Here is a 72,089-nt window from a genome sequence, read left to right on the forward strand (position 1 = left end):
TCAGAGAGAAAGATAAATACCATATGGTATCATTTATAGTGAAAGTTGCTCAGTTGTATCCAACTCTTTATACAGCCCATGGAATTCTCCAGGCCAGAATACTGGAGTGGGTAGCATATCCCTTCTCCAAGAGATCTTCCCAACCCAGGGATTGAACCCAGGTCTCCTGCATTGCAGGCAGATTCTTTACTAGCTAAGCCACCAGGGAAGCCCAAGAATACTAGAGTGGGTAGCCTATCCCTTCTCCACGTGATTTTTCTGACCCAGGAATTGAACCGGGTCTCCTGCATTGCAGGCAGATTCTTTACCAGCTGAGCTGCCAGGGAAGCAATCCCAAGGACTGTAGCCCACCAGGCTCCTCTGTCCATGGGGATTCTTGACCCAGGGATCGAACCCAGGTCTCCTGTGTTGCAGGCAGACAGATTCTTTACGGTCTGAATGACCCTGATAAAAGCAAGTTCATAGCATGTGAGTTGTAGCTACAGAGAAGAATGTCTCCAGAGGATTCCTCTCAAAGCACAGGCAGAGATCCTTGTTTGAAAATAACGTTTTCATTTTAATATACTAATGTTAAGCAATGTTTATCTGCACCAGATACGTAACTTTGGAAAAACATAGCAGGCTGGTATTTTCAGTTTGTTTATTTTAGACCACTTATACAATAGCAGTTTCTCTCTCTATAAAAGCCTTTCCTGATCAATAATGTGTTTAACTTCAACTTTAAGAAGGTATTTAAATTAGCACATGATTCTCAAGTTCTTGCTTCCTAAAGCAGTTCTACAGAGTAACTATCTAAATATTGCTTTCGTCTGGGCCAAATCAACTGGCAATGCCAGAAATACATTACTGCAAAGTTGCATTATAAGACAGTGCCATCAAAACAAAATGGTGAAAACCAGAACAGTTTTTATTAATAGCAGCAGAACCTAATTTCATGGGCTTTAATTTACCATTTTTATATTTTACTATGACATTATCCAGATATAAATTGTTATGATGAGAAGCTATTCACTAGGGATAAAAAAAAAGTTAGAACTCTGCTTTTAAAATAAGACTTTGCCTATATCAGTGAAGGACACACTAATAAAGATTGGTCTGGAACATTTCTCTTTATGACGATTGACTTATCAGCAATAGTTACTGAAGCAGAGTTGGAAATTACATAATTGCCAGAAACTGTAGATATTTGACTTGGCAAGAACCCTAGGTTTATCTGATTTATTTTTGTAAGAATTGGGCCCCATGGATATTTAGAAATGTTTAATGAAAGAACAGTAGAATATAAATGAAACAAGCAAAAATCCTCTTTTCAAAGGCGGCATTTAACTCCGTCGTCACTGTTGTGATAACACAAATAAACCAAAGACAAACCTTTGGTGATGGTGCTGGGGAAAGCACAACTACTCCAAATCAAAACATCGTGAGCTACTAACATCTGGACATTTTCCCCCTCTTCATAATCATGCCCGTCCATTCTTGGCCTACTCTTTATCAGTGGGCACTGCATAATGTGACACTGAGCCTCAGAACATATGCACAGTAAAGAGAGGACAAAACACGAAAGACATGTTCATGTTACAGGCACGTTCTGACCTCTGTCTGCACTCAGGGAGGAGGCCATCCACTGTCAAGAACAGAGAGACAGAGAGAAAAAGAGACGAGTGTTTTACTAACCCGATTCCATTCTCCTGCCTTTGGACTTCAAATGCCTAATATAATGCTTGTTACAAAGCTGATTCTCAATAGAGTTTTGTTATTGAATTGAAGCAAATGAGAAAGATGGACTATGAGAAAATAAAATAAAATAAAGCAGCTAGATACAGTAAGAAGAGACAGACTGCAAAGCCCTGGCTTCTCTTCCTGGTTCCATCATCGATCTGCTTTATGACTTTAGGTTAAGTCCGTTCCTCTTTCTAGACTTTGGTTTCTTCATTTATAAAATAAGCCCATTTTTCTTGATGGTATCCAAAATATCATCTACTCCATTAACCCATACTTTATAAAAACCTGTTGTCCCACCAAAAGTGTCACACTTCCTCCCCAATAAAACCAGCTGCTTGTACCAGCTTGTATTTACTTGATAAGTTCACTTATTTTGGTGATGCTTCTCAACATAATTTCATACATTACTTAACTTTTTCATTGTGCTTCCTCTTGATGTTCCTACTTGGCATAGCTCTGATATCATCCGAACTTTGGTGGGCAGTCACATAGCCAAAAAATTGTTTTGAAGTCAGATAAACAGAGTTCAGTTTTGGTTCCTTCATTTCCCCAGAAAGTTACTCAGTTCCCATGACACTTATCTGCAAAGTGAGATTCCTATTTCCTTCATCATTGAGTTGCTGTAAGACTGAAAACAAATAAACACATAGAGTAGTCATCTGGCATCTAGCAGTTTCTCAATATATGTGTTTGCTTATAATCCATCTATGGCCTTGCAGATCCTATTGTGGAAATGTAGGTATGTTTCCTATGTCAGTTTCACATTGTAAGATCAAGCTTGGAAATGAATGGGTTAAAGACATCTTAGAGAAAGAGAAGTCCATTCATTTCAAAAGGTAGTCACCCAGCCTTCATTCTTTCAGAAATATTTATTGAGGCCTGTGATGAAGCAGGCCAATTTATGCACTAGAATACAAAGTATAATCAAGGTGATCCGGGAGGGACAGACATACAAATGAAAATTGAAGTGTCCTGTAATATGTTTGATAATAGAGGGTTATACAATGTTAGAGGAGCATCATGGAGCATGAAAATCTGATAAGATTTGCCATTAACTTAGTAGTTTCAAAATTCTCTTGCTTGCATTAGCTTTTTTTTTTTCCTAATTGGAGGAAAATTTCTTTACAATGTTGTGTTGGCTTTTGCCATACAACAATGTGAAGCAGTCATAATTACATATAAATATATCCCCTTGCTCTTGAGTCTCCCTCCTCTCCCCCATCCCACCCTTCTAGTTCATCACAGAGGGCCAGGCTGGCTTCCCAGTATTATATAGCAGCTTTCTACTATCCATTTGGCACATGACAGAGGATTTGTGTCAATGCCACTTTCTCAGTTTGCCCAGATCTCACCTTTCTCTGCTATGTCCACAAGTCCACTCTCTATGATTGTGTCTCCAATCCTTTCCTGCAAAAAGTCCATCAGGACCATTTTTCTAGATTCCATATATATGCATTAATATATAATATTTGCTTTTCTCTTTCTGACTTACTTCACTCTGTATAACAGGCTCTAAGTTCATCACATCCAATCCTAAAGAAAGGCAATGCCAAAGAATGCTCAAACTACTGCACAATTGCACTCATCTCACATGCTAGTAAAATAATGCTTAAAATTCTCCAAGCAAGGCTTCAGCAATACGTGAACCATGAACTTCCAGATGTTCAAGCTGGTTTTATAAAAGGCAGAGGAACCAGAGATCAAATTGCCAACATCTGCTGGATCATCAAAAAAGCAAGAGAGTTCCAGAAAAACATCTATTTCTGCTTTATTGACTATGCAAAAGCCTTTGACTGTGCGGCTCACAACAAACTGTGGAAAATTCTGAAAGAGATGGGAATACCAGACCACCTGACCTGCCTCTTGAGAAACGTGTATGCAGGTCAGGAAGCAACAGTTAGAACTGGACCTGGAACAACAGACTGGTTCCAAATAGGAAAAGGAGTATATCAAGGCTGTATATTGTCACCCTGCTTATTTAACTTCTATGCAGAATACATCATGAGAAACACTGGGATGGAGGAAGCACAAGCTGGAATCAAGATTAGCTGAAGAAATATCAATAACCTCAGATATGCAGATGACACCACTCTTATGGAAGAAAGTGAAGAGGAACTAAAGAGCCTCTTGATGAAAGTGAAAGAGGAGAGTGAAAAAGTTGGCTTAAAGCTCAACATTCAGGAAACTAAGATCATGGCATCTGGTCCTATCACTTCACGGCAAAAAGATGGGGAAACAGTAGAAACAGTGGCTGACTTTATTTTTCTGAGCTCCAAAATCACTGCAGATGGTGACTGAAGCCATGAAATTAAAAGACGCTTTCTCCTTGGGAAGAAAGTTAAGACCAACCTAGACAGCATATTGAAAAGAAGAGACATTACTTTGCCAACAAAGGTCCATCTAGTCAAGGCTATGGTTTTTCCAGTGGTCATGTATGGATGTGAGAGTTGGACTATAAAGAAAGCCAAGTGCCAAAGAATTGATGCTTTTGAACTGTGGTGTTGGAGAAGACTCTTGAGAGTCCCCTGGACTTCAAGGAGATCCTACCAGTCCATCCTAAAGGAGATCAGTCCTGGGTGTTCATTGGTGGGACTGATGTTGACTGAAACTCCAATACTTCGGCCACCTGATGCGAAGAGCTGACTCATTTGAGAAGACCCTGATGCTGGGAAAGATTGAGGGCTGGAGGAGAAGGGGACGACAGAGGATGAGATGGTTGGATGGCATCACTGACTCAATGGGCATGGGTTTGGGTGGACTCTGGGAGTTGGTGATGGACAGGGAGGCCTAGTGTGCTGTGGTTCATGGGGTTGCAAAGAGTCGGACACGACTGAGTGACTGAACTGAACTGAACTGATAATAGGCTCTCAGTTCGTCACATCACTACAATGGACTCATATCTGCTCTTTTTTATGGGTGAGTAATATTCCACTGTATACAGGTATCACATCCTTAATTTTTAAGAGGAATATAGTGCTTGGGGAAATACCCAGCTCTCATGTTTGAGTCTATTTTTTAAATCAGGGTAAAGATTTAATAAATAATCGACTTCTTCCATAGGAAAATAAGTAATGGAGTATTAGTTCAATAATTATTTCAAAGATACCAGTGAAGGGACTTTTCTGATGGTCTAGTGGCTTTAAGACTTTGTCTTCCAATGCAGGGTGTGTGGGTTCATTTCTTGGTAATGTCACATAGCCAGAAGAAAACAGAACATAAATAACAGAAGAAATAGTATAACAAATTCAATAAAGACTTCTAAAAAGTATATAAGTTGCTCAGTCATGTCCAATTCTTTGTGACTCCATGGACTGTAGCCTACCAGTCTCCTCTGTCCATGGAGTTCTCCAGGGTGGAATACTGAAATGTGTTGCCATTCCCTTCTCAAGGGGATCATGCTGATCCATGGATCAAACATGTGTCTTCTGCATTGCAGGCAGACTCTTTACCAACTCATATTATAAACAAGTCTACTTGTACTTTGAAACATATCATGCTTATGTTTTTTTCTCATCACTATGAAAAAGTCCATGCACACAAATAATTCAAATGTTCACAAGGTCTTTATATAGTCAAAGTCAATATGGGTAGCTAAGAAGTTTCTCACATTAGAATATTATTCAGATTTAATAGTGATTAACTGCTAGATAGGATAAGTATCTTCAATGACCTGGATGCTAAATAACTTAACAAAATTAGGACTCTAATCTAATCCTTTTCATAAACATGGTGAAAGAAAGTGAAAGTGAAGTCGCTCAGTCATGTCTGACTCTTTGTGACCCCATGGACTGTAGCCTACCAGGCTCTTCCATCCACAGAATTTTCCAGGCAAGAATACTAGAGTGGGTTGCCATTTCCTTCTCCAGAGGATCTTCCCGACCCAGGGATCGAACCCAGGTCTCCCACATTGCAGGCAGACACTTTACCATCTGAGCCACCAGGAAGCCCATAAACATGGTACTTACTCTGATTTCAAATATTTTTCTCAGAATGACATAGGTTCTTTTTGAATCTTTTGCATTTTATCTTTCATTATCTCGTGAGTATAGAGGAGTGTTTCTAGTTTCAAATGTTTAAAAGTTGGTCTGATAGCTATGTGTATGTAAGAAACTGGGGCAAGAAACACTGGAGGCAGGACAACAAGGAAGAAGGCTCTTCATCTATTTTAAAAACTACCACAGTGTTACGGGTTAGCAATTTCAAAACTATCCAATCTTTACACTAGAACTAAGGGAAAAAATATGTTGACGGAAGCCCAAATAAGGGAATTACAAATACAGAAAAAGAGATTAAAGTGAGTCATATAGAGCTAGATTGCAATTGGGGATACCAGAATAAATTCATGAGTTTCAATACTATAAACATGTAGGTAGATAAACAGATATGGAAATAAACACAGATGTGTGTTCGTGTGTGTGTGTGTGTGTGTGTGTGTGTGTGTGTATTACAAAGCTCCACCAACTGGAAGAAACTAGAAGCTGTGACATACTAGAAGCAACAAGCCACTTAATGCCTATATATTGGTTTCTAAATACTAAACAAAACAGAGCTCTCAAGAAATATTAATAGCTAATTTCAGAGGTGGAAGAGAGAAAGTGTAAAATATGTCCTTAGAGCTCTGTTATTTCAGAAAGTAGAAAAGAACTGAAAGAATTATGGGGACAAATCAAAGACACATAAGAGGTTACTTGGAAGAGCTTTTACTGGCCAAATCTGGAAAAAATTTGTGCATCTAAATAAATGATGATATTAGTGAGTTTTTACCCATTGAATAAAACAGAAATCTATGAACCCTAACCCTAATTTATTCAACTTATATGCAGAGTACATCATGAGAAATGCTGGACTGGAAGAAACAGAAGCTGGAATCAAGATTGCCGGGAGAAATATCAATAACCTCAGATATGCAGATGACACCACCCTTATGGCAGAAAGTGAAGAGGAACTAAGGAGCCTCTTGATGAAAATGAAAGAGGAGAGTGAAAAAGTTGGCTTAAAGCTCAACATTCAGAAAACTAAGATCATGGCATCCGGCCCCATCACTTCATGGGAAATAGATGTGGAAACAGTGGAAACAGTGTCAGACTTTATTTTTCTGGGCTCCAAAATCACTGCAGATGGTGATTGCAGCCATGAAATTAAAAGATGCTTATTCCTTGGAAGGAAAGTTATGACCAACCTAGATAGGATATTCAAAAGCAGAGACATTAATTTGCCAACAAAGTTCTGTCTAGTCAAGGCTATGGTTTTTCCTATGGTCATGTATGGATGTGAGAGTTGGACTGTGAAGAAGGCTGAGTGCCGAAGAATTGATGCTTTTGAACTGCAGTGTTGGAGAATACTCTTGGGAGTCCCTTGGACTGCAAGGAGATCCAACCAGTCCATTCTGAAGAAGATCAGCCCTGGGATTTCTTTGGAAGGAATGATGCTAAAGCTGAAACTCCAGTACTTCGGCCACCTCATGTGAAGAGTTGACTCATTGGAAAAGACTGATGCTGGGAGGGATTGGGGCAGGAGGAGAAGGGGATGACAGAGGATGAGATGGCTGGATGGCATCACTGACTCGATGGATGTGAGTCTGGGTGAACTCTGGGAGTTGGTAATGGACAGGGAGGCCTGGCGTGCTGCGATTCATGGGGTTTCAAAGAGTCAGACATGACTGAGCGACTGATCTGATCTGATGAAATGTATAAAATAATAATCTTATAAAAATGCATAAATGCATGAGGAAATATACTTTATTAACACAACTTCTTAGTTCAATGTTTATTTTTGCCTTTGCTGCCCTTGCCTTTAGAGTTAGATCCACAAAAACATTGCTAAGACCAATGTCAATGAAATCACTGCCCATATTTTTTTCTAGGAATTTTACGGTTTCAGACCTTACATTTAAGTCTTTAGTTGATTTTGAGTTCATTTTTGTGTATGGTGTAAAATAGTGGTTTAGTTTCATTCTTTTCTTTGTATCTGTTCAGGTTTCTCAACAGCACTTATTGAAGATTTATTATTCTTTCTCCATTGTATGTTCTTTATTCCTTTGTCATAAATTTACTGTCCATATATGTGTGGATTTATTCCTGAGCTATCAATGATGTTCCATTGATATGTGTCCAACTTTGTGCCAGAAATATACCGCTTTGACTACTAGAGTTTTGTGCTAGCTTGAAATCAAGGTGCATAAGTCCTCCAGCTTTGCCGTCTTTCAAGATCGTTTTGGCTATTCAGCATCATTTGTAGTTCCATACAAATTTTGGAATTATTTGCTCTAGTTCTGTGAAATGTCATTGTGATTTATTTTGATAGGGATTGCACTGAATCTGTAGGTTGCCTTAGGTAATATGGCCATTTTAACAACATCATTTCTTCCAATTTTTGAACATGAAATATCTTTCAATTTATTTGTGTTTTCTTTGATTTCTTTCATTCCTTCTCCTTGGTTAAATTTATTCCCAGGTATTTTATTTATTTTGATGCAATTGTAAATTATTTTCTTCATTTCCCTTTCTGACAGCTTATTATTAGTATATAGAAACAGCACAGATTTCTGTATACTTGTTCTGTATCCTATGATTTTACCAAATTCATTTATTAATTCTAACAGCTTTTTGGTGGAGTCTTTAGGGTTCGCCATATATTGTGTCATACCTGAATGGTCTAGTGGTTTTCCCTACTTTCTTCAATTTAAGTCTGAATTTGGCAATAAGGAGTTCATGGTCTGAGCCACAGTCAGCTCCCGGTCTTGTTTTTGTTGACTGTATAGAGCTTCTCCATCTTTGGCTGCAAAGAATATAATCAGTCTGATTTTTGGTGTTGACCATCTGGTGATGTCCATGTATAGAGTCTTCTCTTGTGTTGTTGGAAGAGGGTGTTTGTTATGACCAGTGCATTTTCTTGGCAAAACTCTATTAGTCTTTGCCCTGCTTCATTCCGCATTCCAAGGCCAAATTTGCCTGTTACTCCAGGTGTTCCTTGACTTCCTACTTTTGCATTCCAGTCCCCTATAATGAAAAGGACATCTTTTTTGCGTGTGAATTCTAAAAGGTCTTGTAGGTCTTCATAGAACCATTCAACTTCAGCTTCTTCAGCATTACTGGTTGGGGCATAGACTTGGATTAGTGTGATATTGAATGGTTTGCCTTGGAAACGAACAGAGATCATTCTGTCGTTTTTGAGATTGCATCCAAGTACTGCATTTTGGACTCTTTTGTTGACCATGATGGCTACTCCATTTCTTCTGAGGGATTCCTGCCCGCAGTAGTAGATATAATGGTCATCTGAGTTAAATTCACCCATTCCAGTCCATTTCAGTTCGCTGATTCCTAGAATGTCAACATTCACTCTTGCCATCTCCTGTTTGACTACTTCCAATTTGCCTTGATTCATGGACCTGACATTCCAGGTTCCTATGCAATATTGCTCTTTACAGCATTGGACCTTGCTTCTATCACCAGTCACATCCACAACTGGGTACTGTTTTTGCTTTGGCTCCATCCCTTCATTCTTTCTGGAGTTATTTCTCCACTGATCTCCAGTAGCATATTAGGCACCTATTGACCTGGGGAGTTTCTCTTTCAGTATCCTATCATTTTGCTTTTTCATACTGTTCAAGGGGTTCTCAAGGCAAGAATACTGAAGTGGTTTGCCATTCCCTTCTCCAGTGGACCACATTCTGTCAGATCTGATAGATAGAGTGCCTGATGAGCTATGTAATGAGGTTCGTGACATTGTACAGGAGACAGGGATCAAGACCATCCCCATGGAAAAGAAATGCAAAAAAGCAAAATGGCTGTCTGGGGAGGCCTTACAAATAGCTGTGAAAAGAAGAGAAGAGAAAAGCAAAGAGGAAAAGGAAAGATATAAACATCTGAATGCAGAGTTCCAAAGAATAGCAAGAAGAGGTAAGAAAGCCTTCTTCAGCGATCAATGCAAAGAAATAGAGGAAAACAACAGAATGGGAAAGACTAGAGATCTCTTCAAGAAAATCAGAGATACCAAAGGAACATTTCATGCAAAGATGGGCTCAATAAAGGACAGAATGGTATGGACCTAACAGAAGCAGAAGATATTAAGAAGAGATGGGAAGAATACACAGAAGAACTGTACAAAAAAGATCTTCACGACCCAGATAATCACCGATGCTGTGATCACTGACCTAGAGCCAGACATCCTGGAATGTGAAGTCAAGTGGGCCTTAGAAAGCATCACTACAAACAAAGCTAGTGGAAGTAATAGAATTCCAGTTAAGGTATTCCAAATCCTGAAAGATGATGCTGTGAAAGTGCTGCACTCAATATGCCAGCAAATTTGGAAAACTCAGCAGTGGCCACAGGACTGGAAAAGGTCAGTTTTCATTCCAATCCCAAAGAAAGGCAATGCCAAAGAATGCTCAAACTACCACACAATTGCACTCATCTCACGCGCTAGTAAAGTAACGCTCAAAATTCTCCAAGCCAGGCTTTAGCAGTTTGTGAACCGTGAACTTCCAGATGTTCAAGCTGGTTTTAGAAAAGGCAGAGGAACCAGAGGTCAAATTGCCAACATCTGCTGGATCATCGAAAAAGCAAGAGAGTTCTAGAAAAACATCTATTTCTGCTTTATTGACTATGCAAAAGCCTTTGACTGTGCGGCTCACAACAAACTGTGGAAAATTCTGAAAGAGATGGGAATACTAGACCACCTGACCACCTGACCTGCCTCTTGAAAAATTTGTATGCAGGTCAGGAAGCAACAGTTAAAACTGGACATGGAACAACAGACTGGTTCCAAACAGGAAAGGCAGTACATCAAGGCTGTATATTGTCACCCTGCTTATTTAACTTATATGCAGAGTACATCATGAGAAACGCTGGACTGGAAGAAACACAAGCTGGAATCAAGATTGCCGGGAGAAATATCAATAACCTCAGATATGCAGATGACACCACCCTTATGGCAGAAAGTGAAGAGGTACTAAAAAGCCTCTTGATGAAGGTGAAAGTGGAGAGTGAAAAGTTGGCTTAAAGCTCAACATTCAGAAAATGATCATGGCATCTTGTCCCATCACTTCATGGGAAATAGATGGGGAAACAGTGGAAACAGTGTCAGACTTTATTTTTCTGGGCTCCAAAATCAGTGCAGATGGTGACTGCAGCCATGAAATTAAAGGACGCTTACTCCTTGAAAGGAAAGTTATGACCAACCTAGATAGCATATTCAAAAGCAGAGACGTTACTTTGCCAACAAAGGTTCATCTAGTCAAGACTATGGTTTTTCCTGTGGTCATGTATGGTTGTGAGAGTTGGACTGTGAAGAAGGCTGAGCGCCGAAGAATTGATGCTTTTGAACTGTGGTGTTGGAGAAGACTCTTGAGAGTCCCTTGGACTGCAAGGAGATCCAACCAGTTCATTCTGAAGGAGATCAGCCCTGGGATTTCTTTGGAAGGAATGATGCTAAAGCTGAAACTCCAGTACTTTGGCCACCTATGCATAGAGTTGACTCATTGGAAAAGACTCTGATGCTGGGAGGGATTGGGGGCAGGAGGAGAAGGGGACAACATAGGATGAGATGGCTGGATGGCATCACTGACTCGATGGACCTGAGTCTGAGTGAACTCCGGGAGTTGGTGATGGACAGGGAGGCCTGGCGTGCTGCGTTTCATGGGGTCGCAAAGAGTCAGACATGAAATCCACTGAGCGACTGATCTGATCTGATATATTGTGTCATGTCATCTGCAAATGGTAACAATTTCACTTTTCCCTTTCCAATTCAGATGCATTTTATGTCTTTTTCTTGGCCAATTTCTGTGGCTAGCACGTCCAATTCTATGCTGAAGTGGTAATAGGGGCATCCTTGTCCTGTTCCTAATCTTAAAGGAAAATCTTTCAGCTTTTCAATATTGTGTATGATATTACTCATGAGTTTATTGTATATGACCTTTACTATGTTGAGGGACATTCCCTCTACACCCACTTTGTTGAGAGTTTTATCATAAATGGATGGTGAATTTTGTCAAAAGTGCTTTATGCATCTATTGAGAAGATCATATGGTTTTCATTCTTCAGTTTGTTAATATAATGTGTCACAATGACTGATTTGCAGATGTTGGATCATCCTTATGTCCCTAGAATAAATCCCACTTGACTGTGGTGTATGATCTTTTTAATATATTTTTGGATTTAGTTTTCTAATATTTTATTGAGGGTTTTTGCATCTTTGCTCATCAAGGATGTTGGCCTACAGTTTTCTTTCTTTCTTTTTTTTTTTTTGTGGTGTCTTTGTCTGATTTTGGTATCAGGGCAATGCTGACATTCATATTCATCAAGTATGTTTGGAAGGTTTCCCTTCTTGATTTTTAGGGAGAATCTCAGGGCAGGTATTAAATCTTTGCAGGTTTTTAGAATTGGCAATCAAGTTGTCTGGTCCTGGTGTGTTGTTTATTGGAAGAATTTTCATTAATGTTTCAAATCCCTTACTAATCCATTCAGATTTTATGTTTTCTTCTCATTGGTCTTAGAAAATTGTATGTTTTAGGATTTTATTCATATCTTCCAGGTCACACAATTTGTTGATGTACAATTGTATAGGCTTCCCTGGTGGCTCAGTGTTAAAGAATCTGCCTGTAATGCAGGAAATGTGTCTGTAATACAAGAGACATGAGTTAAATTCCTGGGTCAGGAAGATCCCCTGGAGAAGGAAATGGCAACCCACTCCAGTATTCTTGCCTGGGAGAATCCATGGACAGAGGAGCCTATGGTCCATGGAGTTGCAAAAGAGTCTGACACAACATAGCAACTAAGCAACAATTGTCTGTAGTAGTCTCTTATGATCTTTTGTATTTCTGTACTATCACTTATAACTTCTTCTCCTCTTTAATTTATGATTTTAATTATTTGAGTCCTCTTTTTTTTCTTGGGTAGTCTAAGGGTTGTTCTTTCTAGAGACATACAAGAAAGAAACAGAGAAAAACTACAAAACAAACAAAAAATCTAGAAAATAATTAACAGTTAATTTAAATGTAAATGGACTAAATTGCCAATCAAAAGACAAAGAGTGAGTGAATTGATTTTAAAAAAGAGAGAGAGATACCCAGCTATATGCTGCTTACTAGAGACTACTTTCAGAAGAAAGGAAACACACAGTAAAAGGATGTGTGATGGGAGGACATGGCTGATCTTGAATAATATTAATGATCTTAAGCCAAAAGATGCTAATGAGCAACAGGATGTGATAGGGAGGAAGACGCAGGGGTCTAGGATAAATCCAGGATTTTACTTGAACTACTGGGAGGATGGTAGTGCCATCCACAAAATAGGAACACAGGAGTAGAAGTAAACTTGTGATTTTACTGGAAAGGAGAAAGTGGGCAGCCAAGTAGACTAACCAGAAAAGAAAAAAAGGCTATGAATCTTGAAGTCAAACTTCAAAAGACTGCAAAGTGTTATGAAAGTCAATTTGGCCCATATGCATCCCCAGGAATACAGAATCCAAGGTAGACTAGACTTGGGATTCTACTTTGAGCTGTGCTGAGCTAAGAGACATTCATTGCTGACCTACATTTTACAACCATGTTGGGGGGGGAGGGACCTCTAGAAACAAGCTGCTTGCTCCTCAAATAGCAAACACGCATATTTTCTCACCACCAACGGGGCTGTTGCCAGGAAATCACACAGACCCCAAATAAAAAACAGGCCAAAGTAAAACAAAGAGAAAAGACTCCTAGTCTCCTGTTCATGGGGCACTAAAGTTCAGGGCAAGGCCCTCGCTAGGTGGTCACAGGGTCCAGATAAAATCCTCCCCAGCGTCCCTGAAATTTGTTTTTGCAGGTGAATCAGGAGGCAGGGGACCTGGGACAATGATGGTTACTGAGTGCCTGTTCTGTGCCAGGCATTGTGCTTCGTCCCTCACATTTCTTGTTTCTTTTCTCTCTATGAGGTCAGTATTATTATCATTCCCATCTTACAAATGAGGAAACAGGCTGTGAGCTTAAGGAACTTGCAGAGACCCATAGGAAGTGGCAGCATTAATGTTCAAAGCCAAGTCTGCAGACCACAAACCCATTACTTATCTCCACAACATACCACCTGGCCAAGGAGGCAGACGTGCTGCCTGGGAGCTCCTGGAGCCCAGAAATGAAGTTCCTACCACTGTCACCTCCACGTAGGAAATAACTTGGTGACAATGCAGGGGCAGTGTGATGAACCTGCATACATGTAGACATCTCAACCTTCTCTTTTTTCCTTTTCTTAAAGCTGAGTCCTCAGAGCCCCTCTCAGATCATGAGTTCTCCGAGCAAGCTGATAGCGGCCTCCAGGTCCCAGGCTAGAAAGTATTCCCCTGCTTTGTTCTGCTCAAGACTTGGCTCTGGAAAGTGGAAGCACCACAGCATCATACATTACCAGACAGTTAAAAGGCGGCCTCTGTGAAACCCAGGACACGTCCTCCTTAACACACCCCAGTCCCAGGTGCGGCTGCGTATGTGACGTGAACACGAGGGTACATACTGAAGTCCTGCTCAGCACTTGCTCATCTGGCCGGCATGCAACAGGAAACTGAATAACTTTTTTCCCCCCTTTGGATGAGGCATAGCAAGCTGATTAATGATGTGAGGGAGAGTGGGCTAAGGAGGGGAGTTCTATAAATGTTTCTTTTAGGAGAGTCATAGCAGGCATGGGAAAGAAAGGTGTGCATTGTAAGGGGTGGAAGGCCGTGTTTGGCTAATTAGGGTTTGGTTAATGTTGGTGAGTGTTGAACATTCCTGCTAATGGCTGTTACTAATGGGAGAAATGGGATCATTTGTTAACTTTACTTATGAAAGTAAGTGTTGAAGGCAGGATGGAGGGAAAAAGGTGAACATGGACCATTTTGGCTTAGCCAAATGAGAAGTGGAAAAAATTCCTCATGATTTTTTTAAAAAGATCAAGACCCTGATTTCACACTGGCACCAAGTTCTCTCACCTTTATGAGAAAGTGGTCACCAATTTCTACTTAGCCTGCCTGATTTTTAAGCCCTTTGGCCATCTTCCAATTGACCTTTTCTCCCTGTTGAAACATGCAGATATATATATATATATTTTAATGGAAGTTGTCTTGGAGGTATGTGTTATTAAGAACTCACTGTGAACTGTGCTACATGCTTTTACTTGCATGATTTCATTCAAGTTTTATGACAAAATTGTGAGACGCATATAAACACTTAATTCCTATTTTACAGATGGGAAGATTGAAGCTCAGAATGCTAATCTATATAGCAATTAAGTAACACTTCTATTTTTAAAGGACTTATACTTTAAAAGAACATCTTTAACTTTATGATTCCCCTCCAGATTACTTTAAAAATATATATTTTCTAGGGACTTCCATAGTGGTCCAATGGTTAGGACTCTGCCTTCCAAGCAGGGGTCACAGGTTCAATCCCTGGTCAGTGAAATAAGATTCCACATACCTTGAGGCCAATAAACCAAAATATAAAACAGAAACAATACTGTAACAAACTCAATAAAGACTTTAAAAATGGTCCACATTAAAAAAAAATCTAAAAAAAAAATTAAAGTTTAAAAATAAAATAAAATTTAAAAAAAAATTAAAAAACTAAAAATGGACAAAAGACCTGAACAGATATTTTTCCAAAGATGATATACACACGGCAAATAAGTACATGAAAAGATGTTCAACATTACTAACTATTAGGGAAATGCAAGTCAAATCTCAATGACATATCACCTCATCACAATGGCTATTACCAAAAAAACAAACAAGAACTGAAAAAAAAAACCAAACCCAAGTATTGGTGGGGATGTAGAGAAGGTGCTACACTTGTGGATTGATGGTGGGAATGCAAAATGGTGCAGTCATTATGGAACACAGTATGGTGGGTCCTCAAAAAAAAAAAAAATTAAACATAGAATTACTGTATGGAAAAAAAAAAATTACAAGTATTTTACATTTTTTAATTCTTTCCCAATCCATCAATCATATCACATTAGCCTGTGCCACAGACAGAGTTCTCTGGCTACCTAAATTCACGGTTTCTCCTGAGTCATACAGATAATCAAGATGGACACACTCAAGAAATATGAACTTCAAAAACAGCTTATTCTTCACTGGTGAGTGCTGAGCAGCATACTCTCTTCTCTGGATAACCATCCCAGAACTTGTACTTTGCAGATTTGACCCATGTAAACAGAACACTCACATACCTGCCATCTGGGCAGGGCCTGGTATATGCATGCTGCCCTTCAATCAATATTCTGGATGAGGAATTTCCACTTACCAACTCATAGCAAGCGTACTATTCACAAACACTGTCAGCAGGATTGATATGAGAAGTTTCTCCTTATTCATGCTCTGTGACTTGTAGAGACATGGTCTCATTGGATAAGGCTCATATTTAGAAACTTGCAAGGTTTTTCTGATCTAATTAATTAGACTATTCAATTAACTGCATAGGGTTTCCAACTGGCCTACTGTTAAGCTGGGGATAGAAGAACGGGCCACTGGAGAAGCTCCCAGATGAGGAAGTGTGATTAAACAAAAAAAAAAAACAATCATTGTTAAGTTTCAGAGGCAGATAGGATTGAGTTAGAAACTTGATTCTATCTGCTGCCGATGTTGTGACTTTGGACAAGTTGCCTCATCAAAATTATGAGCTCTCATGGTCCATGTTTTTTCATTCATAAAGATTTCAGACCATCCCTAGGCATTTCAGAAGGGAAAATGAGCTACTGCAAGCTTTTGAGGGCCCAGGTTCTAGAACTCACACAATGCTACTTCTCAGCACCACTGTAGATAAAACACAGGCAGGCCTGATTCAAGGGGTGGGAAATCCCTGCTTCCTGATGAGAGGGACTGCAAAGTAATGTGTGTGACTCACTTGGCCACAAAACCAGGAATTCTGGGCCAAATATATTAAAAGCATTCCACATATCTTTCTCCCTAAGAGATCCTCAAACTAGATATCGTAATACCCATCTTGTAGAGATAAAAAACAAGGTTCAGAGATGTTGGGGGATTTACTGAGGTGTTGAGAGGTTTACCAAACAATTAGTAGCAGGGCTAGCTTTTAAATGCAGGTTTATTTGACTTGAAAACCCACATTGATACCTCAGGTATACATTTTGAAGGTCAATTATGAGTGATGACTCCATTTCTACAGAAAGGTGTAAAAGGGATATATCACTTTATCCTCACATTTATTTTTCAGTTCTGTTCAGTCACTCAGTCATGTCCGACTCTTTGCAACCCCATGAACCGCAGCACGCCAGGCCTCCCTGTCCATCACCAACTCCCGGAGTTTACCCAAACTCAAGTCCATTGAGTCGGTGATACCATCCAATCATCTCATCCTCTGTTGTCCCCTTCTCCTCCAGCCCTCAATCTTTCCCAGCATCAGGGTCTTCTCAAATGAGTCAGCTCTTCGCATCAGGTGGCCAAAGGACTGGAGTTTCAGCTTCAACATCAGTCCTTCCAATGAACACCCAGGACTGATCTCCTTTAGGATGGACTGCTTGGATCTCCTTGCAGTCCAAGGGACTCTCAAGAGTCTTCTCCAACACCACAGTTCAAAAGCATCAATTCTTTGGCACTTAGCTTTCTTTATAGTCCAACTCTCACATCCATACACGACCACTGGAAAAACCATAGTCTTGACTAGATGGAACTTTGTTGACAAAGTAATGTCTGCTTTTTAATATGCTGTCTAGGTTGGTCATAACTTTCCTTCCAAGGAGCAAGTGTCTTTTAATTTCATAGCTGCAGTCACCATCTGCAGTGATTTTGGAGCCCCCTCAAAATAAAGTCAGCCACTGTTTCCACTGTTTCCCCATCTATTTGCCATGAAGTGATGGGACCGGATGCCATGATCTCAGTTTCCTGAATGTTGAGCTTTAAGCCAACTTTTTCACTTTCCTCTTTCACTTTCATCAAGAGGCTTTTGAGTTCCTCTTCACTTTCTGCCATAAGGGTGGTATTATCTGCCTGTCTGAAGTTGTTGATATTTCTCCCAGCAATCTTGATTTCAGCTTGTGCTTCCTCCAGCTCAGCGTTTCTCATGATGTACTCTGCATAAAAGTTAAATAAGCAGGGTGACAATATCCAGACTTGATATACTCCTTTTCCTGTTTGGAACCAATCTGTTGTTCCAGGTCCAGTTCTAACTGTTGCTTCCTGACCTGCATGCAGGTTTCTCAGGAGGTAGGTCAGGTGGTCTGGTATTCCCATCTCTTTCAGAATTTTCCACAGTTTATTGTGATCCACACAGTCAAAGGCTTTGGCATAGTCAATAAAGCAGAAATAGATGTTTTTCTGGAACTCTCTTGCTCTTTTGATGATCCAACGAATGTTGGCAATTTGACCTCTGGTTCCTCTGCCTTTTCTAAAACCAGCTTGAACATCTGGAAGTTCATGGTTCACAAACTGCTAAAGCCTGGCTTGGAGAATTTTGAGCATTACTTTACTAGCATGTGAGATGAGTGCAATTGTGCGGTAGTTTGAGCATTCTTTGGCATTGCCTTTCTTTGGGATTGGAATGAAAACTGACCTTTTCCAGTCCTGTGGCCACTGCTGAGTTTATTTTTAGGAAAAAAAAAAATCATTGGACTTCCCTAGCCACCCTAGTGGCTCAGTGGTAAAGAAGCCATCTCTCAATGCAGGAGATGCAGGTTCAGTCCTTGGGTTGGGAAGATTCCCCGGAGGAGGAAATCACAACCCACGGTATTCTTTCTTACTTGGGAAACCTATGGACAGAGGAGCCTGGTGGGCTACAGTCTATGGTGTCACAAAGAGTAGGACATGACTGAGCAACTAAACAACAACAACAAACACTCAGTAGGTGTCAAGGTGCTCCCAGGGCTGTTCCACGACTGCTAAAACAGTCACAGACTATCAGAGGGCTAAAGGGATATGTTCATCACTCCTCCAAAAATATCCAAACACTTGAATCCAAGAGACTTAAGAATAAGCTCAGACACCTCTCCATCTATTAACTTTCCCATACTTTCAAAAATAGAAAAGGTATTTAAATCAAGTGCCTAAAGAAGTCCTAGTTAGCCTATATTCCTTGAGGTAGAAGATGGTGGTCAATAATTTGCAAGCCTGGGTTTTACTCTTTTAGCTCCGGATTTGAAAAGTCACTAAGGTAAAGTAAGTTAAGTGAGTGTGGTGGACACAGTTTAAGATGATGGCCCACAGAAGACCCTTATCCTTAAATGATTCCTTCCCCCTGTATGAAGTGGGACACCACCTCCATGATATGTTCTACAAAGAGATTTTGTAGCTATCATTTAGCTTACTCATCAGCTGACTTGGTTATATTAAAAGGAGATTTTTTCCAAGTAGGCATAACCTAATCATTTGATTTCTTTAAGAACAAAGCATTGTCTCTGTCCCTTAACAGAAGAGAAAGGCAGAGAGATTCAAGACAAGAAAGGAATTCAACATGACGGAGGTTCCCCATTAATGAGAGGGAGGGCTTGGGGCAAGGACCTGAGAATGGCCTCTGGGAGCTGAGAGTAAATGCTGGCCAACATCCAGCAACTTGGACTTCAGTCCTACAGTTGCAGTAAACTGGATTCCTTGAACATGAACTGACTTGGAAGCAGATTTTTCCTCAGAGCTTCCGATCCATCCCGGTGTACCTTGGTTTCAGCCTTAGGTGATCCTGAGCAGAGAACTCAGTTAAGACCACTTAGACTTCTAGTTTGAGGAACTATGAGATAATAAACAGACTTGTTTAAACTGATAAATAAATGGCGATTTGTTACACAGCAGGAGAAAATGGACGCAGCAAACCAATTCAAGTGGCAGATGAAGACAACAGGAAAATCAAATTTTTCTTTCCTTCCATAAGCTATTCAGTTGTCTCAGGAAAGGTGCAGCTATGTTGACTAACATGAGGCCCAACATGCCCCAAGCCATCCTTTTTGTGACATGGACAGTGTCCACTGCTAACTCATGAATGCCATTGTCTTCAAAACTTTATATTTCAACTATCACAACTGCCATTTGGTGCTGATACCATCATTATCTTCATTTTCTAAATGAGGATATTGAGATTTAGGATCATTAAACAACCTGTCAGAGATCACAGTGAGAAATGGGGGCTGGGAGGGGACAGAATTTAAGGATGGAAAACCAGGCAGTCTAACCTGGAGTGTACATAACCAACTATCTAGAAGACCTCTGGAGAACTTTGATTAAAGCTGTCAGAACTTCTCCTGTCTCAGTCCATGATGGCTTGACAATATCAGATAGACATGGCACATGTCTCTGACCTAAAAGCAGAACCATAAGTGAAGAACATTATTGGACCTTATACACCAGAGTCAGGGACTGGATTTTACATATTCTTCTCTGTGTGTACACAAGAGGGACAGATGTATGTTTAGATGTTTCGGGATGGGGCAAACACCAGGCAAAACAGTGAAAGTGTCATTCTGCCACACTATGTCTATCCACATTAAGTACTTTAACTTAATGAATGGACGTGGCCTTGCCATTGTGAAAGATACACCAAATACTGAAGCTACACTCAAGCGTAGAACAGGTCTCAGCGGTTAAAAATAGTCTCCAGATTTTCAGAAAGTTCTCCAAAGTGTGTCAGGATAAATAGTAAGAAATGATCAGGCCCACAAATGAGTCTGCCATTCATTTTGGCAGTACCAGAAAATGTACACCCACAAACGGGATTGATAGGATAAGTAACTTAGAAATATTAGATAGATTTAAAAAGAAGGAAACAGTAATGCTGATGATGATATTAAACATTTGAACATTGTTTAGACATTGATTCATAAAAACCCAGACAATGGTTATGAATGGATGCACTCAAATAAATACTATTTCTTTTTTTAAAAAGTCACATATTCACAGAGTCAGCTGGTTACTATGGAATCACATATGATGTCATAAATTTGACATTCTAAATGCAAACCTAAACTGAGCAACAGAAACAACAGGAAATGGAGCTGGGGAGAAGAAAACCTACATAACAACAAAAGAATATCAGTAGTTAGAGAAATGAGTCAAACATCTCTGAAACAGAAAAAGAAGGTCAGTGAATTGAATGTCCTAGAATCTTGCCAAAGGACTGAGGAAACATAGATGTCAGCCCATCCTTTTCTCGGGGGCAATGCTTTGCAGCAATCAAATTTCAGAGGATGACCACACATAGAAACAAAAGGAGAGGTAAAGAATATGGAGAGTGGAGGAAAAGGAGCTGAAAGCATGTGGTGTAAGTCCATCCAATAATCAGCATTCATTGAGCAGATGCTCATACGCGAGTGGTAAGAGGTGAAACACAGTTGCTATCTTTGAAGAATGCACAGCCTAGTAGGAAAGAGAATACATAAACAAAGTTCAATTTGGCGCTCAGTAAAAGTGTGTACACAAGACACAGGCAACACCGAGGAATGTTTAACACTGGGAACTTCTCCCAGGTCATGCTGAGCTTAGCTCTGAAGAACACTGAGGGGAAAAGGAGGTTTTAAGAAAATAAGGGTGGTATACAGACAAATACAAGTCATTTGGCATAAATAGAACAGAGATAAGATGTAGAGTGGAGGGTATACAAGTTACAGGTAGACAGGATACAGCATGAGTCTCTTGTCTCTCTAACCAAGCGAATGAAGAATGCACCTGAAAATAAAGCATCAGTAGATTTATATTTTATAAATATCATAAATAAATCGAGTAGATAGACCTAGAAGTTGAGAGGATTTGAGGCCATAAAATCTGGTTAAAAGCTGTATTTTAAGATTACATGTCCATAATGATCTAAAGGCCTAGAACAAGGCAATGGTAAAAGAAATGGAGAAGAGGGACTGGATTCAAATATCTTTTGGAGTTAGAAGTGGTGGGATTTTACGGTGGTGGTGGTGGTGTGTGTGTGTTTGGGGGCACGGTGACAAAAAGATTTTAGGATTAGTTCTAGGAATGCACAGCTATGCCATTCTCTTCAGACACAGACTCAATCACTCAACTCGAGATTTTTCGTGAGTGCAAGACAGAGCATAAAGAGATTAACAGACTGCCCTTGAAAACCTCAATTTATGCTGGAAGTTGAGCTCCTTAAACAGATAAATAATATTAATCTTGACTGCATTATAGTTACTGAATTGGCAGGAAGCAATAGAAATACTGGTCCAGTAAAATAGTATTTCCTGCAATTGAAAATGAAAAAAAAACTGAATAGATGTCCATGAAATAAGTTATCATCTTGTGTTTTCCTGCATGGCCTTCCCTATTAGTTTATTGATAAGAAACCTCTTTTCACTCTTGATGCTATGAATAGTTAGATGATACGGATAGAATACATGCCTATTGATTGATTTCTATAGGATTAAGGTCTTTGATTTTAAAAATCTATTATTGATGAGGCTCAGATCTACAGAAAATTGGTTTATGGAAAAAAAAAAAAAAGAGAGAGAGAGAGAAGTTTCGATTCTACATGGCAAATGAAAAAGTTCCATAAGAAGCAACCTTCTGAGTAATGGGGAAAAAAATGTTCTGTGTAAGCAACTCCACACTTAATTCTAAGTGCTACTGACCTCCGGGAAATTATCCCAAAGCATTTCCCCCGTTATCATTTTTCAAATGATAAATGCATCATGTTTCGAAATCTATTGGCCTTTCTTGGTGGCTCAGTCGGTAAAGAATCCATCTGAAATGCAGGAGAATGCCTGTAAAGCAAGAGACCCAGGTTCAATTTCTGGGTCAGGAAGATCCCCTGGAGAAGGAAATGGCAACCCACTCCAGTACTCTTGCCTGGGAAATCCCATGGACAGAGAAGCCTGCTGGGCTACAGTCCATGGGGTCACAAGAGTCAGACGAGTCAGACAGGACTTAGCAACTAAACTACCACCACCTCAAATCTATACATCAACAAATTTCTATATTAAAAATTTGTTCGTATAGTTCTCTGATATGTATTCTTTTTACTCACGCTTGTTAGAACAGGGGAAAAAATAATATCTAAAAATCTATATTTTTTGATAATGGCAAGGAGACAAATTCTAATTCTTATTTATCCTTTCATTCCCCATACCCAAAGTTTCTAATGTCCCTGAGGTAAAAAATTAATAAACATTCTTTGTTTCCATGTCAAGAATGAGACTGGATCGAGGTACTCAAAAGACAGCCTAGAAGGAGACAAATCTAGAAAGGATTCTGAGAAATCAGTTCGTCTGACCACTCAGGTGAGCTGACCTCTTTAGAGTTGGTGAGAAAATTAAAGAGTAGACAGCATAACAAAAAATATTAGGGGGCAGTGGAGTTTGGGGAGAAAAGACCAAGCTATCAAGATGTGCATTAAGGGATACCTAATGCCCTTGTGGAGAGGTCGAGAAAAACCTAGGAGAAGCTAGCTGGTCCCTGCCTCCCAGTCCAGTCCACATCCCAGTCTTCATACAGAACAAGTGGTATAGAAACCTCTGCTCAGTCTAAGGGAAGAGACTGGTCTATGTTCAAATCAGGGAGGGAAGGGGAGTCTAGCCATCACATTGACCATTTTCTGCACCATCTTTCAGATGAGGCGTGCAGTCATACCGAATCACTCGCTGAGATGTTGCTCCATGCGGGGTCACCCGTCGTGTAGACGCTGCCTTTGTGCAGCTGAGGGAAAAGTACTTCTTAGCCCCTGCCGCACAATACGTATTTATATTCACATGTGCCTGTTGTGGGAACAGGGCCGGCAGATCACGATGATCAGGGTGAGCAGAGATCAAACTATTGATTTTGGAGGGGAGCCACAGGCAATCTGGGTGAGGGGAAGGATACGGGAATAGAAATGTCCACTTGCCTCTCCATGGTCTCCTCCATCCTGTTCCTCCCAAAGGGTGTGCTAGAGGGCGCTATTCCTTCTCCTGCAGTGCCTGGAGCCCTGCGGCAGCCTTAACCAGGTACCAGCTGCTTTCATCTTTGCAGTCTGGTCAAAAATGCTGGAGATGTCTTTTCAGCATCTGATAACAGGCTCATCCTTAAGGAAAGATGTGGGGAAAAGGGAGGAAGAATGCTCAACTCTACTAAGCTTCGCATAAGACTCTTAGAGTCACAGGTGAAAAAACATGAGATACCAGATTTGCTTCTTGGTTTTGGATGCCCTTCCAGGTAGATTCCCACTTCATGGATCTTCACAGAAGTTAGGATTCAATCAGAGCTAGAAAAATACACAAGGGCTAAGGCTGAATTACAGGTTATAGAGGGCAGGGACCTTCTCACTGATCACTGCCATATTTAGCTCGACATGGCTATTTCATCAGCACATGTGTGGAAGGACAGGGGGTGGGGGTGGGGTATTACACTTCTGGGTCTCTTCTCTCCTCAAAAGGGATCACAAGAATTAACTTTGCCGAAGTCAGACTCTCGAGGGTACGTAGTGCGAAATCAGTGGTCTCGAACTTCACGGAGCCCATCCACCAGACCTCCATCAGCAGAGGAGTCCAGAAGCAAGAACACCAGTCTTAAGGTAGAGATGGGCACGAAAGGGAAGAGCACATTGCAGAATAATAGTAATAATAACAGCAATGTGCATTGATACTTTCTATGTGCCAGGCCCTGTTCTGTGTATTTTATATCTTTCAGCTAATTAGTGTCACCCACTCCCACCCCCACTAATCCCCAGCGTAAGGAAACTGAAACACAGTCACCTAAGATTTCTCATTAGTAATGCCCACAGAACTAAATCAAAACCTAGAGTCTCTAGGTCTCTAAACGGCTCCCTGAATGATTAAACTCCACGGTTTCTCCTTCCTTACTTCACACATTTAAAAACTATTCATTGAATACTCAAGACTCAGAAGAGGGGGTGAAAAGGTCAACAAAGGAGATAAATTGTTGAAGAATACTAGGCTGTGTGACACTGTGAGCCCTTAACTAGGCCCAGTCACACAAAAGAAAAAGTCTGTCGTGAGATTAAGTTTTTGAATGCAGAGGGTGACCCGGTCCCAGGCACTGGGAGAAACAATCTGTCTATCTTTGTGAGGACTGGCTCAATAATTTAACCAAGAACTTGCCTTTTGAAACTTGTGAAACAGTCACAAAAGCTGGAATGATATATGGATACTTATAATCTCTCTTACACCTTAGTGAAAGAGTCCTTTCTCTAGAAAGATTGCTTCCAGTTTAGGAAGATGATTCTCTCCAGTTGAACTTCCCTGGCACAAGAAACTCTGAAGGGGAGTCACTTGATTCTCCAGCCTGCCGACCTTCCCAGTATTCGCTGCTTTAACTACAGGGGGCAAAGGTGGAGAAACATGTCCCGACATGATGCTTTATAGAGCCTTCAGTGGTGGGGACTTCCAGTCCAGCCACTCGCTGAGTTAACTGGAGGTGGCAGGTGGAGACAGGGGCAAGCAAGGTCCCTTACTCAAGCCCTCTGTCCTACCTGGAGGTCTCTGACTAAGCAGGTGTATGTGAACAAAGTGACAGAACTTTGTAAAGTGTGTGCCGACTATGTAGGAGCAAGGAAAAGGACCTCCACCCTGTCTATCACAAAAGGAAATGAACAAAGAAAGTGAAAGGGGCTGACAGGGCAGCTGGGGAAAATGAGAGCTGTCTTTGTGTTCACATAACAGAAATGTCTAACATTTGGAGCCCCTTAAGCCCTATTTAAGGGCTTCCCTCATAGCTCAGTCGGTAAAGAATCTGCCTGCAATGCAGGAGACCCAGGTTCGATTCCTGGGTTGGGAAGATCCCCTGGAGAAGGAAATGGCAGCCCACTCCGGTATTCTTGCCTGGAGAATCCCTAGAGGAGCCTGGCAGGCTACAGTCCATAGGGTCGCAAGAGTTGGACACGACTTAGCAACTAAATTACTACTACTACTACTAAGCCCTATTTAAAAGAAGCTGAGATGAACCAGGATCCATGTAAGAGCTAGGAATGGAACAGACAGAAGGGACAGCTCCTTGATGCCAGCTGGGCGGAGAGGAGTACAGGGACCCTAAGCAAGCATGGAACCCAGAGGCCCACTTTCTTGTTCCAGCTCCCCAATAGCTCCACGACCTCCCGGACTTCATCCACCTCCCCTAGCCATCAAGAGTCACCGAAACAGCTGTCAGCACAGCCCTCACCAACCACGCAAAACATGCCACTCGACTCACGGAATTCCATGTCCCCGGAGGCCCAGCTGCAGACCACGTCCCGGCGCACCACCAAGTCTGAGAATCCTGACACCTGGTCTCACAGCACGGGGCGGGAGATGCGAGAGAGCCGGGAGAAGAGAGAGTCCCGGGACACGCGAGACATGTCCCGCTCCCGGGACTCGCACGATTCCAGGGACACACACCAGCGGGAATACTCGCGCACGCCTCCCTCCGAATGGAAATCCTATACTCAGCGCAGGATGCTCTACCCCTCTCAGATGGACCACGACTGTGTGTCCGAACTGGCCAGGAAACGAGAGGAAGAGGAGGACGAGGATGAGGCCTACTGGGCGTCCGTGAGAACACTGTACGAGAAGACACCCAACTGCTCGCGCCCCAGGCCGGTGAGCAGGGCCTGCCTCCCCTGGGCACCTGGGTTTATCCCCACGCAGCCCAGCCCTGAGGCCTAGCTCCTCTCCGTGGTGCAGGGAAGCTCACTCAGGCCACTGCTTCTCCTCCCTAAACCTGCCCCTCTGCACTGTAAACGCGAGGATCCCATTCTTGGCTGTCTCCAGCATCCCAGTCCTCCAAGCCAGGACCACCTATTTGCTTCCCACCCTACCCTGGCATGAGCTCTATTCCTGACCCCTTTGTATCTATGTGACTGTCCTCCTGTTGGTGCCCCTCTCTGCAGCCCAAACCCAAGCATGCCATCACTGTTGCTGTGTCATCCGGGGCACTCTTCAACATGATGGACAGCAGGAAAATCTATGATGAAGAGGGTCTGGAGAAATACATGGAGTATCAGCTTACCAACGAGAATGTCGTCTTGACCCCAGGGCCGGCCTTCCGCTTTGTCAAGGTACTCTGCAAAGCTGTCTCTGGCCCTCCAGGACTTTAGAGGGCAGGCAAGGACCCATGCCAACCCTTAGGATCTCATCCAGTTTTCCTTATCATTCCTAGTCCACCCTTGTCATTCTTGCCATTTGCAAGTTGACCCTAGGTCACTTTGTATTTTCAAAGAAACTTCAACACTGTTGAGGGAGGGACTGCAGCCCGAGGTTTGGAACTCTGAGTCCAAATCCTGAGATCTGTAACAGAAATGATCATTCCCTCCACAGAAGGAGCAATAACCAGAAGCAATAGTGAGTTTACAATTCCAAGTAGTAGAAATGAAACACCCCATTCAAATATGATGAAATTCACATTAGCTTCTCCTGCCCCAAACACAGCACATTAAAAAAGTCAAGATGCTCTTGGCACTTAGGGGCATGATTTTAATAGAGAAAGTAATCTTGGAATTTGCACTAAAATGTATAGCACTTCTAGCTCTGATCCCCTATACAGCTTATACAAATATGATACAATAACATCATAACCAGGCAGAAACAAATGACACCTCTGCTAGTTGTAAGTAGAAAGTAGTTATGGAGCATAGTGGAATCATTGGAGGAAACCACAAACCTATTCTAAAGACTCACATTTAAAAAATAGACAAAATGCTCACTTTGGCGGCACTTGTGCTAAAATTGGAACAATACAGAGACCATTAACATGGCCTCTGTGCAAGGATAACATGAGAACTCTTGAGGCAGCCTATATGTTTCACAATAAAAAATAATCATCAGATGATCAAAAAAGGCAGGTTTTATGAATCAAAAACAAAAATAGACAAACCCTAAAAGGGTTAGCCTGATCTTATGTCTACCTCACAGAAATAATTCTAGTAAACCAAAACATCACCCATCTTTCAATAAACATTTGCTGAGGTCCTTTGTATGAGAGGCTGAAAATACTGAAATGAATGGCATAACCCTGCCTTAAAGGAGCCACAATCTCTCAGGGAAGAGTCTTTGGAGCTTGAATTGGACACCTAAGGGATCCGTTCCCTCCAGACCCCCGATGCCCACCTTGCCTGGCCCTCCTCACACACGTCCGTGTTTGTAACCTGCAGGCACTGCAGCATGTCAACTGTAGACTCCGTGAGCTGTATCCTGACGAACAGGACTTATTTGATATTGTACTGATGACTAATAACCATGCCCAAGTGGGAGTGCGGCTTATAAACAGCGTCAATCACTACGGTAAGTAAAATAAATACCGTGTGGAGGAACAGCTTGCTGCTCTGGAAGAGAGAAGCCATGTTATTTTGCTCGCCGTGGCCTAACTAATGCAGCCTCTTTGATACTGACACCCCCTTCTGCGTGAGAATGTTTATTTGCCTATGTCAGAACAAGAGAGGCCATGTTCATTTTTAACTTCAGCCCAGAGTCGGGCCCAAAGCTCTGGACTTAACTTGTCAAGTGTGAATTTCAAAGTCTTAATCCCAGGCCCTGCAATATATTTCTCTGTTTTACGTTTTTCACTTCTGAACTTGACTTCAAGGAGCCGTCAGCCTAGGGCTTTCTCTGTGTGATCAGACTTCTTGCTCACCACAGATACATGTTAAAGGTTTTAAGGTTTTTACCTTTCCTTTCCACTCTTAACATCTGACTCTCCCCGGCTGCTTGCCCCATACATCAAATTCATACCCATGCCAGCAAAACTGTCTTTATTCCTTTACAGGGAAAATTTGTTTGACACTAGACTCTTCATGACATCTCCATCAGTGTGTTAGAGAGTTTCAAGGGAGGTCCCCATTTTTCCTCTTATGAATTTACCTGACTTATGTGGAGACCTTTAGCCTATTTGCTAAGTGACATGTCCAGTCTTAACGGGTATGTCCAAGAAAAAATAAGATTTAAATTTGGTAAAACGATTATCCTTTAATTAAAAATAAATAAACTTAATTTAAAAATACTTTTATTACTAAATACAAAATTACTTTCTAGACAGTCCGTGCCAATTCATACTTTCATCCATAGTGTATGTAAGTGCCTATTTTACAGACTTCTCACCAGCATCTAGTGTTTTTTTTTAAAACTTTGGTTGATTCAGAAGGCATTTAAAGGTCTATTAATTTTTAGTCTGATAATGACCTCATTTAAAATTTCAAGTCAAGAGAGACAATTTCAGACCTTTTGTTCTTCAGTTTTAGGGAAATAGTTTAAACCCTATCACTACTGACTATTACACTGTATTGTTACTAAGAAAATATGGAAATGGTACTTAAAAATAGAGCCACATCTCAGGCGGCCCTCTCATCAAGTGAGGAGGCTATAGCTGAAGTAAAGGTGCACTCTTCTAGCCTAGACAAGAGTCAATGTTACCTAGTGGGCTTAAACAAGTACTTATGTCTCAGTCTCCTTTTCTATAATGAGGATAATAATGCCTGCCATAACAGTTGTTGTGACAGTAAACTGGCGTGGCCTATCTGGACATACTTCATAAATTATTATGCAGCAGACACACCTACTATTATATAAAATAGCTGAGACATTTTTCAATATTGGTACTATGAACATAATTCTAAAATTTCTCTAGGCACTCAGTTATTCTGAAGGCAGCTTTAATTTGCATTTCCAGTAAGCATGCTGTCTTTAACTTGCTGCCATAACAAAGTCTTTCTTGCCTGATAATAGGATTACTAATTGACCGCTTCTGTCTGACTGGAGGAAAAAGCCCCATTGGCTATTTGAAGGCATATCTTACCAACTTGTATGTTTCTGCGGATTCTGACAAAGTACTAGAAGCAATACAAGAAGGTATTCCTTGGTTTTTTCTTTCTCGTTAATAAAGAAGTCTCACTAGTGTTTCCTTGGGCTCCAGTGATTATGTTGTTTACATCACTGTCACTGGATTTTCTGCTAAGGTGTTTCCACAAGTGGAAGCCCCTAAGTTTGTCTGTTAGAGCTTTGACCTTCCTTGAGGTGGACGTCTTCAGTGATTGTCCTACACCCATTTTACACCCTCCCATCCCTTATAGCAACAGAGGCAGCTCAAAGACAGCTCGTTTGAGATGTGTGGTTGTGAAGAGGAGTTGAGTTGTCAGGTAATAGCCAGAGAGGAAATTCAAGGTCTGGGAGGACTATTCTTAGTTTTGTTTTTAAATAGTAGACCCTAAAACTCATGGGCCTAAGACTGTTTATTAATTCCAATGGTCTGCCAGGGATCGCCTCCGCAACGATGTATGAAGGCGCCAAGGACATGTCTTACTGCGACACACAGCTCCGTGTGGTCTTTGATGGGGACGCCGTCCTCTTCTGTGAGGAGCCTGAACACAGTACCAAGGATCACGGGCTGGACAAATGCTTCCAACATGAAGCCCTAGCAGACAATAAGCCTCTTGGTCAGGTAGGTTCAGTGAAAGCTGCTTTATTTCGATCTACTTATTTTCCAACATATAGATATAATTATTTCTTCACTGTTTTATAAATTTTTTTAGGCACTTCTCACTTCTTATCCTTTGTAGCCTTCTCTCTTTCTTTCATGAACTCCTCATTTTAAAGCTGCCAATGTTTTTTTTTTTTTTTTTTTTTTAGTGTTCTTTTATCCTTTTGGAAATGTTTCTATCCTCTCCCCATGATAAAGAGTTCATCTCCTCCAAACTATAAGTAAAGAAAGAGAGGTAATACAGCTTACAAATTAGCCAATTCTACATAATAAGTTCTCAAAATAGTAAGACCATTTCCAGCCAGTCAGTAAACTTGTTGAATCTCTCATCTATGACCTCAGACTCCATGAAGGCATAACATGATTGAGAAAAATCTGCAAAACTGAGAGTTTGAATCCAGTCAAATAATGAGCCTCAAACAAGTGCAAACTATGAACAATGAATCAAACTGAAATAAAAATTTTAGGTTTGGGGAAATCAATCCATGAATTGAAGTGTTAAAGTTGTGGTCTAAAATAAACAAAACCTACAACTTCGAAACCAAAGGAGATCTGAATAGCAAAATTTTCTCCAAACTGAATAGGAAACAATAGATCATTCAGGTTTAATCTGTGAATCTTACCAAGACCTTTTTTTAACTGGCATTTTTCTCTCAGCTCTTCTTGAACTTAAGATGTAGTTAAATATTATTAGTTTTATTACATTTATAAAACTATGAAGAGACTAGTTGAAAGCTGAATGTTTTACTAACTTACCGCACATTACAGCTCAAGTGATATTTAAATTCTATGTGTTCATGTGTGTGTTTAACTTCATAGTCCCTTCCTAAATAGCTTGTTTAGAAGTCTTGAGCTCATGTCAAGAAGTTGTTCAGTGTTAACAAAGTTTACTAATAAAAGGAATACCCTTTGTTATAATTGACATGCTTGCTTTGCTGAAATTTAGAGCCAATTGTATATAACCTTTAAATATTATTAAAATGTACAAGATCTCTAAAAAATAGCATTTAAAAATTCTGAAAATAATTATTTCAAGATAATCTTAAAACATCATTTTTCCTCATCCCCGGGAAATAATCAAACTTTCTTTTAGATTCTGTACTTATCAGTTCCTTTTTTCCATATTTTAAATCATTTTCCCATTAAACAATTGTGAAGCTCAACACTGGTTATTGGAGAAATACCCAATGAATTTTATTAAGCATACTTGTTTCCATAATATGGTCCTTCTGACGGTGGAAAAATATGCTACTTTTCACATAGAAAGGGTAGCTCTTCTATAAAGACCAGACTTTGCCAGATGTTTCCACTGATGGGAAAGAAGTTATGAGGTATGATTCCTAACTATGATTTTCAATTATGTTGGCCGTGGGGCTTGTGGTTTGGTCATAACAATGTCCAATTGTCTCAAATGGAGGAGATCTGAGGGTCACCAGCAAATGGGACAGCTGGACAGGATTAATTTATCCACTCTCATTGTCTCCTGATTTGGTATCTGTCTCATTTCACCATTCTAGAATAGTGATCTCTGTGTATGTGTGTGCGCACACATGCATATGGGTGTGTATGTGTCTGTTTTAATCAGAGTTGTTGAGGTGTACTTCATATACAGTATAATTCATCATTTTTAGTGCATGGTTCTGAGGGTTTTGGCAAACATACATGTACAGACATGAAACCATGATCGAACTCAAAATACTAACAAAATTCACTTGTGTTTCTTTGTAAGTCATTGTACTCCCTCTCTTTAGGATCTGTCAACCACTAATCTGATTTCTGTCCCTAATGTTTTGCCTCTTCAGGTATCATATAAATGGAGCCCCAAAGGATGCAGTCTTTTGAATTTGATTTATTTTACTTCAAATGATGCATTTGAGATTCATTCATGTCATTTGTGTATCAGTAGTGCATTCCTTTTTATGCTGAGTACTAGCCTTTTCTACGGAGAAGGCAATGGCAACCCACTCCAGTACTCTTGCCTGGAAAATCTCAGGGACAGAGAAGCCTGGTAGGCTGTAGTCCATGGGGTCATTAAGAGTCAGACTTGACTGTGTGACTTCACTTTCACTTTTCACTTTCCTGCATTGGGGAGGGAAATGGCAACCCACTCCAGTGTTCTTGCCTGGAGAATCCCAGGGATGGGGGAGCCTGGTGGGCTGCTGTTTATGGGGTCTCACAGAGTTGGACACAACTGAAGCGACTTAGCAGCAGCAGAGGCAGCCTGTTCTGCTGGATGAACCACATGTTCTTAACAATTTACCTACTGGAGAATATTTAGGTCATTTCCAGTTTGGGACATTAATAAATAAAGCTACTTTAAGCGTTTTCACACAGGATTCTGTGTAACATAAAATCTCATTTCTCATAGGTAAATACCTTAGAGTAAGATTTCTAGGTCACAGGATAAATATATGTTTAACTTTAAGGAAACTATTTTCCAAAGTGGTCATACCACTTTGCATTTCCATGAGAGATCTTTTACTCTGCATCCTTGCCAGTATTTGGTGATGTCAGTTGTTTTTCATCTGTTTGTTTTAAGCTGTTCGGTGGTTACATAATAGCACCTCATTGTGATTTTAATTTGCATTATCCTAATGACAAATGATATTGAACATTTTATTAAGTGCTTATTTGCCATTATATGTATTCTTTGGCAAAAAATTTCTGTTCAGATCTCTTGCTCATGTGAATTGGGTTGTTTTTCATTTTATTATTGAGTTCTGAGAGTTCTTTATATATTCTGGGTACAAGTCCTTTATCATATATTTCTTTGCAGATATTTTCTCTCAGTCTGTGCTTGTTTTTAATTTAAATATTGTTCAGTGTCCTTCAATTAGCAGAAACTTATTTGTTGCTGTTGTTAAGTTACTCAGTTGTGTCCAACTCTTTGAGACCCCATGGACTGTAGCCTGCCAGTCTCTCTGTTCATGAGATTTCCCATGCAAGAATACTGGAGTGGGTTGCCATTTCCTTCTTCAGAGGATCTTCCTGATTCAGGGATCAAACCTGGGTCTCCTGCACCGTAGGCGAATTCTTTACCATCTGAGCCACCAGGGAAGCCTCAGATTAAAATCTACCATCTTCCTATTTTTTGGATTTGTTTCATCTTGAGTTAACTTTAATTTTTTTCCTTTTATTATTTTTGCTTTTTAACTTATTGTACATGGGGGCTCCCCAGGTGGAACAAGTGGTAAAGAATCTGCCTGCCAATGCAGGATATATAACAGACACAGGTTCAGCCCCTGGGTTGGGACAATCCCCTGCAGGAGGAAATGGAAACCCATGCCAGTATTCTTGCCTGGAGAATCCCATGGACAGGGTAGTCTGGAGGGCTGTGGTCCATGGCGTCACAAAGAGTCAGACACAACTGAAGTGACTTAGCACTTGTTGTACATATTGTATGTTTTTAGGCTTCCTAAAATTGCATAACCATTAATGATTTATTACTCATGTTAGATTTTATAGTAGTTAGCATCAGATATATAATATACAACCTTAATTAATAACAGTCTACTTTCATAATAATATTATGCCACATCATGTATGACGGAAGAATCTTACAATAGTACACTCTTAATTCCTCCCTCTCATGTTTTGTGATACGGTCATACATTTTAATTTCACCTATGCTATAAACTCAAGTTTTGTTTTAAAAATTAAGACTTTATGATTGTATCACATAGCAAAATCCAATTCTCTGTCCTGTGCTAGAGGTACAGCTAAAAGTAAGTGTTCAGAAAGGTTGAAGATAAAAGTAAGTGTGAAGTAGGGTATATATAAATTACAGTAAATATAGACAAGATTGGATTCAAACCCTGAAGAAACTGAACAAGATAGAAAAGTACACTTTATATAAATATTAAAATGTACAATTCTACAAAAATAAATAAATTTAAAAAGTAGTGTTTTTGGTTCAGTTCTAAGCTAAACTTTAGAGTAACCCCATTTTCCCATGGATAGTTTATGTCTGTTGCCCTGGTTCAACTTTTTACAGAAGCTTCTTTCACTCTTAAAATGTGTGTGTTCAAATGATAAATTATATGGCCATCCTATTTTGTATTCTAAGAATGCAAGGATGGTTCCATACAAGGAAATATAATCACAATAAACGAAAGAGTTTCAGCAATGTATTACTGGTCTATACTGCATGCTTCATGCAGTATTACACGTTTCTTATAAATATCTGCTTTTTTAGCATTCACTTCCTTTTGCTCCATGGATGACAGCTGTGACATATGTTCCTTTTGCAGGGTCCCTTGAAAGGCTTTATGGAAGATTTAGGCAGACTGCAAAAGAAGTTTTATGCCAAAGACGAACGGTTATGTTGCCCTATCCGGACCTACCTGGTTACAGCCAGGAGTGCAGCCAGTTCAGGCGCCCGCGTGCTGAAAACCCTTCGCCGCTGGGGTCTAGAAATAGACGAAGCTCTTTTCCTTGCTGGAGCCCCCAAAGGTCCCATTTTGGCAAAGATAAGGCCCCATCTCTTCTTTGATGATCATATGTTCCACATTGAAGGGGCACAGAAATATGGTACCACCACAGCTCATGTACCTTATGGAATTAGTCAAAAGTGAACAATTAGGGATGGGGAGGAGAAATAAAGCATCGAGTCTGGTATTACGGAATCATCTGTGGATCCCTAGGGTAATTAGGTATTTAAGTAGACTAGACCTCACAACTTTGTTAATTTGCAAAGGTTTTCTCTTGAGTTTTCAAAAACATTTTGAACTCTCAGGTTACCTTCAAGCTATTTCCATTTGAGCTGTCAATGCTGTTGATAACATTGCAACTACCCTCTGTGTATAAGTCATAGTGATGACTTTTTAGAGTAAGTTTAGAACTTGCAAAAGGGCTATGTCAGAAGCCTACTTAGTTTTACAAAGCATTGCTCATTTTTGGATGTTGGTAGCTAGAATGAATCATTACCCATCATTGTTATAGAATAGTGGGTCTTCACAAGTGGAAAGATAGGGGTTAAGTACACTCTTGAAAACTGGAGCTTTTTAGTCTGTTGTCCCTGCCTTTCTATCAGTGCAAAAATGAAAATACCACTCTACCTGCCTGAGTATACCGATTTTGATATTGTTCATTCAGAAATAAAGAAGCTAGTTATTCATACAAGTTACTTTCATCCAAGATGAGTTCCAGACAGAGCATCCTAGAATCTTTGAAGCTTATTTGGTGGATTCATTGCCTCTGGACTACATGGCTTCATATTTGAAGTCTCTGGCTTTCGTTCTGGCAGGTAGGTCCAACGTTTGTACGAGGAAAGAAGTCTTGGCTACCACTTCAAAATGTGACAGTAAGTGTAGTTTCCTAGCTTCATTGTTGTCATTCTTTTGTGATTTTCGTTTACAAAAAAAAAAAAGCATTGATTGGTTAGTAATCATAATCTACTACAATGTTAGAAACAATGAGCTGGTTATTTTCAATGGTTACTTTATTTTTCATCAAAGCAAACTTCATGACATTATCACCTTCCTTTTTTTTTTTTTTTTTTTTTTTATGTAATCAGTGAAGAACCTAACACTCAAAAAGATTAAATAGTTTGACCGGGAATGTACAGGTAATAAATGGTAGGACTAAGATTCAAATTCAGATCTCACTTCAAAAGCTATATGCTATTTCCCTTCCTCATACCCTCTCTAGCTCCTTCTACTCCATTTCTTCTCTACCCCACCCACATATTCCATACCTAGTTCTATTAAATCAGACCGCTGCTGACACAGACTTTTTGATCTGCTTCCTAACTGGATGTAAGCCAGTCTAAAATAATATCGGTCATTATGCTTTCTGAGTACCTACTGTTTTCTCTGCATTACCCAATAATAAGGCCACAAGACAGACTCAGATATTATCCCATCCCATCCTATTTAACAATCCCTTAGAAAAAATCAAATGTACAAGTTCAAATACCCAACACCAGACGGTTAATAGTCTTCAGTGCCAACTGAGGTTGAAGCAGAGATCTATATGGGCTGGAAGTTGTCAGGAAATGAAGGTGGGCTTTGAAGGATGGGAAGATGTGGAAGGAGAGAAAGGAAGAGAGAGAGGAAACATGTGCTCCTGGCTCAGTGAGTTGGAGAGGCAGCATCAAGTTACAGGTAAGGTGGAATAAAGGCCTCCCTTTCAAGACTGTTGTTCCTGGTGCTCATCCCATCTCTGAGCTCCATTCTCAGCACTCAATAAGAAAATACCTTCTGGCATCCTACCCGTTTGCTCTTTGTATTAATATTATGCCTTTGGTTGCATGTTATATCCTTCCCAAATATAAGGAAGTGGAGGAGGGATTATCAAAATCATCTGTGGAGTGTAGTTCAAATTATAAAGGTTGTGTGTCTCATCTTTTGTCCTAAAGATTCTAGAATGGGGGCAGGCAGGGAGGTCTCTGTCCCAGACAGTAGGCACCCTGAGGGCAGAAATAGGACCCTATTTCCTTGTGACTCCACAGGGCACTGGGCCTGGCACACGCTAGATGGGTGAGTAGATAAATGTATTCCAGCTTAAGGGTAACCTGGCCTAAAGTTTGAAGTTTGCAGCTCAAAGATGTATCTCTGTGGCAATAGCCACCCCCACCTCCCTCATTTTTGAAGCATTTTACAATGTAAAAAACACTTTCACTTCCTTGTTACATTTAATATCCTCTGCAAACAGGAAAGAAGACACTTGTGGATGAGCCTGTAAGTCTATATGTACAGTCAGTCCAAGCTTTCCACCGTGTATCTCTCTCAGTGTCCTATAAGACCATCTGAGGATGACTTTTTATACAGTGATCAATGCTAAATAGTCTTCCATTCCCAGATCAGCCGCATCAGAATCACCTAGGAACCTGTTAGAAAAGCAAAGTCTCAGGTTCTATCTTGGCTTCTAATGAATTCGAAACGCTAGTGCCTGGGCCCTGAAATTTCTGTTTTTACATGTCCTGTGGGTGATTCCGATGCAACGCCGAAGTCTGAGAACCGCAGATCTATTCTGTTTCTAACTGATTCATGCTGCTTAAGTTCTTAGCATCAGCTATGGGGGTCGGGGGGTGGGAAGCGTTTCCTCAGACTTCAGTTCCACAGGGACCATCCTCCAGAGAATGAAGGTAAACTGAACTGAGGGTTAACAAGTCCCAGGTGTCCTAAACGGAAAACACAGTAAACTAGCCCTAAATTGTGGGATTTGTAAAGCAGCCTAAAAAGAGATTCGTAAGTTCAAAGTAGTCATTAGGCATCCCACAGGCAAGGCCACCACCACTCTGGGATTTCCGTGGGCAGTGGCCTCAGGAGCCTGAAAATCTAAGGACCTGAGGTCATCCTCCTCTAGCGATGGGAGCCCATTCCACCGAGGCACCACAAACGCCGGACTCTCTTAGCCAATCAGGTGCCCTCGGAAAGGAGACTACAAGTCCCAGCATGCCCCACGCCGCCTTCAGGAGACGACGAACCGCGTGCCCAGTGTCCTTTGCGTACAGGTGGCCGGCTTTGGACCTGGCAAGCCGCGACCCCGGAAGTCCCGCGCAGGGGCCGGTGGGCCCTGGGCCCCGGTGGCTATGGCAGTGGGTACCGCGGCAGCGTTACTGGCTGCACTAGGTGGGATCCTGTGGCTAGCCGCCCGGCGGTTTGTGGGATCCAGCGTCCAGCGGCTGCACCAAGGCAGGGACTCCGGCCTCATGCGCGGGAAGACCGTGCTGATCACGGGGGCGAACAGCGGCCTGGGCCGCGCCACAGCGGCCGAGCTGCTGCGCCTGGGGGCTCGAGTGATCATGGGCTGCCGGGACCGCGAGCGCGCCGAGGAGGCGGCGGGCCAGCTCCGTCGCGAGGTCTGCCCGGCGGGAGGCCCCGACTCGGGGCCCAACTCCGGCGGTGCCGGCGAGCTCGTCGTCAAGGAGTTGGACCTCGCCTCGCTGAGCTCCGTGCGCTCCTTCTGTCAGGAGATGCTCCAGGTGTGGGGCTTGGGGCACCTTCTGGAGATCCGCGACCGGCTATTGTGGGGGGTCTCGACGGCCAGGGCGGGGCCTGGAGGGCCGTGGGTTGAACGAGGAAAGGACCGCCCACAGTCGAGGGGGTGTGACCTTGGGAATGACCGAGGCCAGGGGTAGAAATGATCGAGTGATGGAGGCGGCTGGGGAATTGAAAGCTGGAAAAATTGGTAGGGCAGTCTTCTGTCTTCCAAAAATGTTGAGGGGGAAAAAAAGTGGACCCAAGAGGAAAATAAGTGAATTTCTGAACATTTCCTCTTGCCATGTGAGGACAGCCCAGGAGGAGACACGCCAGTTCTCTGAATTGTTTTTTTCCTGTGTCCCAAGTGACTCTTCTGCACTAAGCCATCTCTCAAAGAGCCTGAGAGCAGATAGGGGAGGTTGCTCGCCAGGGACTTTGGAGCAAGTCTTTTTTTTTTTTTTAATTTTCCCCTGCTGGAGTAGGAAGTTGCTCTCTGCCACCAGTGAATTCTTGAGTAGTATCCTTAGCGGGGACTCTGGCATAATTTCCAAATAGACTGGAGCTTGGAACACCAGTGGTCATGTGCTCTAAATAGGGACCGAAATAAAAATATCATACCTAGTATTTATTGAAAATGCCTGTGTGCCAGGAGCTGTTCTAAGCATTTCAGATATATATATATATATATATATATATATATATATATATATATACACATATACATACACATACACACACACTTCTAATTTTTAATGAAATTAAAGTGACTTTGGCTGCTATTGTCATCTGGTCCTCACTGTGACCCTGCGAAGTAGGCATTACTATCCCCATTTTGCATCGTAAGGCTACTAAGGCATAGGTAGGCTAAGTAATTGGCCCAGGATCTCTCTAAAGCCCTTGCTTTTAACCCCTGTACTTCTCTTCTGTGTGCCAGTGAGGTAGAGGATTTCTTTGTATAGATAGTAAATATTACACTGAAATGGATGTCCTCTGCTGAATTTGTGATAGAAGGGTTTCCTGCAGAGGTGACTTGCCAGAGGTCTTCAGAAGAGTGATGTCTAAAATTACCTGGCATAAAAAAAAAGAGCCCATATGAAAAGAAGTCTCCTGGGTCTAGAACAGAAGCTTCATACAGTTCTAATTTTTTCATGATGCCCTTGGGTCAAAACAAAAACTTAGTTTATTCATTAAGTAACTAGGTCCAAACAACCTATTAATTATTTCTGTAACAACAGCTGTTTGGAAAAAAAATATATACATAGCTGAAAGAAAAGATACTTTTATTTCATTTTTTAATAACCATAATTATCATAACCATACGTATACTATTGGGAAATGTGCATCTGTTCACTGTACCAGCTTGTCGGAATCAGATTGGATTTTGCCACCCTCATTTCTGTTCTCTGCTGGTTTTTAACATCGTACTTGCATTTATTACAACTGCTAAACACTCACCTTTGCAAAGATAGGACATCATCAGAAGGAATATAGAATATATTATATTGAATATATCCAATATAAAATGTTGAAGCTGTGCGCCACTTGGAGACTGTAGTTGAGATGTTGAGCAACATATTGTTTTGTTTGCCTTGAAATTTGAAAACACTCCAGATCATCCTGAGAGTTCCTTGTGACTCTTAGGGTTCCTTAATGCACAGTTGGGGAGCTGTTACAGATCTAAAGAGGTGTGTTTCATTTTGTTTTTAGGACTAGTATTACATTATCAAGTAAAACAGGTTTAGAAAATAAGAAGTAATAGTTTATAAGAGATGTTGGAAGGATCAAAAACGGACCTTCCTATTCATTAAAGATGTAGATGGGGCAGCAGTGTATACTTATTCCTTGATACTATGGTTTTTTATTACTTTGAAAAGTAAAGGCACTTGACAAACCAATTAAAAGTTAAGGAAATAAACAGATAACAAAGTTGTTGTCATTCCTGCTAAGTATGTATTAAGTTCCTTCCTGGCTCTGAAGTTCAGTAGTTCAGTGACTGTAATCAGAATTCAAAAAAAAGGAAGTGTAAATTTCCCACAAGTTGGTATTCTTGGTATTTATCTCATTTATCTTCTAGAACTTAAAAAACAGTAAATGATAAAGTCTTAAAATACACAAGCCCAGCAAAGAATGATGGCTTAGAAATGATTAATACAGGAAACTCTTCCAAAGGATTACTGAAAAGAACACTCCTTTCTTTCCCCCACGGGTGAACTTTTGCCTTCTTTTTGAAGTCGACTATTGGAAAAGCAAAAGGTGCTGAGACAGACAGAATGAGAAATAGTTAATCCTCTGACAGGTAGGCTCTGATAACAGTTGTGAAATTTAACACATTTTTCTTTTCATTTATGTTTGGCAAAAGGACCAGTAATATTTGAAATTTGACCTCAGATTTATATAGTTGTGGGTCATCACTGTGTCTTTACACCTGGAACACGTATGTTTTTTTTTTTTTCCTCTGCCTATCAAAAGAGACAGAGGAACCAGGAAAGGATGAGGGAAAGCCACCTTACATTAAGTAAGGAATGAAAAGACTTCCCTTTTGACAGTCTAAATTTTAGGACTTTAATCTGGAGGGATGCAGAAGGATATGATCAAACTGCAGAACTCTAACTGTATAGATCTCCTAAGTTGGGGACCCTTTGAAGCTTGAAAGCTTTTCATATAGGAAAAAAGAACTGTGAATTCTAAAATCATAATAGAGGTCAAATGTGCTTGTTGGGTCTACCTCCTGTTAGTTTCCTTTTCTGTTATTGTGAGACTTGGTATATCTGATTCATGGTGGTGTTTCTGGTGTTTGTATAACTGTGATTTTTGTCTTAATGTTCTTTGATTTATTCATGATGTTCTCTCCAGTCTTAATTTGTATCCCTGATGCTCTCTATTTCTTGGCCCAGTTGTAAGGAAACAACTTGAAGTTGCTCCATCTGCATGGTGCCTTTTACCTTTAGAAAACCAGAGTAAAGCAATCCTGACTTACCCCTGGGAGTGAACAGTGCTGACCTGTCTTCTGCTGTAGTTCCACTCTTGAGCTCACATTGGTTGTCTCACTTTGGTTTAAAAATCTCAATTAGAAAAGCAGTCTAGCTTACCAGTTAAGAATAGGGCCACTGTGTCAATCTCATCTTCAGATTTTTGTTTGCCACTGAGGAACCCTGTAATACCGGACATATCACCTAACTTTAGTGCTTTCGTTTGGTTATAGAATTGTTAAGAGTAGATGATGATAACATGAAAAGCACAAGTCAGGCACCTCATAAGCATTCAAGTTGTCATCGTCTTTTTTTCTCTCAGTTGTTGAAAACTCATAGAGGCATTTTTTAGAATTTTAGTAGTTTGTGGGAATTTTTCTTTTTTTTAAATTTCATTTTAGGCACGTTTAAGGCCTGTGTTCCTAATTCTGCCGTTCTCTTTTTGCCATTTGAAGGAAGAGCCTAGACTGGATGTGTTGATCAATAATGCTGGGGTCTTCCAGTGCCCTTATATGAAGACTGAAGATGGATTTGAGATGCAGTTTGGCGTGAACCATCTGGGACACTTCCTACTCACCAACCTTCTCCTTGGACTCCTCAAAAGTTCAGCTCCCAGCAGAATTGTGGTCGTTTCCTCTAAACTTTACAAATATGGAGACATCAACTTTGAAGACTTGAACAGTGAACAGAGCTATAATAAAAGCTTCTGTTACAGTCGGAGCAAACTGGCTAACATTCTTTTTACCAGAGAACTAGCCCGCCGCTTAGAAGGCACCAGCGTCACTGTGAATGTGTTACACCCTGGCGTAGTGCGGACTAACCTCGGGAGGCACATACACATCCCACTGTTAGTCAGACCACTTTTCAATTTAGTGTCATGGGCTTTCTTCAAAACTCCAGAAGAGGGGGCCCAGACTGCAGTTTATTTGGCCTCTTCACCTGAGGTCGAAGGTGTTTCAGGGAGGTACTTTGGGGACTGTAAAGAAGAAGAACTGTTGCCCAAAGCTATGGATGAGTCTGTGGCGAGAAAACTTTGGGATATCAGTGAAGTGATGGTTGGCATATTAAAATAGGGACAAGGAATGGATGAGAGCTGTTTGGAAAACCGGATAGCAGCCCTGTCTTTAGTCAGGAATGGTGTGTCTTGGATCCTTGCTGCTTGAAAATACAATTTTGGTTTTACAATAGTACTGCTAAGAGGTTCATAGAGGTATTTTTAAGTTACTAAGAAGTTATTATTTGGAGAGCATAAAATTTCCCAAAAGATGTTTTAAATATATATAATAAGCATATCAATAATTATGAGTGATATGTTTATGCATGGATTACAAATATTGAAGAATTTAATGACTTGAAATAGATACCTTGAGAAGTTTTTCACATACCTGTGAGTTTTACGGTATATTTAGTGTTAAATATTTTAATGATGATACTGGCTTTTGTGGGGAATAATATGCCTGGTGTGAATGCACAATTCTTACTTGGAATAAATTTATTGATACAGATTCTTAATTGTGTTTTTCTTTAGAAGCTTCACTGAAGTTAGTCCTTTATCATATCACTAGCCTCTACTGATGGTATGGCCAGTGTATTTTCTTCCCACACATTTTGTGCACTGCTTTAAGAAGTAATATTTCTAAAATATTAAAATTTGAAGTATTATTTCTAAAATTTGAAGTATTATTCAAATATAGAAGCTGTGTGGGTAAACCAGATTATAGCAATGCTTTGAGAATGGAGTTCTCAAAGGCTTTTCCTGAAAGAAATTTGTGGAATTCAGTAGTTTATAAGCAATTTCCAGTTAAACTTTTTAATATACTTTTGAGACTCTCCCTCAACTGGCCACAGGCTTACCTTGTACTCTTCACTCAGTGCTGTCCAGTCGAATTTTCTGAAGTGAGGAAATAATTCTGTCTGCACTGTCCAACATGACAGACTCTAGACACATGCACTTACTGAGTACTTGAAATTTAACTAGCAATTTAGTACACTAATTATTTGTTCACAACTCCAATTAGGCAGTTGGGATAGGAGTTATCCAAGGAAATATATTCTTACTAGATTTATTTCCTCAAGAACCAAGTATTGTACCTGATACACAGTACATATTGAATAATGAATTATGTATGAATAAATATTAAAATTAAGTAGGAATATTATAGGCATCAAAAATAATTTTAACTTTGTTTTAACCATCTCATAATATTGGCAAAGTGAATTATGACAGTGAAGAATAGACTGAACTACACAGAATTTAATGACCATTTTGACCAGGAGCAGTCCTGTCCGTAATATCTGGTTACCAGTATCAGTTCTTTTTAAGAAAGGCAGCATCTTGGCAGATGGTATGGAAGATCTGTTTCCTCTTAGGGCACTGGGTGGTGAATATGAGGAGCACTGAGTGTTTGTATTATCACAGGTGTGTCTTTGCAGGTGTCATTATAGCTGCATCGTGTTCTTTGAAAAGTATTTTTAAAAAATAATCCTAAAAAAGACCTGCTGAATTTAGAAATACGGGCAGGAAATACATCAGAATGCAACCTGGAAAAATGGAAGCTAATAAATCTGTCCTACACCTTGACTTCATTAAAAAGGAACCTTTTTTTTTTTTTTTTTCATTTAATACCATCTTTTCTGGCTGTATTTTGATACCTGATGCTTTTCAGGGGATTTGGGACTTTTTTGTAAGAGTTGAGCCTTTCAGAGTTCTTATTTGTGGCACCATAATAAAATTGGATATATTAACTTATCATGGAAAACTAGAAACTTGTCTGGAAACACCAACTATTCAGGTCAAATGAGCTGCCATTTGGAAGATGTCCTTCCCACTTGGTGTTCAGTGGACTCAAGGACTAATCACTATAGTAGAACTAGTTAGATTTTGAAGATTATTTAAACCTTTTGCTTTCCTTTCCCCTTTCTGCTGACTTATTTCTATTTCACTGGACAAGGAAATAAGAAAAAGGCAGTTTTGTTACTGTGATACTCTTAGCAAATTGTTGTTGAGATAAGCATGTAACATGCCATACAATGGAATAATTGATTTGGAAACCCATTGGTTATTGACTTAATCTTTTGAAATGTTGATGTCTGTTTCAAGCAGGTTATTCTGAAAAGGTGAGACTTCTGGGTCTTCTGCCTCAACTTTGCTCAGAGTAACTATTTTATATAGTGGGATTCTAAGTAGTATTTAATTAGGACAGTGACCCCACTACTTAAATATACCACGACATTGGGTTTAATGAACAATTCTGTGACCTTGCCAAGTTACTTAACCTCAGAGAGGTTAAGTAACCATCTCTTCTGTTTCCTTGGCTCTGTCACTGAGACATGAATGCCTATTTTGGAGGATTGTTCAGTGAAGAAACCAACAGATTAAAGAGTTTAACAAAATGCCTGCCACATGTTCATTTCCTCTTCCCAACGTACCTTAGGTGTTAATCAGTTCAGTTCAGTCGCTCAGTTGGGTCTAACGCTGCGACCCCATGGACTGCAGCACGCCAGGCTCCCGATTCATCACCAACTCCTGGAGCTTGTTCAAACTCATGTCCATCAAGTTGGTGATGCCATCCAACCATCTCATCCTCTGTCGTCCCCATACTGTTAATAGTAATTAGTTGAGTATGCATAATGGGAAAAAAAAAAACCCCTCTAAATCAAGAGTCAGTGAACTTTTTTTTTAAAGGCTAGATTGGGTACTTCCCTGGTAGTCCAATGGATACGATTCCACACTCCCAATGTAAGGGTCCCGGGTTTGATCCTTGGTTGGGTAATTAAGAGGCCACATACTGCAACTCAGCCCACACACAGCAACTAGAGAAGACCAAGCTGCAAAAAAGACTAAGCACAGTTAACATAAATAATTTTAAAACATAATTTAAAACAATTTTTTAAATAAGGCTAGATTGTAAATACTTAAGGTTATTAAGCCACAGGTATATATTCTTTTTCTGCTACATATTCTTTTTTTGACAACCCTTAAAAAATATAAAAACATTCTTGGATCACTCAGGCCATACTGTTGTACTTATGCAGCATCCGAATATATTCTTTTTGTTTTTAAGACACGGTGTAAGGCAGCAGCTCTCAAGTACACTGTTACTCCTATTTCTTAGTAAGGCTCATGTTGTTTCTCTTAATCATTCTCATCTCATTGGACTGTTTGCTTGCAGACCCAGGAAGTGGAGAGAGTATATTTTTCAAATCTCTCTGCAGCTCCAGATTCTGGTGTGAAGAATAGCGGTATCTGCCTTCAGCTCCCTCTCTCACAAACCTGCTGGGCCTGGCCTGAGATCTAAGAGAACCTGTATTTAAATATTTAATTGATTCCAAATGTGCTAAGGAACACTGCAGTAAAGACATGTTCCTAATCACTCTTCAGGAGCTTGGCCCCACAGAAGGAGCTTCACATGTTTCCCAAAGCTTCCCTGGACAGCAGGGAGTTAAGTTAGTTACAGGTTAACATGGAGGAATAGAGAGTATTCCTAAGGGAAAGTTAGAGGGAGCGCTCAGTTATACAAAGAAAGAGTTTTTGCTACGCTAGATATTTAATCAAAGTACAGTAGAAGCACTCTTAGCCAGTGATCATCTCTAACAGACTGGCTATAATAACCAGTTCTCTGATCTTTTTGTAAAACATGGTGACTGAGGCCCACAGCATGGGGATCCACTAGGTTGGCAGGCTCCCTCTAGCATGTCACTGGCACTTCTGCCCTCACCTGTTCTGTGATACATTTAGGAAGGGTAAGTTCTGTACCATTCATTTTGTTTAATAAATATTTATTGAATACCTAGAATGTGTCAGGCATTATTCTAAGGCTCGGGGGACCTAGGAGGCAGCGAAGGAAACCAAACCAAACCTACACGTGTATGTTAACTATGCCTTTTATTAATCACACTAGAAGTTATTAATCATAATGCAAACTGATGAAATATAAATACAAAGAGAAAATGAAATTTTATGAAAAGAAAGCTGAGTGCTTTGTAAAAGCTAAATGAAGGTGAATCAATAGAAACTTACTGTTGGATAAAGTCTCAGAACAACTGTCAAATACTTAAAAATAAATATTACAAAAATCTAAAAGTTGTCCATATTCAGTCTTTGCAAGTGGCTTAAACTTTCACTCCATTCTAGAGACACAAAATCTGGAAATCATAGACTACCCTATTTATGTGAATATTAGAAGATAGAATTCTAAGTGAGCTCATACTCAGAAAAATAGTGAAGACAAACCCTTAGCTTTATATCAGAAGTTGGAAATGAATGAACATGTTAAATGTTTTTATTTCAAATAATAATGTTGCAGTGTATATTATTCATTTTTACAATTGCCTTCTTTAGTCGACTTTTCATGTGACACACCAAGTTCAAATAAGAAGGCTTCTATTGTATAAAATAAAGCTATCACTGACATATAAGAAAAATTTCAGTTTGGAGGAACTGGTTATGAATGTATCTGTATCATATTTTCCCAAAGCCTTCTAATCTAAATTTGGGAATATCTTTTATTTTTTAATGTCCCAATATATTTATTTGATATATTTGGTCCTAAATGTTTTTTGTAGCCTCAGTCCTGGGTGTTCATTGGTAGGACTGATTTTGAAGCTGAAACTACAATACTTTGGCCACCTGATGCAAAGAGTTGACTCATTTGAAAAGACCCTGATTCTGGGAAAGATTGAGAGCAGGAGGAAAAGGGGATGACAGAGGATGAGATGGTTGGATGGCATCACCAGCTCAATGGACATGGGTTTGGGTGGACTCTGGGAGCTGGTGATGGACAGGGAGGCCTGGCGTGCTGCGGTTCATGGGATCGCAAAGAGTCGGATACGACTGAGTGACTGAACTGAAGACATATTTTCATCATCAACTGTTTGCTTCTCTCTCTCATTTAAAGCTCCTACAGATTGCATTAAACCAATAAATTCTTGAACACTTTTAATAGAATTATTTTTTCAGTATATCATTGTATCTTCAGAAGTTGCCGTGTCGCACATGATGTAATCACAGCTTGATCTGTCTTAAGTTGCAGGTCTTAAAATCTGTTTTCAAGCTTCCTTTGTAAATTCTAACTTAAAAAAATACTTGAACTTTTGTTTTCCTTCCTGTTTTTGTTTTTTGTATAGCCCATAGATTGAATAGTTATCCAGTCATCAGCAGAAAGACTAAATCCTAATGGCATCTTTTTTGCTACTAAGGGAGCAGTAATGAGTGAGTAAATAGAAGTTTCAGTTGTAAATATATTCAAAACACTTTTATCTGTGCAGACCTACACACAGTGTTGCCATTTTATGTATATCTAGGAGTTGTATACATGCTTTGAGGAATGCTGAACAGGGATATATGTGTGTGTATACACACACACACACACACACACACACACATATACACACGCAATCATTATTAGTTCAGTGAAAAAAGCCAAGTGAGTTTCTGCCACCAACCCATGAAAGCACAGGAAATGGCTTTGTGTAGTAGGTGTTCGAGTCTAAGCATTCTGTTGACAGAAGCAGGTTCTACCCAGGGATTTTGTGTTAATATAATCAAACACTTCAGAGCTGCAGCCTAGCAAGCTCAAGTCCACCAACCTCAGAGTTTATCTTTAGCTCATCTGGAAGAGTTTATTTTAAACATGGAACATTGTTTGCTGCTGTTGAAATGAAAGTGAGAGAGTTACAAGCTTTCTTCCACTGCCATCTGGCAGATTTACTGATGGATCGGGTTCTTTAATCCATGTAGCCCCGTGTGTGGGAGCTATTGTCTCCGTGCTGATCACTGCAGCTGGCTTGGCTGAACTTTCAAAAGCTCACACAAAGCTATCACGAGCCATCCTATAGATAAATGAAGCTGAGGGTGTTGCAAAAGTCACTGTGTATTTTCCCTTTTTCTCTGAGCACGCATTTTTTGCTCTATAATTTCCTGTGAACTGGAAAAGAAGATAACTGTATTTTGAAAAAATAATGGAAGCTATAAAAAAGCGACTATACTTAAATTAGAAAATTATGGCAAAGTAGAAAGGAAAGGAACAGCAGAATTGGGATCTGTATCTCATTATATTGAAGGGAAAGATTGAAGGCAGAAAGAGAAGAGGGCGACAGAGGATGAGATGGTTGGATGGCATCACTGATTCAACGGACATGAACTTGGGCAAACTCCAGGAGATGGTGAGGGACACGGAAGCCTGGCATGCCGCAGTCCATGGGGTCACAAAAACTTGGACATGACTTGGCAACTGAACAACAACAATATCTCGTTAAAGTAAATGTTGCAAAAAATCAAATGAGAGTATTTTTTCCAATAAGAATTTATCTATTTTTCCTCTTTATGTGTGCTATGGGGTCGTTCAATGATACACACATTACATAGTTAATCATTAGTTGTAGCCTCCATTGGAATGAAACTATATAGGATCTCACATAGGACATCACACTAAGTATAACTTGCAACTAACTCCAGGGGCTTGTACAATCTATTTCTGCTTTATTGACTATGCCAAAGCCTTTGACTGTGTGGATCACAACAAACTGTGGAAAATTCTGAAAGAGATGGGCATACCAGACCACCTGACCTGCCTCTTGAGAAACGTGTATGCAGGTCAGGAAGCAACAGTTAGAACTGGACATGGAACAACAGACTGGTTCCAAATAGGAAAAGGAGTACATCAAGGCTGTATATTGTCACCCTGCTTATTTAACTTATATGCAGACTACATCATGAGAAACGCTGGGCTGGAAGAAGCACAAGCTGGAATCACGATTGCCAGGAGAAGTATCAATAACCTCAGATATGCAGATGACACCACCCTTATGGCAGAAAGTGAAGAGGAACTAAAGAGCCTCTTGATGAAAGTGAAAGAGGAGAGTGAAAAAGTTGGCTTAAAGCTCAACATTCAGAAAACTAAGATCATGGCATCCGGTCCCATCACTTCATGGGAAATAGATGGGGAAACAATGGAAACAGTGTCAGACTTTATTTTGGGGGGCTCCAAAATCACTGCAGATGGTGATTGCAGCCATGAAATTAAAATACGCTTACTCCTTGGAAGGAAAGTTATGACCAAGCTAGACAGCATATTAAAAAGCAGAGACATTACTTTGCCAACAAAGGTCTGTCTACTCAAGGCTATGGTTTTTCCAGTGGTCATGTATGGATTTGAGAGTTGGACTACAAAGAAAGATGAGCATCAAAGAATTGATGCTTTTGAACTGTGGTGTTGGAGAAGACTCTTGAGAGTCCCTTGGACTGTGAGGAGATCCAACTAATCCATCCTAAAGGAGATCAGCAGTGGGTGTTCATTGGAAGGACTGATGCTGAGGCTGAAACTCTGATACTTGGCCACCTGATGCAAAGACCTGACTCACTGGAAAAGACATTGATGCTTGGAAAGATTGAGGGCAGGAGGAGAAGGGGACGCCAGAGGATGAGGTGGTTGGATGGCATCATCAACTCAATGGACATGGGTTTGGGTGGACTCCGGGAGTTGGTGATGGACAGGGAGGCCTGGCGTGCTGCCTTTCATGGGGTCACAAAGAGTCGGACATGACTGAGTGACTGAACTGAAGTGAACTCCAGTGGACAACTTCAATCTTACCCACAAATGCATATACACACATCAAGCGATCACCTGTGAGCAGTAGGCTATGTGAAAGATAGGCTAATTCCAATAGAACATGTTAAATTTATGGAAACATAAGATGAACAGAACCAAAAACATTCTGGATGTGGCCAATTGCATTTCAATTTTCTTTGCCACCTACATCTGGAGCATGCTTTTTAGCTTGCATAGACTGCAGAGTTGTAACACAGTAAACAAAAAAACATACATTGTCTATGTTCTGGATGAAAATCTGTTTCCAGCAAGAAGATACCCCTAGAGTGACATTTGAAGAGATAATTAAAAAGAAATACTTCTTCCTGGTGTTTTTGGCTATTTTCTGCTGGCAAGAAAGGCTATGGGTACAGAGTAATTTCTTTTTGTCTAGTTTGGTAGGGGGTTTTGGTTGTTTTTCTAAATTTTATTTTTTTGATAGAAAGAGGCAATTGGGATAGACCTCATAATTCTGTCCATTCACTTCTTAATGGTTATTGAGAGGGGGCTGCCATTGCGGTGGGCTCCTGATCCCAGATTCTTGATCCCAACTATTAGGTGTGGTGCTGCCAGTTGTGACTCAGTATTTCCATGGGCACCCTCCAGATTCCCACTTGCAGGTCAGTACTGTTGTGTTTCTGGAGTCATTCCTGGGACTATAACCTATCCTACTTTTTCAGCGCTTCCCATTATTCTCTAGGCACCTAGTGTACTATAATCTATCTCTTCCTCCTTAAACTATCTGGGATAGATTTTGTTTTCTATAGAGAAAACAGACCACTGGAATTACTGACTAGAGAGAAGAAACATAAATTTGTAAATAAAAATCACCTTGCAAATGAGCAAGTGAAAACATGAAGAAATTGAATATTACAGCTTGAAAGAGAGGGGGCTGATGATGAGAGGCAGCCAACATGGCAAGTCTTTGGGAATATCAGTATACAATGTTTGGGTCTTAGCAGCTTCAGATATTTGAATTTGTCCAAATTCCCATTGATAACAAAAAACCATAAAAGGAGAGGGAAGTCTCTTTCCTTTGGGTAGCATTTTTACCCAAGTAAAGAAATTCACTTGGGGAATGAAATCAGAATCTTGATTTGTTATTATAGAACCAGAGGAAGTTAATTCTGAGGTGGCGTGTTTGATGACATTAGCAGTGATACCTGCGTAAGTAGGGGAGGGGGGTTGATGCTCTGGATGGATCTGGATCTTACGTGGACCTTGTAATCCTGCGTTCTGTTGTGGCTGACTATGCTGCCTTCTGAGTGATTCTTTTTTTTTTTTTCCTTCTTTTAAATATCCGTTTATCATCTAAATATTGTTAGTCTGGCACAGGAGACATTTTGCCTCTAGTATGCCTCACAGAGAGGTAGAAAAGGGGCCAAGTGAATTAGCCATGCTCAAAGACACAGGGGTGGAGGAATATATTATTCATAGTTGGAAAGACTGGCAGTTAAGAAAATATCTGAGAATCATTTCTAATATGAGATTTCTGGTGAGTGAATTAATTTATCACAGCTGTTTTCCATTTAAGAAAAAATGTAATAAATATCAGGCTTCCTTTAGCAGGCAATTTGATTAAGATTGTAGAAAGACTTATAATGGATAATCCTACATAAGTGTTTGGGATAGTGTGAACAGATTAAAAAGACATAACTGAAACCTGGGCTACCCTAGGACTAAATATTTCTATTTATTTGTTGCAAATCAAATCAGAGAAATAAAGGTGAGAGAAGATTTGAAGTCTAGATGTCAGTTTTCAAGAACCAGAAAGAAGGGACATGTTTGAACATTCTTATTTCCTGTTAACATCTGGTACAGAGCTGTAATATACATATTACTCACAAGATATTAGGAAGGTTATTTAATTCATTAATTAATGATCTAAAACTAAGCAGTCTACCACCCTGCTGATAGCCAGGGTATATGGAGCTGACTTAACTGGCTTGGAAGATGGTGTCTTAGTTTTCCTTAGAGAGTGACTTCAATCTTCATAAGGAAAAGAAGGCCTTTCTGACTTGTGAAAGTAATGCTGGATTTTCCTACATAATCTTATGCAAAACTCATGACAAGAATGAAAACTCTAGTAAGTGTGTCACCTTTTTGACAACTGTAGTCAGTAGTAATTTGAAATTAATAGGAGGGGAGCTAGAATGTCAACAAAGAAGGCTCATAGGCTAAAAAGAGTTAATCTTGTCACAAATTGCCCTGGAAGCTTCTATAGTTTACCGCTTCTATATAGTACTGCTGTCCATTTTTTGTCTGCTGAGTCCTGTGTATTCTAGTAAGCAGCCTGCCTTCAGTTGATTAGATATGATTTTCCAAAGCCAACACAATTAATTTTGCCCTAACCAGTAGGTATTTACTCTGCCCTGTAATTAATTTTCAAATAAGTGCATCTGTATTAAAAAAAAAAAAAAGCTTCCCTGATGGCTCAGCAGTAAAGAATCTGCCTGCCAAGCAGGAGACATGGGTTTGATTCCTGGGTTGGGAAGATCCCCTGGAGAAAGAAATGACAAGCTACTCCAGTATTCTTGCCTAGGAAATCCCATGGACAGAGGAGCCTGGTGGGCTACAGTCCATGGGATTGAAAAGAGTCAGATATGACTAAACAAAAACAATTAAAAAAAAAATTAAAGAGCTTATTTTCTTTTTAAAATAATGTCACATTTTTGCTAATCCCTAAGATTTGCATCATCAATTCATAGGACAAATTAAGAGAAAGCCCTTTTCTAGAATAATAAAAACTGCTATTTATATGAGATATTTTACATATATTATCTCTGATCCTTATAACACTGGAAATAGAAGGTATTTCTATTCCTAAGCCTAGTGACTTGCCTGAAGCCTGATGGGTTCAGAATATGAACCAAAATTTTTCAGATTTTAGAGCCTCCTTCCACTATTCCAGTAGACACTTCTTTTAGTGAACTAAAATAATGTACATATTTAAACTTAAAATTTTTCTCTAAAATAAAAATGTAGATATTTAATTCTCATATTTATAACCATTATTATTCACAATTTTTCCCTTTAGTGCCTTGGTTTTCTAGAGTAGATAATTTTTTAAATAAGATTTTTTCTGCCTGTTAGGTCAAGAATGTGTTGAAAAAATTTTCATTGACTACTATATTTAGTTTCCCTGTCAACACCAGTTAATTGAAAAGGTTTCTGCATAATATCCTCAAGTGTAAATTATTTATTGAGATGGTTAAATAACCCAGTGCCCAATCCAGAGTGTTGGTTTTCTGCCAGAGGGAAATATATCATCTTTCATGGGTTTGGAGAAATTGCACAAACAATGAAGATGTCTGACTTAAATCATAATACAATGATCAAAAGAACCATATTACTGTACTTTATAGTAAATGCATCCATTTCCTTTGAAATACAACAGTTTTAACTCTCCAACATCTGTTGAGAATTCAGAGAGATTATTCATATCCTATTAGTAAAAAGCCACTAATTAAAGATTCCCAATACTTAGGATAGCTTTTCCATTATGTAACCATTAATACAACAATATTATTTTCTGTAAAATTTTCTAAATAAAATAACAAGTGATGGAGAAAAGATCTTTTGTGTGCTTCTTTTTACAAATAAAAGCAAATATTGGCTCCCAGAAACAGCAGGCTAAGCTATTTGGACCAATTCTTATTTAAGGACATCTAACAATTCTAACAAAGATGCTTATGCCTTGGAAGAAAAGTTATGACCAACCTAGATAGCATATTCAAAAGCAGAGACATTACTTTGCCAACAAAGGTAAGTCTAGTCAAGGCTATGGTTTTTCCAGTGGTCATGTATGGATGTAACAGTTGGACTGTGAAGAAAGCTGAGCACCAAAGAATTGATGCTTTTGAACTGTGGTTTTGGAGAAGACTCTTGAGAGTCCCTTGGACTGCAAGGAGATCCAACCAGTGCATTCTGAAGGAGATCAGCCCTGGGATTTCTTTGGAAGGAATGATGCTAAAGCTGAAACTCCAGTACTTTGGCCACCTCATGCGATGAGTTGACTCATTGGAAAAGACTCTGATGCTGGGAGGGATTGGGGGCAGGAAGAGAAGGGGACGCCAGAGGATGAGATGGCTGGATGGCATCACTGACTCGATGGATGTGAGTCTGAGTGAACTCCAGGAGTTGGTGATGGACAGGGAGGTCTAGCGTGCTGCGATTCATGGGGTCCCAAAGAGTCGGACACGACTGAGTGACTGAAATGAACTGAACTGAACAATTCTTATGAAAATAGGAAAAAAATAAATTTTCTTAAAAGCATCAAAATGCTGACAAATTAGTGGAAATTCTTGTTCAAAATTGTACAGACTTAGGACTTCTCTGATGGTCCAGTAGTTGAGACTTCGCCTTCCAATGCAGGAGGTATAGGTTTGATCCCTGGTCAGGGAGCAAAGATCCCACCTGCCTCGTGGCCAAAAAACCAAAACACAAATCAGAAGCAATATTGTAAAAAAATTCAATAAAGACTATCAGTGATCCACATCATCAAACCTGAAGGTAAGAATCCTATAAGTTAAGCAAGAAGGCAAAATTACTTTGACACAAAGAACATTTGTCTCCCTGGAAGAAATAATGAGTGTGAAGATTTTTTGACTACCTAGAAACCAATAAGCTGAAGATGGATAGATGTGAAAGCCTGAACAAAATCTGGGATTGATGGTCATCCACACAAATTCACAATTATCTGAGATTATGATCTACTACACACTCAAAGTAAGGGTGAGCGAGGGTTTACCTTATATTATACTTCCAACTGTTGGATGGAACACGGGAGTTGTCTTAACACTGAGAAGAATAAGGAACATATAAAACAAGAGAAAACCTACCCTTCAAGGCTTTAACAAATGCCTGGCCCCCATGAATGAGTTAAAACTGATTTCACCGGGACAATACAAAAAAAAGCTCAAATCATTGGATTGGTCTAAAGTTGTTATGCATGCATCCTATGTTGCTGCTGCTGCTGCTGCTAAGTCGCTTCAGTCGTGTCCGACTCTGTGCGACCCCATAGACGGCAGCCCACTAGGCTCCCCCATCACTGGGATTCTCCAGGCAAGAATACTGGAGTGGGTTGCCATTTCCTTCTCCAATGCATGAAAGTGAAAAGTGAAAGTGAAGTCGCTCAGTCGTGTCTGACTCTTAGCGACCCCATGGACTGCAGCCTATCAGGCTTCTCCCTCCATGGGATTTTCCAGGCAAGAGTACTGGAGTGGGATGCCATTGCTTTCTCCGCATCCTAAGTTAGGGACTAGTAAATACAACACACACACAATGCCTTAGATGACCAGCATGAAAAAAGAACTTTAAATCCTCTTTAGAAGAATGTACCTTCATGAAAGGGCTTGGACAACCTCCATAAATAATTTGTATAAGGACAATGATTAGCACTAAGCTTGCAAGTGCAGATACCATGAACTGGAGTTGCAGCACCGACCCCAAGATTTCATATATGGGAATTATCAGACTTAGATGATAAAAACCACTATACTTACTGCCTATTAAAGAAATAAAGATGGGTTTGAAAATTTCAGCAGGAAACACAAAAATATAGAATGATATGGAACTTTGACTTCTAGAAATGAAAGTTACTATGTGAAAAATGAAAGTGTTAGTCCATTAGTTGTGTCCAACTCTGTGACTCCATGGACTGTAACCCACCAGGTTTCTCTATCCATGGAATTTTTCAGGCAAGAATACTGGAGTGCATAGTTATTCCCTTCTCCAGAGGATCTTCCAGACTCATGGATCAAACCCCAGTATCCCCAACTGCAGGCAGATTCTTTACCATCTGAGCCACCAGGGATGTTATAACTGAAATTAAAAGCTCAGAGTGTAAATCTGGCTGCAGATTGAACCTGACAGAATAGAGAAATAATGTCAGTAACTAAACATAATTGGGAAACTCATATGCTTAGAAATCAAGAAATATACTTCCAGGTTAATGATGGATCAAATAAGAAATCAAAATAGAAATTTTAAAATATTGTTAGAAAATGATAATAAAATAATAGCCTATGTTAGAAATAGAGAATAATTGGAAATCAATCAGTTACACATTCACTTCCAGAAGTTAAAAAGAGTACCAGAGATATTAATTCAAAGAAAGTAAAAAAATTAAACAAATAAGGAATCTATAACAGCAAATTTTAATGAAATAGAAAGCAAACATATAATAGAAAGGATCAATGATACTAATTATTTGAGAAGATTTATAAAACTGGCCTGCTTGTAGAAAAGACATAAAATAAACAAATAAACAGTATCATTCACTTGGCTTAAGCTTATTACCTGTGTTCAGTTATAAAGTAAAAAAGAAAAGAAAAAGAAACTATTTTAAACAAACAACGTACTAAAAATATTATTTCTAAGATTGCACCAAACAAGTAAGGTCCAATTAAGGATTATGTGGTAGCTGATAATTAGCTGAGACCAGCCTTTTCTTATTATGCATCTATAAATTTATGATGCTTGTTCAATTTAAATATAACTTTCACATACATCTAAGAAGCATATTATATATGAACACAGGACAACAGGCAGGCAGGCAGGGGAACAGTCTCAGGCTTCCATGATTTGTCATCCTTCACCGCCCCTAAGCATCTAGGCCTTTTTCTCAGCAGATTGCTATGAGTCTCTGTGAACCTGATCTACTAAATCAGGGGTCCCAACCTCTAGGCCTCAGACAGTACCTCCTGTCAGATCAGGGGCAGCATTAGATTAGAAATAAAGTACACAATAAATGTAATGCGTTTGAGACATCCTGAAACCATCCCTCTGCCCCTGGTCCAAGGAAAAGCTGTCTTCCATGAAACTGGTCCCTGGTGCCCAAAAGGTTGGGGATCACTGCACTAAATCTTGAAGTCAGCTCTACCTCCTTCCCAGTTATTTTTATCTTTTTAAAGCTCTCATAGACCCAGGTGAATGATTATCTACTGGTAAAACTTCACAAACTATACATTAAAGTAGAAAGGTGGGTGGCCTCTCGTCAATCCCACCTTTCTGCCCTTGAATCCCAGTTACCAGGAGTGCGGTAGGGGGCAGGGGACGGATTTTGGAAGCATACGTTTCCAGCCTCTTCTGAATAATGGGAAACCTTTTTCAACAGATCACCAACATCTTAAAGGGTTTCCAGAACTGCATGATACCCCTGGAATTAAATAAATTACACGTGCGGTTATAAGAAAGTTAAGTACTTCTGTATCCACATCATTAGTCATCGAAATTCTTGTCGGGAGTAACAGCCCAGCCCCACAGGTCAGCCACTTCACGTTTCCTTAGCACTTCCACTGTTTTTTAAACACCCGCTTCTTGATTTATGACTGTACCGTGGCCTCAGCCTGGACCTAATAAGGCAGCACGTACCACCCCCCGATCCGAGTGACACACACATTCCCTTGCACCAATTTAAGTCATCCCATATGTGGGCTCTTGCCTTTTCTTCTGCTGTCTGGAAGTTCATGAAAGCAGGTGACCGGTGTTGCAAGCCAAGGACCATCACTTCAGCATGAAGACTTTCAGCAAATGATTCTTACTTCTCCACTAATTTCAGCCACTCAATATTCTTGAAGCTTTTTTGGCTGCTTCTAATTTTCCTCAAATTGGGCCACTTACTTCTACTGGGAATTCTCCCCCTGTTTTTACCCTGCGGGCAAGAAATTGTTTTGCACTCCATTCCTAAAGTCACTACCCATATGATGAGCCCCAGATCACACTCTACAGGAATCCTTTCCCACATCCACCTCCATTCAAGACTTTCAGACACTACCATGAGTCATGACTGGATCTAGGTCAGATCCATATTGTGCGTTATACCTGAGACATATTTGGCATCCATAGAAACTCTAACTTTTTTTGCATATCTATTATATTCTAGTTGGGATTCCTTGGTGGCTCAGATGGTTAAGAATCTGCCTACAATGCAGGACACCAGGGTTCGATTCCTGGGTCAGGAAGATTCCCTGGAGAAGGGAATGGCAACCCACTCTGGTATTCTTGCCTGGAGAATTAGTTGAACAGAGGAGCCTAGTGGGCTACAGGCCATGGATTCACAAAGAATTGGACATGACACAGCGACTTTCACTTTCACTTATATTCTGGTTACTGTATCAGGAGCTGGGGATACCCTGATTAATAAGACCATCAAATTACTCCCAGTCTAGCAGATGAAGATAATACATGCATACAAATAGCCATAATACTACATGATGAGTCTATGATGAGGAGCTCAAAGGACAACTCATGGTGATGTGTAGAAGGCTTCAACTGAGCATGTGTCTTGAGTTGGTCTTGAGTTCCTTGGAGGAGAAGGGAGTGCTATAGGTTCTGCAATGGGAAGAGCACAGGTTAAGGCTCAGGGATGTGATCCTGGTATGGTGGAAGAGTGGAGAGAATAGAACAACAGGACAGATGTGTGACATGCCAGCCAATAAGAATGTGAAGGTCAGGGTAGCAGTGACCTACTCTTTTAGTGAGATTTCTTCAGAGGTTTTAGCAGACGAATGGCAAGATTAGCCCTGAATTCCAGATAGATTGCAATCGTAAGGCCGCTGTTTCAATGAATACTTTAACATTAAAGCGGGGACAGTGGTGCCAAGCAAGCCATTTGGGAAGTTGGTTTTCCAGTCCAAGCAAGATCTCATTGAGGGACAGCTACATTGGAAGAATTGACAGCTCTGGGAGATTTATTGAATATGGGAAGGGAGTAAAAGGAAAACCCTAAGAAATTAAAATAATTAATAATGGATAAATAATCTAATTATTTTAATACCCACTTTAATACAGGCATCCCCTTGGCACATCGTCTTCCCCGAAATATGACTGAAGGAACTCCAGTAACCTCTGGCAGACTTAGGTCAGCTCAGGAAGTTCTCCTAGACCCAGCAGAGGGGAAAAAACACATGGCCATTGTGGACAAGTGAAATGTCTGGCTTGACCTGGGGCAGGACAATGTCTTCCATTCCCTTACTCGTTTTATTTTTCCTTCATGATCAGTTCAATCTAGGAGAGTTAGAGGAGGGAAAACATCCTCAAATGAGATTTTGAAGGATGAGCAGGAGTTTGACAAATAAAAATCGAAGGATGACATCTCAGACAGAGAATTGCTTCTTTCTGGCTCTTCCATCCATCTGTCCAAACCAGTTCACAAGTCCATTCCTGAAATCTCGTTTGTCTCAGCTTATTCTCAGCCAATCCTTATGAACAAAAGAGCATGAGGCCCACTCCTTCTTGAGGCTGCTCACCCAGACATCCCTGGCCCTTCCTCGCTGCCCTTCAGGCACAACACACTGATCTAATCTTATGGATTGAAACTGCTTAGAGCATATACTCATCTGTGCATCCCCATAGCCAAAGAAGTGATATTTCTCTATTGGCCAGGCCAGCTTGGTGACAGTACCACCCCTCTGGTCAGTGTCAGCAGAACCACATGAAACAGCTTCCACACAGGAAGGGTGAGCTGTACTATTAGACATATTGGGTTGGCCAAAAAGATAGGTCAGGTTTTTCCATATCATCTTGTAGAGGTCTCAAACTTCTGGGCTGCAGACAGGTGTCTCCTGTTAGATCAGCCACAGCGTTATATTGGAAAGAAAGTGCCCAAAAAATGTCACGCGTTTGAATCATCCTGAAATCACGCCCCCTGACCCTGGTCCCTGGAAAAATTGTCTTCCACAAAGTTGGCTCCTTGTGCCATGAAGATCGGGGACCACTGATTAACAGAAAACCTGAACTAAATTTTTGGCCAGTGGAATAGAATAAACTGCAGGGGTTTGAAAGCAGCAACTGCTCTTTGCAGTAGTGGTATTATTCCTATTCAGAGAAAGCCAACTCAGAGGTTAAGTGCCTTGCAAGCATCATCATTCATTCGTCAATTCAATCATCACTTCCTGAACTCTTACTGTATGTTAAGCACTGTGCTAGGTGCTTAGAATCAAGTTGTGAAGAATACAAGCAAAGATTCCACTTTACTGAAGCTTGAATCCCACTAAGCAAGGATATCAGTGCAGTAATATTAAGAAATCAGTTGCATACTAAGACGGTGATAGGAGAAAAAACAGCATATGTGGAATCCCCTTCAAGTACCTCGTGCTGCGCAGGGTTGGAGGGAAATACAAAGGCATGATAATAACGGAAATGGCTGAGACGTTTCAGTGAATTTTAGGTTGGGCATTCTGCTAAAGTTGTGAAGGTCTTAACCTCCGAGGTTTGTATTTCTGTCCTCACTTTACAAATGAAGAAGTGGGCACAGAGAGGTTGTGTGGCTTGTCCAAGATCACACGCACGTGATCTGTTTCCGAGCTCTGTAATATTCCACGACTTGGCTTCAGTGGGCTGCAAGTTGATCTGGGGGTGGAGGAAGGGCCAGGAGAAGACAGAATACAGTTCCAGACCATACTGTGTGTTGGACACTGAAAATAATGAGGGAAGGTTTCCAGAGGAAGGCGAGGGCTTTGTGAGTGGGGTTTGTGTCTAAAGCCTTTCTGGAGAAAGTCAGAACTGAGTTGGCTGGAGAGTTGACCTGTTATAAGATGTACACACTGCTGTATTCAAAATGGATAACCAACAAGACCTACTGTATGGCACATGGAACTCTACTCAATGTTATGTGCCATTCTGGATGGGAGGGGGTTTTGGAGGGGAATGGATACATATATATGTATGGCTGAATTCCTTCACTGTTCAACTGAAACTATCTCAACATTGTTAATCAGTTATACCCAGATATAAAATAAAGAGTCTAAAGTTCGAAAAAAAAAAAATGTGAGCCTTGACATTGTAACTGCAAGGCTGCTCCTTGGGTCTGAACTGTGGTCCAATGGGCTTAAGGGGGATTTGTGTGAGACAAGACTCTTTGTCAGCCTTAATATTGCATATTGCAGAAGTTGCCTAACCTTGGCAATAAGTAGGACTTACACTCTCAACATTTAAGGAGTCCTTATCAAGTATTATGCAGTGTTCACAGCACTTTACTTATGTTAAATTATGTCATCATCACAGGTACTACCTGATAAGGCCATTTGTTTCATTTGTTATCTGTTACTGTGTAACAAATTACCCCAAATCTTCATGCCTTAAAATAACATGTGTTTATTATCTCCCAGTGTCTGGGGGTTAAAAATCAAGGCCCAGCTCAGCTGGGTCCTGCAGCTCAGAGTTTCTCACAGGGCGGCATCAGTTCTCAGGCATGGGCACATCATCTCATTCAGTTGATCAGGGCTCAGTGCAGGCTTGCTCAGTGGGTGTTAGTAAGATTCCGTCTCTCGTCCCTCGGTGTCTCCTGGCTGGAAGGCATCCTTAACTCCTTGTCTTCTAGGCCCTTTGACATGCATCTGGCTCCTAAAGAGAGCAAGCAAGAGAGAGTGAGAGAGTCAGCAAGGTGGAAGTCACAGCCCTTGAAAACCTAATTTCACATACCGATGGCCAAAAGGCACATGAAAAGATCCTCAACCTCACTGATTATTAAAGAAATGTGGCTCAAAACTACAATGAGATATCACTGCCCACTGGTCAGATGGACATCATCAAAAAGTCCGCACATAATAGATTCTGGAGAGGGTGTAGGGAAAAAGGGACCCTCCCATTTTTTCGGTGGGATTGTAAATTGGTACAGCCATTGTGGAGAACAGTATGGAGGTTCCTTAGAAAACTAAAAATAGTGGTAACATATGACCAGCAATCCCATTCCTGGTCATACATCCAGAGAAAACCACAATTTGAAAAGACACACACACCCCAGCATTCAGTGCAGCACTCTTTACGATAGCCAGGGCATGGGAGAAACCTAAATGTCCATTGACAGATGAATGAATAAGGAAGACGTGGTACAGATACGCAATGGAATCTTACTCAGCCATAAGAAAGACTGAAATAAACCTATTTGCAGCAAAATGGATGGACTGTCACACTGAGTGAAGTAAACCAGAAAAAAATATATATCATATGCTACAGCTTATATGTGGAATCTACAAAAATATATAAATTGTTTCTATGATGATGGCTTGAATTCTATTGGATATTGGGGAAAATAGTTATACTCAGCTCTGGATAATGCAAAATTTTTGATTTATATAACATTTCAGTGTGTCCTTTGTTATCAGTCTTTCTAATGCAACTTAGCCATCCTTATTTTGCAGGATATGAATCAGTCACGAATTTACATCAGAGTTTAATTCAGTGGAAGTCTAATCTTTAAAACAAAACAAAAAAACCCTAATCTCAGAACAAGAAACCTATTACTTTATCCTAGTCATCAGAAGTGAGTCACTAGATCCAGCCTTATTCTTCAGAAGGAATTACACAAGGACATGGATCCCAGGAGACGACGATCACAGGGGACATCCGAGAGGCCTGCCTAATACTAATGACCCTCATTCCGTATGAGGGCAAAGTGAAGCACAGTGTTTAGAGAATCCCCTTTAAGGTCTGAACTAAGATGATGGAAGGAAGATATGAAGCTGGGCAATCTGAATCCAGGATGCTCGTTGTACTGGTCAGGATGGTGTCCAGATGTCACAACCTGTGCTTCAGGAAAGATAAACTTCCCTCTTCTTCAGTTATTATCACTGCCAGGGGGCTTGAGCCAAACTCATCTTACTGTAACAGAGAATAATCTGGACTTCTAGTTTGCTATGACCAACCTAGACAGCATATTAAAAAGCAGAGACATTACTTTGCTGACAAAGGTCCGTCTAGTCAAAGCTATAGCTTTTCCAGTAGTCGTGTATGGATGTGAGAGTTGGACTATAAAGAAAACTGAGCACTGAATAATTGATGCTTTTGAACTGTGGTGTTGGACAAGACTCTTGAGAGTCCCTTGGACTGCAAGAAGATCCAACCAGTCCCTCCTAAAGGAAATCAGTCCTGAATATTCATTGGAAAGACTGATGCTGAAGCTGAAGCTCCAATACTTTGGCCACCTCATGCAAAGAACTGACTCACTGGAAAAGACCCTGATCCTGGGAAAGATCAAAGGCAGGAGGAGAAGGGGACAACAGAGGGTGAGATAGTTGGATGGCATCACCAACTCAATGGACATGAGTTTGAGCAAGCTCCAGGAGTTGGTGATGGACAGAGAATCCTGGTGTGCTGCAGTCCACGGGGTTGCAAAGAGCCAGACATGACCAAGTGACTGAATTGAACTGAGCTTGCTGCAACCTGAACTCAGATGAGCAATACTTGTGGCCCTGTTGGAGCAGAGGGTGACGGCCTTTGGAGGATGGGTGCATAGCAAAGAAAACACTAAATGCCCAGGTGAGGCTATCTCAGAGCCTGGGACTAATTTTTACCCCTATGGGTGAGCATTCTCCCCTCAGCTTTACAGAGTGCTTTCATTTCAACCTGTCTTAGTCTGAGGCTTTCTGTGACCTGTCCATTCTGAAGAAAACTTTCCACACCATCACTCTCCATCTCATTTTCAGGTTTTATTTTATAATATTTCTTCTGATCGAAAATTATTTTATTACCTTAATAGGTAAATATTGATTGATTTTGTTGATAATTTGATGCCCCTGCCAGAACATATGACCCACGAAAAGGAAACCCAGTCTGTCTTATTCATCCCCATGTCCCTAGAACTTCATCTTGTTGTTCAGTTGCTCAGTTGTGTCTGCCTCTTTGCGACCCCATGGACTGCAGCATGCCAGGCTTCCCTGTCCTTCACCATCTCCCAGATCTTGCTCAAACTCATGTCCATCAAGTTGGTGATGGCATGATGCCATCCAACTATCTCATCCTCTGTCCTCCCCTTCTCCTGCCTTAAATCTTTCCCAGCATCGGGGTCTTTTCCAATGAGTCGGCTCTTCGCATTAGGTGGCCAAAGTATTGAAGCTTCAGCTTTAGCATCAATCCTGCCAGTGAATATTCAGGGTTGATTTCCTTTATGATTGACTGGTTTGATCTTGCAGTCCAAGGGACTCTCAAGAGTCTTCTCCAACACAACAGTTCAAAAGCATTAATTCTTCAGCACTCAGCCGTCTTTATGGTCCAACTCTCACATCTTACATGTCTACTAGGAAAACCATAGCTTTTACTGTACAGACATTTGTTGGCAAAGCAATGTCTCAAAGCACTTCATGTAGAAGGAACTTAATAGATGCTTTCAGATTAATTTGCCACATATATAGCAAGCTGAGGATTAATTGGTACCCAGGTTGTATAAAAAATACATTCATGCTACAAAACATAGTGATTTGATATTTCTATACATTTCAAAATGATCACCAGCATAAGTCTGGTTATGCTCTGTCACCATATAAAGACAGTATTGACTATTCCCCCCACATTTCAACCCATGACTCATTTACTTTGCAGCTGGAAGTTTGTACCTCTTTCTGTTTCTTTCCTCCCCACTGTTAACACCTATTTGTTCTTTGTATCTATGATTCTGTTTCTGCTTTGTTATGTATGTTTATTTGTTTTGTTTTGTAGATTTCACATATGAGTAAAATCATACAGTTTTGTCTTTCTCTGTCTGTCATACTTCACTTAGCATAATACCCTCTAGGTCCTTTCATGATGTTGCAAATGGTAAGATTTCATTATTTTTGTGGCTGAGTAATATTTCATTATGTATATACCTATATGTATGTGTGTATATATATATATATTTGCATGTATATCACTTTGTTATCTATTCAGCGTTTGATGGGCACTTAGATTACTTCCATATCTTGGCTATTGTAAATACGCTGCAATGAATATAGGAATGCAGGTGGTGTGTGTGTGCTTAGTCACTCAGTCATGTCCCGACTCTGGGACCCCGTGGACGGTAGCCCACCAAGCTCCTCTGTCCATGGAATTCTCCAGGCAAGAATACTGGAGTGGGTAGCCACTCCCTTCTCCAGGGGATCTTCCTGACCCAGAGATAGAACCTGGTTCTCTTGCATTGCAGGCAGATTCTTTATCACTGAGCCATGAGGGAAACCCATAGGAGGGCATATATCCTTTTTAATTAGTGTTTTAAGTTTCTTTGGATAAAAATCAAGGAGAGGGATTGTGAAAGAGATTATATGGTAGTTCTATTTATATTTTTTTGAGGAACTCTCATGCAGTTTTACATATTGACTAAACCTGTTTTAATTTACACCAACAGAGCATGAAAGTTGTCTTTTCTCCATGTCCTTGTCAGCTTTTGTTATTCGGTTGTCTCTTTGAAAATAGCCATTCTGATGGGTATGAGGTGATATCTTTAGCACAGTGTTGGAGTTCAATTATACTTCAAAAACAAATGAACAGACAAACTCAAAAAGAGATCAGATTTATGGTTCCCAGAGGGAGAGGGTATGTGGCGGGGAGTAGGATGAATGCAGTCAAAAGATACAGAGTGTCAGTTATAAGTAAGCATTAAAGATGCAGTATACAGCATGACAAATATCATTAACACTGCTGTATGTTATATATGAAAGTTGTTAAGACAGTAAATCCTAAGAGCTGTCATCACAAGGAAAAGTATTTTGTTCTATTTCTGGAGTTGCATATGTATATAAGTTGGTAGATGTTCACTAAAGTTATCATGGCAACCCTTTTATGCTGTGAGTGAAGTCACTCAGTCGTGTCCAATTCTTTGTGACCCCATGGACTGTAGCCTACCAGGCTCCTCCATCCATGCGATTTTCCAGGCAAGAGTACTGGAGTGGGTTGCCATTATAAGTCAGATAACTACACTGTACACTTTAAACTTAAACAATGCTATATGTCTATTGCATGTCAATAAAACTGGAGGAAAAAAAATAGATTTATAAGGAAGAGACAACTCATTTGAAAAACTGACTAGGAATGTGAACAGGAATTTCCAGAAGTAGAACCCTGAAATGGAATGAATTTGAGAGTCCTACCAATAAAATAAGAAGATACAAATCCATTTTTATTTGATGAGTGGAAATTAAATGGTCTCACAATTATCAAAGGTAGTGGGAAACAGAAACAGTTATGAGTCACTGGGGGAAAGGTAAAGGGGGGTCTTCTACTGAGGAAAGAAAATTGGCATTAAGGAATGAAATTACAAATGAGCATCCTTTCTGGCTCTGCAATTCCACACCCAGATGTATATTCTAGAGGAATTTTGAAAAATACACACAGGAAAACACATCCAAGAATATTCATTGCAGCATTGCTTTCAACAGTGAAAACTGGAAAACACTCAAATATCCATCTATAAATAAATACAGTGTACTGTATATGTAAATTATATTCATCTGCTAAAAAGAATGGCCCACATCTATATATACAAATCTCAAAAACATATGTTATCTTCCACTTCTGGTTATACACAGTAGCACTAGCAAACCATTGTTCTAGCTGAGAAAAGACAAGTAGATAAAATAAAAGGCAGTATAAAACTACTATAGAAGCCAAGACTTAAGGGGCGAAGTTGTGTGCACAGTTTTCGACTCTGCTTTGATCTGGTGCAATTGCCAATTTGGGGGGTGGGCAGGAAGACAGTCTGCAAAGCCTGGCAGAGAGTAGTTGCTAAGAGTCTGGGGAGATAAACATTGAAGTTCAGAACTCCTAAAGCAGCCAGGACACAAAGGGCCATGTTTCTAAAAAAAATAGAGACATAGGGAAATGACAAGTACTCAATGGGAACTTGACCATAAGGAAACTGACATTACAGTATTGTTACAGGAACTGAATAAAATAAATGTGCCTAACATGATGACTTTTTGGAAATGATTTTCCCCCAAAGAGATAATGGGGTATATCAAATGTAAGCATGGTGGATCTTTAGAAGATACATGGCTGAGTAAATCATATATAAAATTGTCCAGAAGTGAAAGTTGTGAGTTTTAATCCTGATTCTAGTCTTTTTCCTCTATTCCTTTCTCTAAACTTCCACATTATTTTGTATATTTCACAATACAGTAGAAAGTTTAATGAATTGATAGTACACAAAAAGATAAAAATTCAAAATTACTCCACTCTCTAAAATATATAAAAATTGAGAATAGCATAATGATCAACAGTGCTGAATTACTTGTAAACACTGTTTTCACTATTGTTCCATGTCAATGCTCTGTACCTCAGCACATGCAAATTCCTCACCTGTCCGTTCTGCTGTTTATCCAAGCAGGTGGGGTGGAACACCCTTCCTGCCATTTCATTCATTACTCAGTGTTCTTATAATGTAAGTATTTTTTTCTATATCTTTTGTCAACTCTGTCCAAATGTACAGTAAGTGGTCAGGATGGCGCTTTGGCTGACAAACATTCCTGAGAAGAATAACATGAAATAGATTTAGATGTGATAAAATACTATGAAGATGATCAAATATCTGCAAGGATAACTCAAGCAGCTGATTGAGACTTGATTTAGGAAAGGATCAGAGATGACCTGAAGGGAAACAATTAACAAACTACTTTTAGTTTTCTAAAAATATTTATTTATGAATTTAATGTTTTAAAGTAAATTCAAAAGCAAAAAAAAAATTAGTTTTTCTTTTTTTTGTTTTTACAGTACGATAGATTTGTAAGTCTCAAAAGCCCAACCTTTCTGCTTTTATCCTTATAAGAAAACCGTGTGTGCTAGTTGCTTAGTCATGTCTGACTCTGTGGCTGCAGGGACTGTAGCCCGTCAGGCTCCTCTGTCCATGGACGTCTCCAGGCAAGCATACTGGTGCAGGATGCCATTTCCTTCTCCAGGGGAGCTTCCCAATCCAGGGATCGAACCTGGGTCTCCTGCACTGCAGACAGATTCTTTACCACTGCACTACCTGGAAAGCGCTATACGAAAATGAGTTTGGATTATTCACATTTGTAATTGTGGGAAGTCTCCCTGATAGTTCAGTTGGTTAAGAATCCACCTGCAATGCAGGAGACCCCAGTTCGATTCCTGGGTTGGGAAGATCCACTGGAGAAGGGATAGGCTATCCACTCCAGTATTCTGGCCTAGAGAATTCTGTGGACTCTATAGTCCATGGGGTCCCAAAGCTTCGGGACATGACTGAGGGACTTTCACTTTCAAATAACAGATCACTTGCATAGAAAGGGGTGGCCCTCTACTGACTGCCATATTGGTTTTTATAACTCAGGCCCATAGCTCTATGTTGATGGCCTGTTTTCCACCTGGGAAGACACCTGGAAAGCAGTCATCCTGGCTTCCCTATTTGCACCCTTCCCTGCACACAGGTCCAGGGCCCAGGCTGTTCTCAGGCTGGGGAGGTTTCCAAAATCCCTCCAAGACTGGTCAGTCCATGGGGAACTGTGAGGCCAGCATGATTCCCATACCTCCCAAGACTGGGGGACCAGCCTAAGATTGCAGGGCTCCTGATGAGGCAAATAAAACTGGATAAACGTTGAGCAGTTCAAGTCTAGGATTTGCTCTGTGAGGCGGTGAAAGCTCAGTGCAAAGGACGGCAGTGTTCCAAACCCTGATAATTCCAATATGTTTCTCAAACTTTGCAGAGAATTCCACCTCTAGCCAGGCGCTCACGACGACCTTGAGAAAAGCATTACCCTTGGACGTGACTTTGCCTGGAGAGTCAGCCCACAGCACATGTGAAATGGTTCAGGCTGAGAGGCAGGGAGACAGAAATGCAACTAGGAGCTGGGGGCTCGGCCCTTCCCCTCAGAGCCTGCAGAACAATTTCCCTCTTTTGGCCTTGATTTCCTCATATGCAAAATGCAGGCCCCGTGGGATTATTTCTGAAACCCTGCTTTCCTTTATGGTCACAGGAAAATAAAAAGGAGCTATCCACCGCCCCCAAAAAATTGAACATAAATTTTACAGCACACCAAAACCCACAATAAGCATTCCTTCTAGCACTGCTCCCTGCTACCTCAGGCTTGGAAACACTCGGAGATCTTCCCCGTGCTTCCCGTTTTATGATTTGAACTTGACGGAGTCCAGAGAAAAGGAAGAAAATGTATCCCTCTTTTCAGGACCATCTCTCTGTCTCCACGTGCTCAGCTGTAAAATGAGAATAACAATCATTACCATAAGGAAATACTTATCTCCAAGGGATATGGGGAAAGTTCATGAGATAATGGGTCCTGAAGCTGCCAGGAGGGGTGGAAGGGGAGCAGGCACCCCCACCCTGAGGTATAGTAACTCTTTCAGGGTCAGAGTGAACTGCTCTGGGGATCAAGTTGGAAGCATCAAAAGTGTGGAATGGCAGCTCAGTTTTTGTTAAACCTCCAAGGGCTTGGTCCCCTGTTTTTCCCCACACCTGATGGAAGATGCCAAAATCAGAGACCCCCAGGGCCTCCTGCCTGGACAGTCCTCTCAATGGCAATAGTCTGGAAGACACAATATGTGGATATTTCCCCCCAGTATAGCTGCTGGTGAGTTTGTGTTAAAAGAGCCAAGTTTTGTAACCCAGAATTGCATCTCACTGCCCTCCAGTCATTTTGGGGCACCCAGACCAATGTTGGGAGAAGTTTGTTTTATTTTTAGATGTGGATACTGCCTTGCCTTTCACCCATGGAGAACTGGAATCCTTTTGGCCTGTGGCCACACAGATGTCCTTAGGGCCTCACCATCTCTGTACTATATCCACTCACACCTGAATCATTGCATTAACCCTTCTCAGGACCCTCTGATCCTCAATGTTCATTCTTCCCTGTGTGCCTTGCCAGCTCCAAACACCAAGCACCCTGTAGCACCTCCCAACTCAGAGAGTCAGCTCACCTCTCCTTCTGTTTTCCTGTCGCTTTTGCTGCACCGGGGCTTTCAAATGCAACATTCTGCTAATCCACCATAATGACCTTTTGAGCAAGATAGACACCTCTATGATCACTCCTACCCTGAAAATTATAAAATGAGGTCCAGACAGTGGTTTTCCCTAACTCAGAGCATTATTGATGCCAAGACCAGAACTCAGATCCAGGACTCATGAATCTAAAGCCAAGGCTCTGTGTCTGCATCATGGCTTTCCTCTCTCAGTGTTTTCCAGGCCTTACTCAGTATCAGAGTTATCTGTGAAAGATAAAAAAGATAATAATAGTAATAATCCCAACCCATCCCTGGAGATTCTGATTCTGTAGGTCTAGGGACTGGGGATGCATGTTTGCATGCTCAGTCACTAAGTCGTGTTCGACCCTTTGCGACTAGGGATATGTGTTTTCAGATGGTGATACTATGGTTCATCCCAAGATGAAAGCCACTGTTCCATTATGTAAAGATTGTCCTAATTGTCTTGCCTAGCTAGCTCTACTTCACATCTCTTCCTGATATCCAGCTTGGGTCAGGCGAGGCTGGTCAATTCACTGTGTTCTGAATTTCCCTCAAGCTGTGTGGCTTCTACTCCTGCGTTACTGTGGGATCCTCTGCTTAGAAGGTCCCTTCCCCCCACCCACCCCCCCCACACACACCCCCCCCACACACACACCCCCCCACACACACCCCAGATCCTTTCTCCCTTCTCAAGAATTCTCCTTCCAGGGCTTCAATCAATCCTGCTCCTTCTGTTAACCCTGCCATGAGTATACAAGGCCGCGGGGGATAAGTCCTGTGTGGAGTCTTTAGCACACTTGCAGCCCGAAGCATTTATTTTGGCATTTATCACTGATGGCCTTCTGTCACTACAGATACTTTTTATAGGTTACTCTATGGCTACAAAGGGATTGCAAGAAGCACAGACGAAATATGTGTTGAGACCTAGGAGCAGAGCATTCAACGTCAAGGACCTCGGGTCTCTGCTCCGGGTCTACCAACTACGGGGTACTTCAGCAGAGCATGGTTTGTTTCCTTACTGTTGTTTCTGGTACTGTTGTTGGCTTTGTCTTTGAGCTACAGCTATCACCATCATAAAAAATATTAGTTGCTCAATTCTCCCAAGATTATGCCTCAGAAAACACCTAGCACCCGTGCTGACCCCTGAAGGGCTCTCAGTACTTTACAGACCTCAAGCTGAGACCTTAATCCAGGCCTTCTGTCCAATTGCATTCTCATTATACCACACAGGTTCCAAGAACTGGATTTTTCAGAGGAAACTGCAACTTGAAATGTGACTTATCACATCAAAAGTCAGGAGAATCCCAGCTCTTCAAACCCCTGTAGATTGTGTTGAACAACAAGATGAGCAGATGGAGTATAATTGTGAAGTTCTGAGGAGCAGAAAGGAAGAAGGCCTGAGCACATCAGATAAGGGGAGCTGGAGGAGACTTCGGTAAAGATGCGATATTTGGATGTGGAGGTTGGAGGGAATAACTAATGTCTTGTCTTCTCTCACCCCACCCCCACCATTCAGAGCCAATTAAAGCAAGAAAAAGTAGAAACCAGAATGAAGGAGATTATACCTTGCAGCCTAAAGCCTGGGAAGCCTGCTGAGGGCAGGCCTGAGTCTGCAGGGTCATGTATTTACCTTCTTCCCACTGGGTCTTTGCTGCTTCAGCCCAGTTCTGCCCCAGTGGGGGAACAAGCACTGAAAACAGGCCATCTGACCTGGCCTCTGAGCCCTGGCCTGGGGGGGCAAGTAGTTCAGTTCAGTGTCCAACTCTTTGTGACTCCATGGACTATAGCAGCCAGGCCTTCTTGTCCATCACCAACTCCCGGAGTTTACTCAAACTTACGTCCATCAAGTCAGTGATACCATCCAACCATCTCATTCTCTTTCTTTCCCTTCTCCTCTCGCCTTCAATCTTTCCCAGCATCAGGGTCTTTTCAAAAGAGTCAGGTCTTCGCACCCGGTGGTCAAAGTATTGGAGTTTCAGCTTCAGCAACAGTCTTTCCAATGAACATTCAGGACTGATTTCCTGATTGGATCTCCTTGCTGTCCAAGGGACTCTCAAGAGTCTTCTCCAACACCACAGTTCAAAAGCATCAAGGAGGAGCCCTACAAAACGAGGAGGAGGTTGGGGCCAAGCCCAGTGTGCTGAGGCCCTGGTCCCAGTCACTCCTCTTCTCTAAGGAGAAGGGGTGAGAAATGGAGAGAAGTGCTGGAAGTGCAACCTAAAATATAAGGTAAGAAACATGCAATTAAGTTTCTCTAGCCTTTCCTCTCCTGGAGAGGATGGTGAAACTCACCAAATTGCCTCTCCCTCTTTATGAAAATACGAGGAGCATATAAACATTTCTATCTAAAAAATGTCGTTACTGTAACAGGCAGACATTGCAGGAAAAAAAAAAAAAAAATTCAGGCACAAAAAATCGAACGGATAAAAGCTTAATGTGAGAAACGTGGGACATGCTCAGGGAAGGGGTGTGCTTCGCGGTGCCTGAAGCCCAGGAGCTTATAAGGAAGTGGGGGAGGATAAGGCAAGAGAGAGATTGCCAGATTTGGAGAGCCTTGAATTCCAGGCTTAGAGGTTGACTTTGATCATTAGGCAGTGCAAATCCATGCCTCTTATTAGAAACATAACTCCATGCATCTGCCTTCACCGGAGCAGGGAGCAGGGCTGGGTCCTGGCAGGAAGAGCTGGCCTCGGCCACCCTGTCCACTTTACCTGCTTATGGGCAATACGAGGTGTGCCCCTCGCCTCCAGGATGAAATCATGCTGCACTTTTACCTAAAATATACAGTAGGAAACATGCAACTAAGTGTTTTGAGTTAGATATGGAAACAAAAGGCATGCAAACGAGTGACTGAGAGTGGGGCCCACTTCAGGGGTTTGGAGGAG

At 40.7% G+C, this 72,089-nt stretch overlaps 2 protein-coding genes and 1 non-coding gene across 4 annotated transcripts; all 3 read left to right on the forward strand.

Annotated features, from left to right (window-relative positions):
• Positions 1 to 20,631: 20,631 nt before the first annotated feature.
• On the forward strand, positions 20,632 to 35,304 carry NT5C1B (5'-nucleotidase, cytosolic IB). 2 transcript variants are annotated; one of them, XM_070799101.1, is made up of 10 exons: positions 20,632 to 20,745; positions 22,800 to 22,889; positions 23,220 to 23,402; positions 24,020 to 24,157; positions 25,674 to 26,177; positions 26,468 to 26,635; positions 27,728 to 27,857; positions 29,295 to 29,417; positions 29,822 to 30,006; positions 34,296 to 35,304. In XM_070799101.1, the coding sequence occupies exons 1-10, from the start codon at positions 20,713 to 20,715 to the stop codon at positions 34,617 to 34,619; spliced, it is 1,878 nt and encodes a 625-aa protein (XP_070655202.1). In that variant the 5' UTR covers positions 20,632 to 20,712; the 3' UTR covers positions 34,620 to 35,304. The 2 variants fall into 2 exon arrangements, with proteins under 2 accessions (XP_070655202.1, XP_019826222.2); XM_019970663.2 differs by lacking the exon at positions 23,220 to 23,402 and having other exon boundaries at positions 34,296 to 35,301.
• LOC139186051 (U6 spliceosomal RNA) lies at positions 27,273 to 27,379 on the forward strand. The gene has a single exon (XR_011569619.1). It is a non-coding gene; the product is annotated as a U6 spliceosomal RNA (small nuclear RNA).
• Positions 35,305 to 37,472: 2,168 nt separating the features above from the next.
• Positions 37,473 to 42,444, forward strand: RDH14 (retinol dehydrogenase 14). The gene is made up of 2 exons (XM_019970664.2): positions 37,473 to 37,972; positions 41,395 to 42,444. Exons 1-2 carry the CDS (start codon positions 37,580 to 37,582, stop codon positions 42,010 to 42,012), a joined length of 1,011 nt encoding a protein of 336 aa, XP_019826223.2. The 5' UTR covers positions 37,473 to 37,579; the 3' UTR covers positions 42,013 to 42,444.
• The last annotated feature ends 29,645 nt before the right edge of the window (positions 42,445 to 72,089 follow it).

The sequence above is a fragment of the Bos indicus genome, chromosome 11 (assembly GCF_029378745.1).
Source record: "Bos indicus isolate NIAB-ARS_2022 breed Sahiwal x Tharparkar chromosome 11, NIAB-ARS_B.indTharparkar_mat_pri_1.0, whole genome shotgun sequence".
In the NCBI taxonomy this organism is placed as follows: Eukaryota; Metazoa; Chordata; class Mammalia; order Artiodactyla; family Bovidae; genus Bos; species Bos indicus.

Coding starts and splice junctions, on each gene's coding strand:
- RDH14 (XM_019970664.2), top strand. CDS start 37,580: ATGGCAGTGGGTACCGCGGCAGCGTTACTGGCTGCACTAGGTGGGATC. Junction 37,973..41,394: donor TCTGTCAGGAGATGCTCCAG/GTGTGGGGCTTG, acceptor TGCCATTTGAAG/GAAGAGCCTAGACTGGATGT.
- NT5C1B (XM_070799101.1), top strand. CDS start 20,713: ATGAGTCAAACATCTCTGAAACAGAAAAAGAAG. Junction 26,636..27,727: donor CGGCCTTCCGCTTTGTCAAG/GTACTCTGCAAA, acceptor TGTAACCTGCAG/GCACTGCAGCATGTCAACTG. Junction 29,418..29,821: donor ACTAGAAGCAATACAAGAAG/GTATTCCTTGGT, acceptor ATGGTCTGCCAG/GGATCGCCTCCGCAACGATG.